The 72,089-nt window shown below is 42.6% G+C and overlaps 1 protein-coding gene across 5 annotated transcripts; it reads right to left on the bottom strand.

Moving 5' to 3' along the window:
- Positions 1-17,089: 17,089 nt before the first annotated feature.
- LOC309540327 (uncharacterized protein) lies at positions 17,090-63,150 on the bottom strand. Of its 5 annotated transcripts, XR_014223178.1 has the most exons (7): positions 62,945-63,058; positions 39,426-39,491; positions 26,850-27,059; positions 22,830-22,930; positions 21,728-21,777; positions 18,803-18,878; positions 17,092-17,227 (listed from the first exon to the last, which is right to left on the bottom strand). XR_014223178.1 is itself a non-coding variant. In XM_082237126.1 (5 exons), exons 1-5 carry the CDS (start codon positions 62,988-62,990, stop codon positions 17,477-17,479), a joined length of 321 nt encoding a protein of 106 aa, XP_082093252.1. In that variant the 5' UTR covers positions 62,991-63,008; the 3' UTR covers positions 17,090-17,476. The 5 variants fall into 5 exon arrangements, 2 of the variants coding, with proteins under 2 accessions (XP_082093252.1, XP_082093253.1); XR_014223176.1 differs by lacking the exon at positions 26,850-27,059 and having other exon boundaries at positions 17,093-17,227; positions 62,945-63,150; XM_082237126.1 differs by lacking the exons at positions 21,728-21,777; positions 22,830-22,930; positions 26,850-27,059 and adding an exon at positions 43,691-43,766 and having other exon boundaries at positions 17,090-17,533; positions 62,945-63,008.
- Positions 63,151-72,089: the final 8,939 nt, after the last annotated feature.

Genomic DNA, 72,089 nt, shown 5'->3' with positions numbered 1-72,089 from the left:
CCCATCCCTTTCCCTATTTTTATTTTCCTTTTTAAATATACTTCTGGAAATGTCAGATTTCCACTGAACATAGTGATCACCCTGGCAGCAAATACCTCCCTGCAGAATAACAATCAATAACTATTGTGATGATTTTGCTGCTTGGAACCTCAACTCTGCAAATTATTTCATCCGTATGATGACTTATAAAGCAGCAAAAACACGGGAAATTTATAATGACTGCACTTGAAATAAAAAGGTACTGTAAAGAGCTCCAAAAGGATCTATCCAAACCGAGTGAATGGGCAGTAAGATGACAAATGCGATTCAGTGTAAACAAGTGCAAAGTGATACATGCTGGGTCTGAATTGGTGGTGTCTGACCAGGATCAAGATATTGGGGTCATTGTGGATTGCTCAATGAAGTCAGCAGCAGGTAAGAAAATGGAACAGAGCAACTACCCTAGGAGGAAAAGTCACAACACCTGGAGCTTTTCAGTTTAGAGAAAAGGCAAGTATGAGGATAGAGGTGTATAAAATTATGCATAGTGTCTCATTTTTCTCCACTAGCACTCGTGGACATCCAATGAAGCCAAATGTTGGAAGATTCACAACAGACAAAATATAGTACTCTTTCACACAGGGCGTACTTTCTATGGGAATTTGTTCCCACAAGTAGGAGTGATGGCCACCAACATGGATTAGGCAAATTCATAGAGGACAAGGCCACCAAAGGCTATGCTCTTCTTCCATGGTCAAAAGCAGGATGTCTTTGAATGTCAATGGTTGGAAATCATAAATAGAGTGCAGTTGCACAAAGCTCTTTCTTGTAGGCTTCTTGTTGACATCTAGTTGGCCACTGTGGGAACAGGATGCTGGATCACATGTACCATTGGCCTGACCAATCACACGCCCCCCACATTCTTATTTAAAATATTTTTATGTTACCTTTGACCCTAAAAATCTTCTCAAGGTGACTAATAAAACATAAAACAGGGAAAGATATCAGAATGCAATATAGGGATTCAAAGTGCATTGCAGGCATTGTTTAGTTTGAATCCTTACAATATGCCATATGGTAAGTCAGGGAAAAGTTGCTTGCCTAAACCTTCCTAAAGGGTTCACATGGGAGGGATGAGATTTGAACAGGGCCTTCCTGACTTAGAGCTATGCCAAATCAATGATGGAAACTGTCTCTCAACCAGGGCCAGTGGACATGAGGAGTTGCATCCTAGGAAGTCATGGCTAACTTAAGTCCCTTGATTTCAGTGGACCTACTCTGAGCAAGACTCTCAAATGCAACCCAAGAATACTGATACACTCTAGGTTAAATATCAGTCTTGGCATATCACCAACAATTATGTGGGGATGGGCAGAGCACTGAGGGGTTATGCTTTATACTTGCGCTGCATGAGACCACTTCTTTTCTCAGACATTATACCCGCATATTTTTCTATACATTGGGACAATTTTCCTAGCAATGAGCATTGCCTTGGTGTTGACCTGTTAACGCAGCACAAAGAATACAAAGAGCAGGAATTAGTGTGGAAATGTCACCGTAAACTACAATAACCTGTCAAGTTATTAATACAGCATGCTCCCCAAGCAGCAAAATTGGGCCAGTCACATTTATGGGAAGTATTTTTATTCAGCCTTTAAACCCCTGAGATTCAGGCATCACAATTTGGGCACCATAATTAATTATCCCTTTTCCCCAAGTTGTTTGTGTAAAATTTGCACTGAGTTCAAATCCTGTGGTTGTCATGGAGTCTCAAGATATTAGATTTTTAGCCTTGTGAAGAGAACGTCCTTGTGGGGTGGGGGGTGGTGAGGATAGTCTGAAGAACCCTTGACATGAAACTGGCTTTCAGCCCATATATTTTTAGTTGCTGAGAAATATAATCCTTGTGCACGATGTTTAAGGATTGTGTAATATGTTCCTTGATGACTCTGAGAATTTTCTGACAATGATTGAAAAGATTAAAAGTGTGTGTGTGTGGAGGGAATTGCATGAGATATTTGGCTGTGTACAGATAAACAGTCCTTTGTAAAGCTGAATAATTAGTACTGTCCATATTTATTTTGAGTAAGATAGTAAGAAGCAAAATTAGACATCTCCACATCAAAACACAGTAGATGCATTTCATGACAGTGATGATGATGACGATGATGTGTGTGTGTGCATGTTCTCATGCCCCAGCAAAATGTACTTCCTAGTTTGGAGATAATTGAGTAAATCTACAAAATGGGGCAAAAATATAATTTCTTTCAGAGTTGAGGGCAAGAAGCGTTGCCCTCACTGTGATGTGGCTTAATTGAAACTGGAATTATAAGTATTGGCCATACTTATTTTGACTGAGGTGGTAGGGAACAACATGAAACACACAGAGCTTTAGCTTAACCCCAAATCTTTAGTATTTTTTTAATTTATTGTTTCAGTTTCCATCCCACCCTTCATCAATTCACGATGTGTGTGTGTGTGTGTGTGTGTGTGTATGTAAGAATTTGATTATCTACCGTATTTTTCGCCCTATAAGACGCACTTTTTCCCCTCCAAAAATGAAGGGGAAATGTGGGTGCGTCTTATGGGGCGAATGCAGGCTTTCGCTGAAGCCTGGAGAGCGAGAGCGGTAGGTGCGCACCGACCCCTCTCGCTCTCCAGGCTTCGCGGATTTCTCCCCAAGCAGCGGGAACGTTCCCGCTGCTTGGGGAGAGTTGCCGGCATCCCGAAGCCTGCGCGCGCTGACCTCAGCGCGTCCAGGCTTCGCGGATCTCTCCACAAGCAGCGGGAACGCTCCCGCTGCTTGGGGAGAGTTGCCGGCATCCCAAAGCCTGCGCGCGCTGATCTCAGCGCGTCCAGGCTTCGTGGATCTCTCCTCAAGCAGCGGGAACGCTCCCGCTGCTTGGGGAGAGTTGCCGGCATCCCGAAGCCTGCGTGCGCTGATCTCAGCGCGTCCAGGCTTCGCGGATCTCTCCACAAGCAGCGGGAACGTTCCCGCTGCTTGGGGAGAGTTGCCGGCATCCCGAAGCCTGCGCGCGCTGATCTCAGCGCGTCCAGGCTTCGCGGATCTCTCCACAAGCAGCGGGAACGCTCCCGCTGCTTGGGGAGAGTTGCCGGCATCCCGAAGCCTGCGTGCGCTGATTTCAGCGCGTCCAGGCTTCGCGGATCTCTCCACAAGCAGCGGGAACGTTCCCGCTGCTTGGGGAGAGTTGCCGGCATCCCGAAGCCTGCGCGCGCTGACCTCAGCGCGTCCAGGCTTCGCGGATCTCTCCACAAGCAGCGGGAACGCTCCCGCTGCTTGGGGAGAGTTGCCGGCATCCCAAAGCCTGCGCGCGCTGATCTCAGCGCGTCCAGGCTTCGCGGATCTCTCCACAAGCAGCGGGAACGCTCCCGCTGCTTGGGGAGAGTTGCCGGCATCCCGAAGCCTGCGTGCGCTGATTTCAGCGCGTCCAGGCTTCACGGATCTCTCCACAAGCAGTGGGAACGTTCCCGCTGCTTGGGGAGAGTTGCCGGCATCCCGAAGCCTGCGCGCGCTGATCTCAGCGCGTCCAGGCTTCGCGGATCTCTCCACAAGCAGCGGGAACGTTCCCGCTGCTTGGGGAGAGTTGCCGGCATCCCGAAGCCTGCGCGCTCTGATCTCAGCGCGTCCAGGCTTCGCGGATCTCTCCACAAGCAGCGGGAGCCACCACTGGGCTCCCACAGCTTGCAGAGAGCTGCCTGTTTGGGGGCTGGGGTCGGGGGAAGCTCGGGCTGCCCCAGCCCCGTGCCTGGGGGGGAAAATATTTTTTTCCCCTTTATTTCCCCCCCAAAAAAACTAGGTGCGTCTTATGGGACGGTGCGTCCTATAGGGCGAAAAATACGGTATATGGCAACATGTCACCATCACACAGGTAACCTGAAGCCTTCATGGCTGGATCACATAGCCAGGGAGCTGTTGCTGAAAAAGGCAGTGAACACAAAGCAAAATGATGCAAAAAAAGAAGGAGGTATGGTTGGGCTGAGGAATATTATGGATCATAAAAAACAATCCCCTTCACACCATGGAAATTTAACACCACCCCAGTCTCTCTCATTTTATTTATTATTTCAATTTCTGTCCTGTGCTTCATCAGCGCCTGGTCCCACCAGAGGCTGCAACATAAAATACCATCAAAATGTCCAGAAAAAAGCCAGTTAAAGCAATTGACAACTCAGATAAAATATATAAAGTAACAATCCATAGTGCAACAGCATGCATTTACCAGTTTACAGCTGACACATCAGGTACTCCCTGCAAGAGCTTGTTCTGAGAGGTGTGCCAAGAGGGAAGGAATGAAGCAGACCCTCCAAGTGTCCCTATTTTCCAGGGACAGTCCTGGATTTAGAGAAGCCATCCCAATTTCTGGTTTGATGCCGGAATGTCCCACTTTTCCTTGGGAGGTCCCAATTTTCATTGGAGAAAAGTTGGAGGCCTTCTGTGACCGCCGAGCCAAGGAGATGAGTAACTATACAATTTTTAGAAGATATCTGAAGGCAGCCGTGTATCAGAAGGTTTTTTAATGTTTAATGTTATTATTATTTTATGTTGGAAGCCACCCAGAGTAGCTGGGGCAACCTAATCATATCAGTGGGGGTATGAATAATAATAATAATAATAATAATAATAATAATAATAATAATAATAATAATATAGGACATCCCTATTTTCACTGGAGAAATGTTGGATGGTATGATGAAGGCAGCAGCTGTATCTCATGGGGGTGGAATTCCAGAACTAAGGTAGCCATTGGAGCCTGGTGCTCATTGGGTCTGGTAGGCTGGAAAACAAGGAGGCCAACAGTAGACAGAGCCAACTGATTCTGGTTTTGTCCATGGCATCTTCCTCCTTTTGAGTTCCACAGAAGCAATGCTGAGACCAAGGAGGAGGCTCACAGCTAGTGCCACCTATTAGACTAGTTGTCAAAAAGGAGGTAGGCAGGCGGGTGCTGTCTGAGCTTGATGGGGCAGTGCCTTGCTTGTCCTCATTGACCAGTAATCACAAGGGGGTAACACCATATTAATGGTGAGAGGAACAAGGCTAAAAGGAATTGGAATCTCTTTATGCTTACGTCTAGACTTCCAGTACTTTGTGGGAGGGATTCAAGCACATACAGTATGTTTAGGCTTGTGCAAGGAGTGTGGATTAGAGTGTTCTATTGACCTAGTGTAACAAATCTAACCTAAAAGAGAAATGGACTTTTTGTGGTTAGGAAAGTGGCAGTGCATTGAAAAGTGTGGGATGAACAAATGACCAACAGGAAGATGTATAAGCTCTGAGCAAACAGAATGAAATCAGGATGCATGCTCAATAAACAAGTCACCTGGAGGACCTCAATGACTCTAGCATAGGGATTCATCCTGCAGGGAAGGAAAGAGGCCTTTTGGATCTGAAACTCCTGATTTCATTCTATGCTAGGACCTACTGACAGCTTTACCGACTGCCTCTGTGTGATGGAAATGGCAGGTGGAGTCGGCTGCAAAGAGGATTTCTGTCTCAAGCATCTACTTCATGGCACATGTGTAACTGAGAGTGTCTAGAGGTCAGGAGAGGACACATCTCTGTTGATATTGGCTTATGAAGAAACGTATATTTATTTTCTTTAATCATCCTCATGACAAGAAGCATTTTCCATCGAACTAATTATACCACAGTGTAAAGTAGATGGGGAAGCAGATTGGTTCAGTGTGTGATGGGTTTGTTGTTTGCTTGTTATTGCTGTTGTTAGCACTAATGGTATTCTTCACATGTGTATCTTGCCCTTCCTCTAGAGAGCTCAGGGTGGCTTACAGGAGGGCTGCCTCTTTTTTGACCTTGCCTTGTAAAACATTTCTTTTCTCACATTATATCCCATCTTTCTTCATTTATGGAACCCAAGACAATGTACCTGTGGTTCTCAGATGGTTATCCATCCAGGGACTGACCAGAGCCAGACCTCTTTAGCATCAGCAAGGTGGTGACCTTATGTAACTTCTGACCATATTCTGGGTAGATTAGATGGTCATTCTAACATCATCCAACAAGTTTCATGGAATCACGGTCTTCTGACTTAAGCTTGGCATTCTGTGTTATCTTTTTTCCAGAACAGAGAGAACTACTAAAATATGTTGCTAAATTGCCCTCCTCCTCACCATTGATTAAGACTAGTGGGAACAAGACTTTGAGTGCCTTAGAGATGGATTTGATAATCTGGCACAAGAAATCCCTGCCCCATCACAAGTACTACATAGCGAAGCCTGATCTGCTGGAGCAGAAGATAAGGTCATAGGGATCAGAACTGGGTAATGGTGCCACCCCTAGACAAATTCTGTGCTCCTCAGCTAAATTCATGTGAGGTGACATTTATTACCAGAATGTGCCTATGTGTTTTTTTTCACTATCAGCAGCTGAAGGCAGACAGTAGCTCTTTCCAAGAGTCAAATGTGACTTTAAAGAGTGGCTGCTGCTCTTTATTTATCCCACATTTATTTCTGGCAAACAAGTTTGGCTGATTTTGTCTTAGCACATGATAAGCTGGTCTTATACTAGGTTAGATGATTGGTCAAGCCCAATATTGTCTATTCTGATTGGCAGAGATCTTTCCTACCCCTGCTGATCCTTTATGGAGAGGCTGAGGGAACCTTCTGCATTTACCACATGTGGTCTGTCACTGAGTTATGGTGCCTTCCCATCAATGTATGTTTGACCAAAGCTGACAACTGGACAAACAAAGGTGTTTATACACCATGGGAACAGAACCCAATTTTAAACCATTTCCATTTCTTTTATACATTACTATTTCCAGCCACAACCTGATTGGTGTGAATCTGGTTGTTTGTATTTCAATGTATTTGAAGTATTTAATTGGGAAGAAAGGTACACAACTAAGATGGTGGTGACTATCAACATTTTAAAATAGCAATAATAATAATTTATTATTTATTATTTAGTATTTAGTATTTAGTATTTAGTAATGTAATGTAATGTAATGTAATGTAATGTAATGTAATGTAATGTAATGTAATGTAATGTAACAGTGCTAAACACTCTTTTGCTTAAGCTGTATTTCATTAATAGTTTAAGATATCTACTAAAAAATAGTGCCAGAAAGCCATTTTAGCAATAAATAGAAGACTGATTAAAAAAATCAGCAGGGTGCCCCATCACAACTGATATAAGTAATGTGTGCTGGCCTGTAAAGAGTAGTGCTGAATGCATTTGCAATCCTTTTGTAAGAAAAAAGATGGAAGAAACATTGGGGGGGGATGCAAATGAACAATGGCATCATGTGGGCCCCCATAACATGCGGATGAACGAGACATGGTGATTCCACATTAATGTCTAATGTGGAAGCAGCCTTGATTGCCTTCTGATTCCATTCAATCCCATGCTTGTACTCTAGGCTTTGCTGAAAGCCTCAGTGAAAAGCCATAGCTCAGCAGTAAAGCATCTGCCTTGTGAAGGCCCATGGGTCCAATTCCCCAGAGACCTAGGTCCGAAATCCTGGAGTCTTGCTGCTAGTCAGTGTAGACAACACTGAGTGAGATGAACCAATGGTCTGAGTGAGGGCAACAACTGGCAGTCTGGGTTTTCTGCAGATCACCATCTGTTCCGATTCAGCTTTAAAGAGCAGGTTTTTGTGGAGAAAGCTCAAGACTAAAAGAAACAGACCAGAGAGCTCTCAGGCACAGAGCTTTAAAGTGTGAACTATGCATGGAAAGTTTGGAGGAAACGTAAGTGTGGACAAGCCCTCCATAATAGGCACCTTCCTACATTCCTATGGTCTTACATTTGGTCATCTTATGAATTATTTTCTCTCTCACTCGCTCGCTCTCTGTATGCATAAATGTCTTATCATCTTTCACTTTCTGTAAGCCATTTCCTTTCTTTTATAAAACACAGTAGCTCTTTTGGCAGCAGAGCATCAGAAGGCATTTGCTGTTGACAAGTGGTATCCATAGCCCACTTCCTAGATCATATAGCGCAACTTCGTGATGGTGTGCTACAACCAGATACGGAGGCATTAACTGGCTTAAATGTGCAAAGCGACTTCGTTCCGTGAGTAATTGCACTGAAGAATGATTGCTCTCCCTATGCCCTTGTCCCAACGCCTTGCGTTAAGACCAAAGAAACATGTATCTCTCAACATCGCCGCAGCTAACAATGACATGACTAGCAAACGCTGGGAATCAAACCACAGCCAAACACCAGGATTTAAATGCCATTAACACACAAGTGAAGACCTTCTGCTTGCTAGGATTCTTAAATCCCAAGAGTAATAATCTTCAAATCACTCTGCCATTGGAAGCCCCACTTAAACAACAGTCCTTCAACTTGAGAAGAGGAAGACAGTAGACCCCCTACAATAAGAGGATAGTATATACCAAAAGTGGACCGATTTTAGCCTTGTGCACAGTGGTGGAGGAAGCCGCTCGGGCGCCTGGGGCAGTGCGCCCAGAGGCGGGGTGAGCTGCCCATAGGGGCAGGGTGCACCGCAGGGCCTCTGGAGTCTGCCTGCCTCCTCCCACTCAGCCGCCCTACAGATGGCGTGGCGTGGGGGAGGCAGCAGGTGGACCGTTTGGGCAGTGCAGAGCCTATGAGCACCCAAGCCACCACGTCTCTCCCAGGAGAGACATGTGGCTTGGGCATGCTGCAGGCCCCGTGGTGAGTGCCGCCTGGCATTTTGTCACCCCCCTCAGTGGTGACACCCGGGGCGACCCACACCCACCGCACCCCCTTCTTCTGCCCCTGCTTGTGCATCTACTAATACCTAGAATGAAAGTATAACAATGAGCTCAAGGCGGGGCTGAAATGCCAATCAACTCCTTTCCCCCACCTAATTAGATGCAATGATGCTCAAAGCTCATTATGAATGGCTACCAAATCATCTTACAGGAACAAACGTGTGCAGGTAATGGGGAAACCATGTGCGAATGTGCCCTGCTACAAACTCTAATGAAGTCCCCCACCAAAGGAGGGGCTAATTGCTTCTAATCCCTCACCCCTCACCATGAAGAGAACAAGCAAACTCTGTTGTGCCTATGTTGCTAAATTCCTGGTGCTCATTCTTATTTCCCAGTGTAGCACTTCATGAAAAGGAAAATAGAAACACACAAATTTCACAAAGGAATTTGCACTGTACAGTTTTCCCTCCAGGGTGATAAAACTATTAGCTTGAAACAAACAGTTTTTTAGAGGGAAATAAATCTTCCTGCAGAGAACAATGCGATTTTCTAGTATATTACAGAAAGTTGTGTGTTTCTTCTAAATAGGAACCCAAGGAAGGTGGAAAGGAAGGAAGGGGATAGTAAGAAAGATATCAGAGTCCCACAAGATCAATCTATAATCATAATGAAGTGCTGGCGGCAATTTGGCAACTTTGTAGCATCTGGGAATAGAAGGTCATTGGGTCTAATTATACCGCAAAGAGAGGAAAGGAAGAAATGTAGCATGTAGCTGTATTCAGAGCCGTCTTAGATTTCAATCTAAGGGAGTGCAATAAATAAATAAATAAATAAAATGCTTTGGCAACAAGAATAGTATCAGCTGGGAAAAGCTGGGAGGCAAACGATCAAGAGGGCCTTTATATATTTCCTCAGTGGTGAATATTGTGCTAGTGAAAGATGTCAGGATGAATTTGGGCAGTGGGTGGAGGGGCAGAAGAGTGAGAGGAGAGTGAGTTCAGGGTTGTGAAATGTGTTTAGGGTAGAAATCCAGCATATGGGTTTACAGCTTTAGTTTTACAAGCCAACAGTGATGATATCTGCAGATGTCACTGGGGGTCTCATTTGTTTCTATTCAAGAAGACCATCATTGGTATGGGAGTCTTCATCTTCTTCAAGAACAACACTTGAGGGTACCAAGAAGGATCAGGGTGTCTCTCAGTTCTCAATGACATGTGCCCTCCCTCCAGGAAGGAATTGCAGAAGTGGGAACTGCAAGGAAGCAGGGCAGCTTCTCAAGGGTACAGTAGCAGAATCCAACTCTTCATGAGCGAGTCCTAATCATCATGCAATGACAGATTTCTGGGGCAGACTTCAACTACTGCATGTTTCATAGCCCTGAGATGGTTGTTTCTCCAAAGAACAAGAACAAGCCTTGGGAATGTCTTGCTGTGATCCTCCTAAGAGGATAAGCAGTAGCAGAAACACAAGTTGGTTTTAAAAAACCAAAACAAAACCAGAAACACGCACACATTTGGATCTTTCTTTCTAACTATTTCTTGCCTATCTTATAGCAACAAAGGAATGGACAAATGATTCCAAAAACTAAGCAGAATTGATCCTAGAGAGTGCCAAGATGGGGCATTGCCTGTGAATCCTATGTAAGCCACTCTGAACTTTGGAGACAAAGGGTGGTATCCATATACGGTGGCAGAGCTTCATGCTCCGGCACCGGGGGGTGGATAGCAGGCAGGGGCAGGGCTGGCGTGTGTCCTGGGGGCGTGGTGTGCGTCCTGGGGGTGGGGCACGCCACCTGCAGGGACGTGGCACCCAGAGTGGGGGGGCAGCCATGGTGGCACCCTACCAGGATCACACTGCCGGGGGCGGTGCGCTCCTCCCGCACTCCTCTTCCTCTGCCAGCGTCCATACATAACAAATGTGCTAGTCTTCTTTGATGGTCTCTTATCATATTTTCTTCTTTGTAACAAATTTCAACCATATGAGACTGATAAGGAACCATCTGACTTGGTAACTTTTTCTGGTGATACTAGGAAATGTGAAAAAGTTGCCTAGTCAGCTTGCTGTATTAATCCTATTTGTTTTATCGTCAACAGCCTTCTTTTGTTGCCAAGTTGTCTGCCCTCCCCAACTTCCTCACTATTTTATTTCCTTACCCTTTCTTACAGTATGGAAGGAGCCACTTCGTACCTGGAAGACATCCTTTCACCTCAGGGCTTTTTTCAGCTGGAGCTCACTATAGCCGAGTTCCAGCACCTCTCAGGTGGGCACCATTGCCATTCGAAGAGAACAAGGAAGAAGTTCATGGTGAGCTCAGGTACTTCTTTTTTCTAGAAAAAATAGCACTGAGCAGCCTGTATTGTTAAATCGGGGTGGCTAAGCTGCTGCTGTCCGGTGGTATTGGATCCTTCATCCCTGACCACTGGCCATGCTGGCTGAGACTGATGAGCATTGTAGTTCAGCAACGTCTGAAGGGCTACAATTTGTCCATTCCTGACTTAAATAAACAAGCTGTCAAACAATGTTGGGTAGCTGGAGAGCCACTCAAAGTCAAAAGGGTGTTTTGCTATTGAAAGTAGACCAAAAGCGTCTAGAACGATGCCCTGCTCCATCTACAGAGAGAGACAGGCAGCCTGAAGCAAGAAGAAAGTGTCAGTTTTTACATTTAAGGATTGGTGCTTTATGAGGCTTGATGTCTTAATGCTTCCTCTGGGACTATTCTGCATGAGTGCATTGCACAGGTGGCCCACTGCAATTTATAGTCACAATAATTGAACAGGAGAAATAAGAGCCTTGAGCCTTAACAGCACATGGGATGCAGCTGGCTTGGGCGCTTAGGCGGTAGGCATAATTTTTATATGACAAAGTCTCTTTCTGAAAGACAGGAAGTGGTTCTCTCCTCCCTAGAAGCGTCATGCCCCACTTTTTTTTTGTAGTTGTGCATACCAGGGCATGCTCCTGGAATCACTTTGTCAAGCCCTAAAACGAGCAATTTAATCCACCATAATTTATATGGCTATGGAATTCTTTTCAATGAACATCTGTGAAAGAGTCAGTTTGAGAAATGCAGGAACCAAGTTGTCATTAAAGCTGGAGACTTGAATGAATATTTTATGATCCTCTTTTTCAAGTTTTTATGTGCTAACATCTCATACGAAGTTTTCTTTCAGCACGCTTGCAAGGAAAGCACGGCCTTTGCCCTCCTGAGTTGCCTCCTTTTGGAAGATATTGCAGGATCAGCTATCCCCGAGTTTTCCTGTTCATCACTCAGTTTTAAATAAATGGCCAACCATCTTAGATTGTTTCTTGAAAGAGCAACAGGCCTGTTTACTCTGCCTGAAGCATGCTGCCACTGCTGGTTTGGGAAGCGGTGTGTACATGGTGTTAGTCACAAGCTATATCTATCCTATCATTCCCCAAACTTCTATCCACAATGAGAAAAAGCAGTTTTAAGCTGCTAATGTGGGCACAGCCTCAGAGTCAAAATAAACACCTAAAAAAAGAAATCTAGAATGTCATTAGGGAAGAGAACCAACCATTATGAATGTGAAATTAGGCTGTAATACTGTGTCCTACTGGGACGCGGGTGGTGCTGTGGGTTAAACCACAGAGCCTAGGGCTTGCTGATCAGAAAGTTGGCGGTTCAAATCCCCGAGACGGGTGAGCTCCCGTTGCTCGCTCCCTGCTCCTGCCAACCTAGCAGTTCGAAAGCACGTCAAAGTACAAGTAGATAAATAGGTACCGCTTCGGTGGGAAGGTAAATGGCATTTCCGTGTGCTGCTCTGGTTCGCCAGAAGCGGCTTAGTCATGCTGGCCACATGACCTGGAAGCTGTACGCCGGCTCCCTCGGCCAATAAAGCGAGATGAGCGCCGCAACCCCAGAGTCAGTCATGACTGGACCTAATGGTCAGGGGTCCCTTTACCTTTACTGTGTCCTACTGAATTCAATGGGTCTTACTCCCAGGTAAGTAGGGTAAGGATTGGAGCCTAAAATAGTATCTGTTTATTGGTGTGTATAACATGGGAAGTTTAAAATCAGTTTCATTAACACACAATTTGAATTATTAAAGATAGTGGGAAGAATATAGTTAGTACCATATGCACACTGTTAAGTGTGAACAGCGAGTACAATTCTTTGCTTCTAAAAGTGTGGTTCATGGGATGGGGGGAGGGTCAGCTCAAAGATATTATGAATTCAGAAGCCAAAAACGTGTCATTTCACATCTTAGGTGTTTTAAAATGAATTTTCCAGTATAAAGGTCTGTATCCTGGGCATGATTAGATTGTTTGAAAACTACTGAAGGTAATGGGATGAACAGACCAGGCCCCATAGATGTTTACTCAGGAGCAGGGTTGGGGGAGAAATTGAATTCAGTTCAAACTGAAAGCTGAATTTACCCAATTCAACCTTTCTGAAACACTATGAGAACTGAAACACAGCCATCCATCAGAATTCACAATTCTACAGATTTTGATATGCATTTCTCTAGCAGAGCAATGTGTACAAAAATGTGTGCATTAAAAATCCATATTATTGGGAGAAATTGCTTTGCTTTGTGCTTATTAGACAAAATTGTATATTTCACACTACAGTAAAATGCTGGCAAATTTTCACGAGGACGAAAATTGTAAATTGTTGATTCTTGCTATAATAGGGTGAGATAGCACAGTTCAATGTGCTGTGAAGATATGAAGTGAATATGGCAGCAAGGGCATGAATTTGTTTCATCTGCACTCTGATTTGTTTGCAGAATCCCAGTTTTCCATGTTGAGCCCTATTTCCCAGAAAATACCTCTGCATATTTGGAGAAAAATGAATAATGCTGTTGCCTCTGAAGTATATCCAAGCTTCTGCCACAGGAGGTCACTCAACAGCAATACATAAATCTCTGAAGAAGTGCAATGTGAAAGGTGACAGGACCTGTTCAAAACATTTGAAAACCAAACCTGGGTATGTGTACATGTCCATTCTGAATATACCGAAGGGCAGGATTTTCAGCTGATCCTTTTGAAACCATATTTATTTATTTATAAAAATATTTATATTCTTCTATTTCTAGAAAAAAAAATATTAGAGCTAATTACAATTATACATTCACTGTTCTCCTAGCCTGATTTTAGAAGTGAGCTGAGCTGGTGAGAAAATACCGTATTTTTCACCCTATAGGGTGCACCAGCCCATAGGGCGCACCTAGTTGGGGGGGGGATAAAGAAAAAAAAAATTCCCCCCCAGGCGCGGGGCTGGGGCGGGGGAAGCCCTAGCTTCCCCTGACCCCAGCCCCCAGAACAGGCTGCTTTCCGCAAGCTCAGCGCGCCCCAGGCTTCGGGATGCAGGCTGCTATCTGCAAGCCTAGGAATCACGGCGGGAACTCCCGCCGGGCTCCCAGGGCTTGCGGATAGCTTCCTGAAGCCTGGAGAGTGAGAGGGGTCGGTGCGCACTGACCCCTCTCGCTCTCCAGGCATCAGCGAAAGCCTGCATTCGCCCCATAGGATGCACACACATTTCCCCTTCATTTTTGGAGGGGAGAAAGTGCGTCCTATAGGGTGAAAAATACGGTAATTGATGAAAGATAGGGAAGAAAGTTGGGGAAGAATTACACTTCCCTCACCAACTGGCATATTTTGGTAATAAATAATAGAACCTATCATGTCATTTCTAAAAATGAGACCAGGGCAGGTGTGTAAACAAATATGGCTATATGGCTCCCTGTATCATATCTAATTTAGAATCATAGAATCATAGAGTTGGAAGAGACCACAGGGGCCATCGAGTCCAACCCCCTGCCAAGCAGGAAACACCATCAGAGCACTCCTGACATATGGTTGTCAAGCCTCTGCTTAAAGACCTCCAAAGAAGGAGACTCCACCACACTCCTTGGCAGCAAATTCCACTGTCGAACAGCTCTTACTGTCAGGAAGTTCTTCCGAATGTTTAGGTGGAATCTTCTTTCTTGTAGTTTGGATCCATTGCTCCGTGTCCGCTTCTCTGGAGCAGCAGAAAACAACCTTTCTCCCTCCTCTATGTGACATCCTTTTATATATTTGAACATGGCTATCATATCACCCCTTAACCTCCTCTTCTCCAGACTAAACATGCCCAGCTCCCTTAGCCGTTCCTCATAAGGCATCGTTTCCAGGCCTTTGACCATTTTGGTTGCCCTCCTCTGGACACGTTCCAGTTTGTCAGTGTCCTTCTTGAATTGTGGTGCCCAGAACTGGACACAATTTGTTTTGCTCCAAGCGTTTCTGGTTTTATGAAACCTGGTTTGTGATTAAGACTAGCAAAGCTAAGATGGAAGAGATCTCATTTGCAAAGACTGCATCTCTCAGCTGCTTGCTCCCTTGCCTTCACTTCCATGTCAAAACACACTGTGGTGCACTTGTGCCTGGTTCTCCAAGTCCTTCACTGTCACACATTTAAGCATGTAAGAGTATCTGGGCTGGATTTTTTTTTGTCTCCACTTCTGTACATTCACATTTATTATTCCTAGATCTGTTTAGCAAGGCACATCCAATCCTGGGTTTGTCTGACTTGCTGCTGTTTCCATTCTGCTGCAGTTCCGCTTCTGCTAAAACCTATGTTGTTGCTCTTATTATCTACTATGTGCAAAACTTATGAAATTGATTGCACAATTAATTTCAATGCATTTCAGTGTACGTCAAACATCAAAAACAATACAGTAAATTAAATCCTTATTTGCATATCTTTGGCAGTTATGCAATACTGCCAATACTGATGGTATTTGCTTGTATGATTTCCATTCATGACCTCTGATGAACATTTGAAATGCAGGACTTTCTGCTCTCATTTCCATTTCAAATGGAATCCTCCAGCATTCCTAACCCCCCCCCCAATTCCTTAGTGTGAGATTAGATTGCAGTTTATTGAGAATTCATCATTTGTAATTATCCTTAAAATGATTAAAATATCAATTAAATAGAATGCTGTACCTGATTTTGTAATTTCCTTTAGGCTGAGGAGGATCCATCCATCAGAACTGGAGTCTGAGGAATGGGATGGGGAGGGAAGTTAACACAAGCTTCTAAGCAATGAAAAATGTCAGCTTCCCACTTTAGCTTCCAGTGTGAGACTATAAAGCCAGAGTGTTGAAGTAGTTAGCACGGGGTGGCCAACATAGTACCGTTCAGATAACATTGACTACAACTCCCATCAGTCTTGAGCACTGGCTACACCCCTGGGTAAGAGTGTAGTACAGTGGTACCTCGGATTAAGAACTTAATTCGTTCTTGAGGTCCGTTCTAAACCTGAAACTGTTCTTAACCTGAAGCATCACTTTAGCTAATGGGGCCTCCCGCTGCCGCCGTGCTGCCAGTGCACGATTTCTGTTCTCATCCTGAAGCAAAGTTCTTAACCCAAGGTACTATTTCTGGGTTTGCGGAATCTGTAACCTGAAGTGTCTATAACCTGAAGCGTATGTAACCCGAGGTACCACTGTATCAGGCCCTTGGTTCAAATTTTCCCTCAGTTCAGTTCAAATTGCACACTGAACTTGGGCCAGTTTTTCTCTTTCAGTCTAATCTACCTCTCAGGGTTGTTGTGAGATGAAAATGGGAAGGTCGTAAGAACTGAAAGCACCTTGGAGAAAGGGTGGGGGAAATGAAGAAATCCAAGTCCTGTTGATGGGCCGGGCTGGGTTATGTGTGATACTATGGCTGTGTACATACCATATATTTAAAGAATGCTGGGAACTGTAGTTTCCCCTCACAGAACTGCAGTTCCCAGTGTCCTTAACAAACTACAGTTCCCATGCTTTTGTGGAAACTCATGTGCTTTATGGTGTATATGCAGTTAAGGTAGGAAGTGCCTTTTAGCTCTTTCAGTCCTAGGAAGAGCCTTTGCATGGTTTCCCTTTGATTGTATGGAAACTTACTGTCCCATTAAAATACTGAGCATCACAGAAAAAAGAGATGGTAAATTACATATTTTCTATGTCTCATCTTCTAGGGAGCAGTGGGAACCTCCCTACAATTCTGATTTGCCTGTTGATCTCCAGCATTGTTTTTGATGAGTTGCTAAATTGCTAAATTGATGGGCCAAGCAATTTATTAGGTGTTTTGTCTGTTTTTAACTGCAGTCTGCCTCTCAAGGAAACAAGTATTGTCTGTGGTGTGGAAGATGAGTCTCTGTGTGATGAGAGCCATGTGTACCAAGCCCCTATTTTTCATAACTGCTGTCATTTTACAGATGTATGACCCTCTTCGCCTGGTTACGAAGAAGCCGGGGGTGGGGTAGAGAATGGGGAAAGAAGATAATATACAGGGCTCCACAGAAGAAACTCTGGTAGGCAGATACACAAATCATGTCATGCAAACCAGACCCGGCTAAAGGAACATTGCATCCCTCTTCAGAAGACAATAACAGATAGGACAGAGAAAGATGGAGTCTGAGATGATTAGGAAAACAGGAACGGTTAATGGATAACAGCAATGTGGCGCCAAGTAGTTCATTTCATGTCATAAAGATATGAGAAGCAGCACAAACAGAGAGCAGGTAAAAGGTCTTTGAAATTCATCCAATCAATGCAGATACAGCCTTGTGTCCCCAGTGGATCTGGCAGAAATGGATACAGATGGTGGAAAAGTTAATTTATTTCAAATGGTGTCGTTTTGTTTTCTTGGGTATTTCAGCTTGGGATTCTTTGTAATGGGCCTACAGCTCCAGTCTATGCTGCAGCACTGACCACGTACAATGAGAACCAGAGCTACCATTTTGATTTTCGAAAGCAGCTACAGATGTGATGGAGATGTATAACCAATGGAGTGCAGCGACCTCTCTCCCATGCTTTGCATGCAGGTGGCCTCATGGTTGATCCCTAGAATCTCCAGCTAGAGCTGGGAATAGCCCTTGTCTGAAATCCTAGAAAACAACTGCCGGTCAGTGCACTGCAAACAACACTGAGCTAGATGACTCAGTGGTCCAAGGCAGTTTATCCTCACCAACTGGCAACCATTCTTCATCATGTTGAAAGGAGGGACTTGTCCATTGTCTCTCAAGTGAGATGGGAAGGTTCTTTCTGCACCAGGGACGTGTGTCTGCTGGTAATAGGGGAATATATTCAAGTTCATGTCAGGCAGTGCTATTTTTCCAGGAAAAGAGGTGCCAGAACACACCTCCCTTGTTCTCTTAGAATGGCAATGGCGGCCACGTGAGAGGTGCCGGAACTGAGTTCCAGTGAGTTCCAGCTGAAAAAAGCCATGCCCTCGGGACATTTTGACCAGCAGACACTAACTCATGAACATCCGTTGAAGCTGAATGTTGGAAGATGCGGGACTTACAAAAGAAAGTACTTCTTCACACAGCACATAGTCACACTTTGGAACTCAGTCCCACAGGAGGCAGTGATGGCCACCAACTTGAAGGGATTGAAAAGAGGACTGGCAAATTCATGGATGATACAGCTATTCATGGGTACTAGCTGGGATGGTCATGCTCGGCCTTCATGGTTGGAGATTCTGGAAGCCACAGGAGGGGAGAGTGTGCTTGTCCTCAGGCCCTGCTTGGGGGTTTTCCACAGGCATCTGGTTGGCCATTGTGAGACAGGATGCTGGACTTGATGGGCCCCATCCAACAGGCTCTTCTTATGTTCTTATGCTGCCTGCCATCCATTTTTAAAAAAGTTTAATTTAGGTAAAGGTAAAGGGACCCCTGACCATTAGGTCCAGTCATGGCTGACTCTGGGGTTCCGGTGCTCATCTCGCTTTATTGGCCGAGGGAGCCGGCGTACAGTTTCTGGGTCATGTGGCCAGCATGACTAAGCTGCTTCTGGCAAACCAGAGCAGCGCACGGAAACTCTGTTTACCTTCCCGCCAGAGTGGTACCTATTTATCTACTTGCACTTTGACATGCTTTCAAACTGCTAGGTTGGCAGGAGCAGGGACCGAGCAACGGGAGCTCACCCCGTCACAGGGATTCGAACCGCCGACCTTCTGATTGGCAAGTCCTAGGCTCTGTGGTTTAACTCACAGTGCCACCCGCGTCCCATTTGATTTAGGCTAGAGTTCAATTAAAGCTATGATTTTCAGCACAGCACAGTATGATTATACAATAGTTGTTAACACGGGTTACATTTTACCCTGACCAGTTCCATACAAAAGGTCAACACATTCAAATACAGAAAAATCTAACCTCTGAAATAATAAGATTGTTAATTATTGCAAAGTTCAGGCTGCAATTCAACAAATGATGCCACTTCCAAGATAACCTGCGTAGGGAAACATAAAGATCAGTCTCTGTGTGCAGTGGTTACATCACACATGATAGTGCTGCCCAAGATGGTATTGTGTGCCCTTTAGATAAATATCCCAGTCAACAGATGTATATAGACTAAAGAAGAGCAATTGAGAAAAATGCATGTGCTGGGAAAGTGCAAGGTAACGACTCTAAGCAAAGTAGATTTGTATTGGCATAAAGCCCTTTCTGAAACATTTGCGGTTCATTTTGATCAATGGATTTGAAAATTCTGCTTTGTGGATATAGCAAATACTCAGCTCTTTGCTTAACGAGGTGATAAGGGGCTATAAAGTCAGCTGAGATACGACATTGCAAACAAAATACTTTAGATTGTAGGTGCTGTTTTTGTACCGAAACACATCTGCCTCAATGTTGGAAGCAGTGCCCTTCACTGGTGTTGACAATGGCAGAAGAAAGCACTATACAGAAGTCTGGAACGAAGCCGACTTCTTCAGCCTATTTAGGCAAACTAGAACTCTGGGCAGTGGCATAATTCCTACATGAAACAGCTTGGCTGAACACAGTGGGCCCCTCCCCAGGCTGAAGAACAGAGCGGACTGCAGAATATCTCTTCTGATAGGAAATGGGAGTATTGTATTGAAAAATGCTGTATCCCATTCCCCAGCATGAAGAATGACTGCTTGTCAAAGAAGCAGCAGTACTTTGCATGCTACTTCAGATCATCCAGAACTTCTTCTCTAGGCTTGGGGGCAGGTAGGCTGGTCTAAGAGCAGCACACACATATAAGGCACTGCTTCTCACTTTGGGAGCAATCTGAACCCAAGTTCTGCAGGGATGAGCAAGTTAGGATCCAGTGAGTTAGGATATAGTAGTCATTGATAGTCTTGTTGTCTATGTATCTGCCTAATCCTCATTCAAAGCCATCCAAGATGGTGGCCATTCATTGCTTTTCACCTGGCGGACACCCCTTCCGGTGGGATAGGATAGATCAGCTTGTATTTCTTGCTGGGGAGGATGCCTGCCAGGTAGGAAGCTTCTCCTTTCATGGCATAACAAAGGGTAAGGAAAGAGAGGGTGAGGGATATGGGGCAGAGTCAGACAAACTGGCAACCAAAGAAGGATGCGGTCACCTGTTAGCCATCCCTGAACCAAGCCACCATATTCATTTCTATATCTCCACCAGTGCCAAAGAAGGTTGCTGTTGTTGCTGTTGTTATTGACAATAGTTGCCAGGCTTAATCAACATTTGAGAAAAGCTTTGAGAGCCTGGAATAAAAGTGACTATAGTGTAATTGCAAAGACACCTTAATAAGGCTAGTGATCTGTGATAAGCATCTTGACGATGAACAAGATTGAAAGTAATGAATGAATCAATCCAAGTCACATTCCTCATTTATTCTTTTGGGGGGGGGCAATGTTATTTTCTTCCAAATCTTTCCAGATCTCGGGGCATGCAAATATCTATTTTCTTTGCAGTAATGCTGTTAAGAGCAGCCTGGATAGGAGAAGGAGGAGGAGGCATCCCACAGAAGAGATAAAAGAGTACAAAACAGCTCCTGATACCGTGGAGTGTAACCAATTCCTAGGAGTGAGCTTGTGCTTTTGAATATTTTATAATTTATAAACTGGGAACACATGATGTTCTGCTTTTCAAACAGTAGCTCATATTGCATATGCCCTCCATAGACGTGGGATGAAAAACAACAACAGAAAATATGCCCTTTTGTTCCCCAATATTTGGTAGTGCTCTGTGATTTTCATCAGAAGTTTGGCACAGGAGTCATCTGACAGGCTGCCTTGTCTATTAACAATGTATAGTTTGGGCCACCCCACCCTAGACAACATAATTTGGAGTCCTGCATTCCTGCTAGTTCCATTGAGTACTTACAGCATGATACACTAATCCGACATAAAGTCATTGGCAAATGATGGGGTTAGTTTTGCTGTAGATGACAACGAGGGTAGAAGAACATTGTTGGAGGTAAAAGGTTTTGCTTCTGCTTCCAGTGTTGTACTTATTTGCTAATTTGGACTGGGGAAAAGGCCCTAAGTTGGGTTGTGCCACAGCCTCTGGGGTTTGAAGCAATCTTTTATTTGTCCTGAATATTCCAATTTTGCAACATTCAGCTTCACTGGATTTTTGCAAGCAAGTTTCCTGTAGTAGAATGCTTTTTTGTACATTATTTTCACTAAAGTATGCACATCTGTATGCATTGTCCACTCACATTTACATTTCCTAGATGTTCTTTGGGTGGATAACTGCATTGCAAAACTTGGAGACATGTAAATTTTTGCTTCAGATATTGAAGGCTCACTGTGTTTTGGTTCAGGAAGTGTGAATTCAGTAAGCTCACATGAAAATGTGAATGAATTTCACCCCCCATCCCTGCACGGGACCTCTAGGGAATAGCACCAATGCTTCAGAGAGGTGGGGGGGGGAAATGTATTCCACTAAAGCCAATCAGATAGTTTATCTGAAGGAAAACCAGTCAACAAAATACTTGAGGAGGTCTAATTGGTCTAAATCACAAGGCCAAATTATGAAGAGGGCCACAGCTCTGTGAGACTGATAAAAAGTGTTTGTGCCTATACAAGCAGTGGAACAGAAGCACCCACCCGAACAGAAGTTTGCTTGTTATATGTGTCAGCATTTATGCATAGCTGTGTAAGAGCCAGGCGGTGCGGGGATACTGTACATCTTCAACCCTTGAATCGTACAGCGATAAGACAGACTCTTAGGATTAACAGCCCTGTCAAGGGGAAGTCTCTGAAGTGCTTATTTGTTTAGATGGAGAATTTCATTCATCATTAAGGGAGTGATAGAAATGAAGCCCATCCGATGTGGTATCTGAAGCCTACCTGGAAATATGTTGAGGGTGGTGAGATTAAATGCCGTCCCCTTTCTGGGTCTGAAAGTAGCACTAGATATGAGACATATGACTTCTAAACTATTTGCTTTCTTCCCTTTCTCTCCCCCCTCCCATGAAAGCATGGCAAGCCCACTTGAATGAGCAAAGGCTTTTCATACAGGCAGCAAGAGAACAAATGACATTACAATTTTAAATACAATTTTCCAGTCATACTCTAAGATTAAATAGTGCACGTTTATACAATAACTTATAATTGCATTTGCCTCATTTTGTTCCTCCTAGATTTGTTTAAATTGATAAAACCAACACATGTGTATTGTTTTGGAAGTATTAGCTAGAGATGGAAAGACTACAGTCCTACCTTCACTTAAAATGTCATAGAGTTCAATGAGACTTACTTCTGAGTAGGCATGGTTAGGCTTACAGCTTTATTTATTATCTGCTATCATAATAATTACTGCCCTGCCTTTGTAGAGTGAGAGTACTTCCTGTTATTAACATCCAACAATAGTAAAAGGTAAAGATAAAGGTACCCCTGACCGTTAGGTCCAGTTGCGGATGACTCTGGGGTTGCATGCTCATCTCGCTCTATAGGCCGAGGGAGCCGGCGTTTATCCACAGACAGCTTGCGAGCCATGTAGTCAGCATGACTAAGCTGCTTCTGGCGAACCAGAGCGGCACACGGAAATGCCATTTACCTTCCCGCCAGAGTGGTACTTATTTATCTACTTGCACTTGACGTGCTTTTGAACTGCTAGGTAGGCAGGAGCTGGGACTGAACAACAGGAGCTCACCCTGTTGCAGGGATTCGAACTGCCAACCTTCTGATTGGCAAGCCCTAGGCTCTGTGGTTTAGACCACAGCGCTACCCATGTCCCTTTAAGCTAAAATAGTGGGGAATGTCTATTAGCTAGAGGCCTGTGTGCTGGGGACTTCGTGGGAGCTAGAGGCCTGTGTGCTGGGGACTTCGTGGGAATGTTGACCTATGCATTGTGGAAACTATTTAGAAGTAAATACCATTGAAAGTAATGGAAACTTCTGTTTACTAAGTAAATTTGGGAACTGGAATATAATAGTATGTTTACACTTACATTTAATGTACACATATCACATTTTCCAGTGCTGTATTTCAAATCCATGATCCCATGATATTCACATCCTATGGTGTTCTGCATGGTCATCCTGTTTCTTTCTGAAGAAAAACAAAAACATTTGAAGGATTTTCTTCTTCTAAAAGCAGCTTCACAGCAGTTAGAATCCACAAGCCAATACAAGTCTGAACACCTTTGCCAAAGCCACCTCTGCTGCTGTGGGTGGTCTTGCAGTAGTGATATCATCATGGGAGTGAACAGGACCCAATTCAAAAAAGCATCTTCAGAGTGCAAGCATCCAAAGTGTGAGGAGATTTCACCCCTCCCATATCCAAGAATCTCCTGAGGAGTCTGCTGATTCTCCAGAGAGGAGGAGGCGTGTTCTGCTCTCTACTTATTCTGCTCCAGCACCACATCAAACAGTCAGTCAGTGTGTCGGAGAGAGTGTGTGTTAGAGAGAGATTGTGTGTTTAGATAAGGTTGCTGCTAAGAGCAGCTGCAGACACTCAGTGCGGTTCAGCATTCATTTATGCTTAGACCTATTTAGCTCTGTATACAGTTGTATTATAGTTGTAGTTATAGAATAAAGAAGATATTCTACAGAGCTGCTCTCCGAGTCATTTATACTCTGCTAGACTCTGCTGTACTCTGCTGTGCGACGACTGTCTTCTTGTGGGAGTGAATCCGGTGCTCACAACTCTAAGCTGTGAGTCCACAGCACTTTGACCTGTTCCTGTGCAGATGGTGGTCTCTGGAGGTGCTGCCCAGCTCGCCTGGCCCAGTCGGGGCTGAAGTGGATGAGTCCAGTTAGTGGCACTGGCTCAAGGGCGATGCTGACAGAGTGGTCAGAATGCGCATGCTCAGATATGCACTTGACACCCACTAGTATTTCTCAGCAATGCCACATCCGCTCTTACTGTCAAAACTTTGAGTGTGTGCAGATGAGACTGATGGTACAAACGTGTGTCAACTACGGATGGGGTAAAAACAGTACCTCCCCTAAACATTCCTCGGTGTGAGAACATATTGAAACAAATCATATTCTGATCAGCAATATGGGACCTTTGGTGATGTTAACATCTCAGGTAGAAAGCATTTTCAGGCACGGATTTAGGGGAGCGTGACTGGTTTACCGGCACTGGGAGCTGAGCTGGGAGGGCGCTATAGGGGGCACCACAACAGTGATGGAGAACAGAAGGTGAGAGGTGGGGAAGGAAGGAATTTTGGCATCACGCAGGGTGCCACTGAAATTTGAAAGCCCAAGGTCCACCACTGGTGTTTTGAAGAACAGCTGGAAAAACAGACTTCAAGTTACTCTGAGTTGAAAATGTGGACATACCCTAAGTCAGAATCATTTGTACTCTAGTCCCCAAATTACCTTACTAGTGTGTGCTTCAGGAAATAAAATGTGTGGAGATCTATTCTGAAACCAGCTTTTACAGTCGGGATCATTTTATTCTAGAGTGGCAAAATGAGGAGAGGGAGGTCAAATGCAGACATGCTCTAATTTGGTGGGAGAAGTAGTTTCAGAATTCAGTTGTTTGTAGGCATGATTGTATGTCAGCATCATGTTCAAAGAGGCATGAAAGGTGAGAGCAGGAGGGGCTGTGAGATCTAAAACAATAGAGAAAACAAGTGTGGTTCCACGCTGTTGGTGGTCTTCCAGATACTGGACCTAATTGGATGTTAACAAATTAAAGCTATCTTGTTCTGTCATTTTGACAATGTGTGCAGTGAAACATGTTGGTGAAGAAGATGCTTGTTTTCCTGAGCAATAGAAGCAACAGTGTTGACAATTCCAATACAACTCTGCGTGGGAGAAAAGCCACAATGTTAATTTTGTATACACTTAGAGCTCTACAGAAGAGTGGTTTTACATTGTATTTAAATAAGTGAAGGGCAAAATGGGATTGAAAATAATAACATTCTAAGGACATTTAATTTGATGTTCGGACTCTGATCCTAAACACAGCAGGTGGTTTTTAACTGAGGCCACATTGACACCATTCATTTAAAACACTATGATGTCACTTTAAACGGTCATGGCTTCTCACCAAGAATTCTGGGAGCTGTAGTTTGTTCAGGGTGCTGAGAGCCCCTCCCAGAGCTACAATTCAGCACTTCAGGGGGTTGGACTAGATGACCCTTTGGTCCCTTCCAACTCAAGATTCTATGATTCTATGAATTCCTAGAGTTCCTTGTGAAAAGGGATTGAATGTTAAAACACTTTGGAGAATGTTTTACATTATTCCACAATCTTGTACGATAGAATCATGGAACTGTAGAGTTGGAAGGGACCATGAGGGTCATTTAGTGCCACCCCCTGCAATGCAGGAATCTCAGCCAAAGCATCCGTAACAGATGGCTACCCATCCTCTGCTTACAAACCTCCAAGGAAGGAGAGTCCACAGCCTCCTGAGGGAATCCATTCCACTGTCAAATGGCTCTTACAGTCAGAAAGTTCTTCCTGATGCTTAAGCTCCTCCTGTTAGGAAATGTATGCTAAAAATCCGGGAAGATTATGCAGCCAGAATCTGACATTTTACTCGCCTAATGTTTCCCCGTTTCCCACAGTTCACTCCAGGGTGAGCAGGAAACATTTACAGAAGCCCCAAAACTAACATGTCGATTTGATCGCAGTGCCTTTGACAAACTGGTGTGGTTTAACGTGAGGCTATGAGACCAAGCCTAAAGCGAATTTAACTTCAGAAATAGGAAAGAGTGGATGAGAAAAGTACAGTGCGCAACCCTGTGTTGAGGACCGTAAATCCTGTTTTAAATCCTGCTGTAATTTTGGCTTTCCGTCCTCTCCCCCCCACCCAACCTGTATTATTTCACAACTGATTACTTCTGACTGCTCAACACCCAGTTCCCTCGGAAAGTGCTAATTAAGAGACTGAAGAGGCTCATCTAATATTTATACTGGTGGTGTTGCACTAGATCATTTTGCAGTGCATGAACAGCGTCATGAAGAAGGAATTAGAAGCAGTATAGCTCTGAGCCCCAGATAATCCTTCGCTGATTAGTGAGATTCTCATTGCCACCTATTCTGAATGCACTCCTCTCAGGATGTTGATAAAGCCTTTTGGTATCGCAAGATGGACTACCAAGCACAGCACTAGCTTTCCTACCCAATCAAAGCGAAGCCCCCAGTTCACCTGGTTAAGCTATCCTAATCCTAAATCGGCTTTTAGATTGTCGCTTAACAACTCTGAGGTACTCCAGAAGGATCCAGCGCAAATCCAGCAGTAAATGAGGCCTAGTCTGAGTGAAAACGAACAAACAAAAAGCTTTGAGGAAGGGGGGGGGCAATATTTTTCACCCCCTAAGACTTACAGGGGGGAAAATCTATTCAATGAGAATTAAGGTGTCACAAATTAGATGGTTCTATGAAGTCAACCTTCCTGTGAAGACTTTGAATTTTTCAGCCTACGAAAGATTATATACAATTGTATCTTAAACCCCATATGATGACAAATAGGGGATTTTCCAAGTGGTGTTTTTTTTTTACACTTTGGAGGTTATTTTTGCACAGGGAAATGACAAAGAATAGAGCACCACAGAATTTTAAAGTGTAATTATTCTGTGTGTATTTGTTAACAATGACAAATGTCTGGGCAGCCTGTCCAATTATCGATTAGATCTGTATTTCAGACCTTCCAATTAACCTTTACGTTAAGGTATCATTTTGTGGTAAAGAGAAGGCTATGCCTTGTAGCGAAAAATTGTACCCTATAATGTATATTCTTGAGTAATGGTATATGTGGTACACCGCAAATCTCAGTGCCCTTTATTGACTATTTTAACAAGGACATGTTTGAACACTCCTGCCGGACGCTTCTCCCATTCGTAATTAAAGAGGGGGAAAGAAAGCCAAGTTAAGCACAATGGCAGAGAGGCTTCATGCAGACATGCACTGGCATTGTCAAGGTTGCTTGGAAACCCCTAGACTTCAAGAGATTATTGTATGGATGAATAGAAATGCTGGGAGTCATTTCAAGTGCTCTGAGTTGGGCTTACTGCTCGTTTGACTTCTCCATTTAAAGAGCAATGCTTGAAAGAAGCACCCGCAACTTCCCTGCCCACAGCAAGCTTTCAAATCTCATGCATTATTGGATAAAATCAATATATCCTGTTCAGTAGCTTGAAAGCTTCTGTTCCAAAGGAATGGCATGCTTTGGAACCTGCTGACTGAATCTGGATGCAAAAGGAGTGCCTGATTTGCTGGAGCTGCAGAGGGGGGGGGGAGGGAGTGAGAGTCAGTCCCACCCTTGCTTCTGTTCTCCTTAGGAGCTAGCTGGGCTTTGGATGAGCCAATGCCTCCAGAGCTCAGATCTACCCCAGGCTAGAGTTAGAATTGCTCTAAGAAACAACTAGCCAACCAGCCTACCAAAACAACAACAACCCAACATGTGCCCAAAAAATTTTAAATGGTGAAGTTGACAATAACGACTGAAGACCTTGAACTGAAGCCTCTTTGCTCCAAAGAGGAAGCCTGTTTTGCTTAAAGTCTGTTTAGAAAATGTCAAAGAATTCAGCATTCTTTTCTTGCTCTTTTTCTTTTTAAATATACACACTGTTTTGGAAAAGGGGATAAGAAAACAAAAATGCCAGCTGCTTAAGGGGCAGTGACACCAGCCAGTGACTGGCACTTAACGTAGATACAATGGGCTGTATCCAATGGTCCTCCTACTTAGAGTAGACCTATTGAAATCAATAGACAACTAACTTAGGCCTGTTAATGTCAGTGGGTCTACTCTGAGTAAGACTTAGTTGGAGGCAACCCACTGAGTACCAAAGATCACTGATTCTGGAGTTCCCACCCCCGACAATGGCCCTTGAGATCTAAGATATCAAGATCTATTTTCCTTCATAAATAAATTGAGTATAATAAATCCAGTACACAAACCCCATCCTGTGGTGGTTTGTCTTTTCTTGTGGGAAGTTTTAGCAGTTCAAGGATTAGCTAGCTTTCCCCTTCCATGAAGGGTCTGATGTAAACCCTTGTACCAAGAGCTTAAAGTCTTAAGACTGTTAGAAATTTCCATCAGTCAGCCAGTATGTTCGTGAATAAAAAGTTAGTTGCTGATCTGACCCCACTCATTGCTCTCTGGAAAGAAGCCATCTAACTACAGACATTCAGCTGTGCCAAGTGAGGGAGAAGGGGGGGCCAGTTATTAATACAAAAGTAATGGGGCCATTTGCATTGAAGTCACATATATACCTAGGATGCAAAACCACCCATACATATAGATCAGTTTGTTTGAACATCAGAGTCTGGATTTGCAACTTCAAATTAAGACCCCTATGATTGGGGGGGGGGGAGAGAGAAGAGGAAAGAGAGATTGCACCCTCTTTTGTAATTCAAGAACATCATGAATAAAATTATTTTTAAAAAATTATTTTGTAAATCTATGCTGAGCACAGTGTGAACTGTAGAATTTTATTGTAGATAGAAAATTCCAGGCATCTCAAACAATGATCCTACTCATCCGAAACACTAGCCTTTTGCAGGGTCCCCCCCCCAAGTGGAGCAGTTCCTCATATGTGTAGAGTGCCCTTCACATGCTGTCTGAATGTTCAGATGGTGTTCTTTCAGCCTGGGTGAGTGGGTGTCTTCTCAACCATCCTAATACAACCATGCTCCATCTATCTCATGACAAGGCAGTGTCTTGAGTAGGGAGGGACAAATCTGTCAAATTTGCTTTGTTTCTGTTTCTCACATTTCCAGTCATCAGTTCTGCACATTCCCAGACCAATTTGTGATATATATATATATTTAATTGTCATGAAAATTAATTAGCATTTCAGTGTGGATTTCTTCGAATGCACACATTTTTGTATGCAATTTTGCCTAATATGAATTTTCCCCCCAAAGCAAGTTCCCCAAATTTCTCCTGCTGCCAGTGTGGCTATTTCTGTGGCTCTGATGCAACCAGTTGACATGGCCCAAACCTGGGACACCATATTCCTGGTGTTCAAAATCCTGCACGAGTCATGCGACATGAGTGACATTGTGGATCTGAAAAAGTGCTTTTGGGGGGCATGGAACAAAATACGCTTTTTTCAGGGTGAGATCTCAGCCCAAAATTGTGCTAGACCAAGATGTCCAAAATGGCCGCTGTGCTCTTGAGGAGAAAACCAAGATGTCCTGGTTTTTTTTCCTGGGGCAGTTGACAGGTATGAGATGAGCCATTCCAGGTTAGCCCTAGAATTTTTTATCCCTCTTTAAGAAGAGTTCTCTTTTCCTTTTTTTACTTAGTAAGGAAATGAATGAATGGATACATGCACACATGTGTATATGGCACCTTGAAAAATTAAAAGGCCAACAGCTTCCCCAAAGTATGGGGTGGGGCGAACAAGACTGAACAGGGATGGCTCTACCATTAAGGCTAGATGTAGAGAACCTTTGGTCCTCCAGATGTTGTGGAACTACAACTACCATCAGCCCCAGTAAGCATGACCAATGGCCAGGGATGATGGGAGATAGAGCTTAGTAACATCCGGAGGGCCAAAGCTTCTGCACATTTCCATTAGGCAAAGTGAGGCAGCTGCCTTGGGCAGGACATTCTGGGGAATTGTGGCAGGATAGTGGTGCCAACCCCCTAGCTGTTTCTCATGAGTTCCCCAGGCACTTCACTCTGAGCTGGGTTTGCCTGCACCCTTGAAAATACCCTGGTGCCCACAGATATAATAGAGAACACTATCTCCTAGCCACCATTGAAATAAGATTCAAATGACATGTGACATCTGGGCATGGGATGGGCAGCAAAATCTTGCCTCAAGTGGCATAATGTCTCAGGGAAGTCCTGAAGCATAACCATGTCCCATGTGCTGCTATCCACGCTTGTCCTTTCCTGTGAGAACCCAGGAGAAAACGAGACTTGCACTGTGAGTCAAATATTCACTCTGAACTTGGTTTATGTCAGTCTTCATCCTAGGTGGTGATGAAGTCTACCAAAAGGATGGACCTATTCCCTACAGCGGACTAATACATAAATAAAACCTTGCCAAATGGTATTTCATGAAGGACCATGAATCCTAAGAAAGATTGGCCCACAAAAGAGAAAACATTGCCCCATACCTTTTCCTAAATGGTATTTAGACATTGGTACTGACATCTGTTTACATGATCACATGATTGGAGCGACAAAAAGGGGTCAGGTCAAGGGTGCACCTCGTCCCACCACGTTTGTAGTTGAAACAAACAAGCTAATAAAAGTTAGGTTAGTTAATTTTTATAGCTCTATTAGTGAAATGCAGAGTTTATCATCGTGGAGGAAGGCAAAATCATGATAGATTTTAAAAAACAAACAGCATGCTCCGGACTGCACAAACACCAGCAAAGTGTGGGTCAGTGGCTAATCAAAGCTGACAGGGACAACAATGGGCTGGGGAGTGACCAAAGGGCAGAGTTCAAGATATGGGAAGAAAACCAAGAGAAGTAAAACAGCTTAAGTCCAAAATGCTTCAGATCAATTGAGCTGGGAGCCTTGGTGAAAGAGCTAAACTAGATGTGACATTAATTGCATGATTGCAGTGAGCACGGGCTGGGTTACCAACTATTCTGAAGCTACTGTTCACTTGGGGGGGGGTAGTGGGGAACTTCCATTGGCACTCATAGGATTTCCCTTTCTAGAACAATTTCCTAGGTGGAGATTTTCTTTGGGACCATGGTGTGTGTGTATGTGCGCGCATAAAAGGGTTAAATCCTGCCCTCAATCTTGATTCCCCCAGCTGCTATTTAGAATTTTGAAAATTTTCACAGAATTGGTGAAAATGTGTGGTCTAACCCCCACAACACTAGACACTCATCAGCAGGAGCCCTTCTCCATGTGCCACCTCTAAGGGAGGTGTGGAGGGTTTTCTAGTGGTAGCTCCCCAGTACAGTGGTACCTTGGGTTACAGACGCTTCAGGTTACAGACTCCCCTAACCCAGCAATAGTACCTCGGGTTAAGAACTTTGCTTCAGAATGAGAACAGAAATCGTGCTCCGGTGGCGCGGTGGCAGCGGGAGGCCCCATTAGCTAAAGTGGTGTCTCAGGTTAAGAACAGTTTCAGGTTAAGAACGGACCTCCGGAACGAATTAAGTTCTTAACCTGAGGTACCACTGTAGTGGAATGCTCTTCCCAGGGAAACGCGACTGATACCATCACCGTCAGCTTTCCAGCACCAGGCTAAGACCTTTCTGTTCGTCCAGGCTTAGGGTTCTTAAATTGGATCTGATGGCAGCTTTGTTTGTGGTGCTCTTTACTGTAAGGTTACCAGATTTTTTTCAATGAATCCAGGGACACTTCTTGTTTGCTATGTACATGTGAATGCTGAGAAAGTTGTAAATCCGGGGACTGTCCCCGGGAAGCTGGGACATCTGGTAACCTTACTTTAGTAGGGTGGGGAGAATTTATCCTTTTTATAGTTACATTGGATGAGTTCTGTAGAAATTACGCTTATTAGATCTTGTTTTCCCTTGTACCTGGTTCTTAACTCATTTTTAAAATCTTGCTTGAATTCTATGGATTCCAAACAATAAATGTAACAGTTAATAAGATAAATAATATTATACACCCAGAGTGGAATATAGATACATAAAGCTATGTATCTATCTATATGCAGTATTGGGATTCTTAATCAAGCATGGTGGCAGTAAAGTGTTACAGCCAAGAGAAGCTCAAAAACACTCTACAAAAGCCTCTGAAAAAACAGGCAGATGCCTTATACTGAGTCAAGCCACTGATCCATCTTATCTCAGTAGTGTCTACACTGACTGGCAGTTGCTCTCCAGGGTTTCAGGCACAGTCTCTTTTCCAGTACTAGCTGAGAATATTGGACATGGGACATGGGACCTTCTCCATGAAAAGCAGATGTTTCCTATTGAGCTGCACTCCCTCCCTCAAAAATGAGATCTTTATTCTTCACATGCTCTGTTCATTAGCAGCAAAAGCTGAAGACAGCTCAGAACTAGTTCCATCCTTTGGCATTGATATCTTAAGGACACAGAGATGCCATGTCATCTCTTCATTCTCCTCCCATACCTGCCATGGATCCAAGTTACAAGTCCTGAGGGACACAGCTGCTGGGGAGCAATGAGGGAGAGAATGTCTTTTCAGCCATCCTGCCCAACCATACTGGTGTATTTAGTTATAATTTAATTTAATTTAGATAATTTAGTGACGACCTGGCTGGCAACCATCGCAACTCTCATTTCACCCAACCATACTCTAGGGGTAGACTGATGTTCTCCCCTGGAATTATCTCCAGACATGACTTTAGAGATAAGTTTGCAGCAACAAGATATAAGCAGCAATTCTTCTTTGTTGGCAACGAGGGATTAAAAGGCAATCTGTGCACAATCTTGTAAAATCAAGGCGAAATCTAGGTCAGAGGTCTTGGGTTTAGTCATATGATGGGGCTTCTGAAATTCACTAGTTGCAAATTTGAGGCCTAAATCATGAGAGATGTAGAAAAGTAGGAAGATACATTCATGATACTAGAAGTGTCAGGGGACAGAAATGTGGAAGCATGAGAATGTGCTAGCAGATATGTCCATGCAGTGATCTCATGTTGGGAAAGGAGCAAAAGTTAGTGTGTCGTACATGGAACATGACACATTGCATTATTAGCACAGCGTAGCAGGTTGGACAGTGTTCTCGAAGCTACCAACATGAGTTTAACCAAACTGCTGGAGGCAGTGGAAAACAGGAGTGCCTGGCGTGCTCTGGTCCATGGGGTCACGAAGAGTCGGACACGACTAAACAACAACAGCAGCAGGCATATGAGTGGGATATCAGCTGCCAAGCCCTGTATTCAGATCTCAGCTCAGATGCAAGCTTATTAGATAGCCTTGGGAAAGCCTCAATCCACCGTCCCTAAGATCAGGATGATAATAGTGGCTTACCTAACAAGTAGCTGTGGTGATGGTCACAAATGTAGATGGTTTTAAGAGTGGGTTAGACAAATTCATGGAGGATATGACTATCAATGGCCTCTGGTCATAATACTTCCAAGATCAGATGAAGTTTTGCTTTGAATACTAGTCACTGGAGAACACAAGCAAGAGGTGGCGATTGTGCTCATGCCTTGTTTATGGACTTTCCAGGGGTATTCTGTTGGCCACTGTGGGAGACAGGATGTTGTACTAGAGATAGTTCTGTGATCTGATCCAGCAGAGCTCTCCTAATGTTCTTAAGATTATGTGCATGAAGTTCTTTGGGCAATTAGGAAAAGTTTCATACAAGCACCAGTTCTATGTATAGCAAGGATGGGGAATCTGTGGCTCTCCAGATGTTGATGAACTGCAGCTCCCATTATCTCTCACCACTGCCAGAGCTGGCTGGGGCTGATGCCCAACAATACCTGGAGGGCTATGCTCCCCCCCCCAAACAATGTATAAGATTACACTGTTGTTTTGTGTTTCATTGATTTAAATGGGAGGTTAAGTATGTCTCAAAGAAACCAATGAGATCTACAGTGGTACCTTGGGTTACATACGCTTCAGATTACATATGCTTCAGGTTACACACTCTGCTAACCCAGAAATAGTGCTTCATGTGAAGAACTTTGCTTCAGGATAAGAACAGAAATCGTGCTTCGGCGGCGTGGCAGCAGCAGGAGGCCCCATTAACTAAAGTGGTGCTTCAGGTTAAGAACAGTTTCAGGTTAAGAACTGACCTCCGGAATGAATTAAGTACTTAACCCGAGGTACCACTGTACCTTGTTTCCATTAATATTCACAATAACACAGGTGCATGGAGACTTCATAGGACCTACTAATGAGTATCATGTGATGCTTTGTACTGGAAGAATGTTCTTGGGTTGTGCCTTACAAATGATAGGAAGCCAATCCATTTCCCAGATCAGTTTGGAAGCTCTCCCAGCACTTGTTGATTATTCTTTTCTTTTTAAACAATGTGCTGTAGAACATTCTCAAATGTTATGGAATCTCCCCTTCTAACTAAAACTGAAGTGAAGTAACCCCTAATAAGACATGAAATTGCTGCCATCTCATCTATACTTTCCCCCGGCGGGGCTCATTCAGCGTGGATGCAACTCTTAAAATGCACTGAAAACACACATGTTAATCTCTAAAGATGCGAGTAGCTTTGCTGAAATCGATGTCCTGAATGTTTGTAAAGATTTGTGGATATAGAACTATTTGCAGGCCCAGGAAGTAAATGATAAACCACACAGAATCCAGTAGTTCATAATAAGTCACCCTGGCTGTGTTCCAAGAATTGTTGCCAGTAATAAGAGTTTGGGAGGCTGTCTCTATCTAAAAAAAGATTCCTTTTTACCATTAAGGCTTAGTCTGTGTGCTCATCCTTTGAACAGAGTGGGCTGTTTATTTATCTGTATGTGTGCATAATAGCCTGAGACAAGGTAAATCCCCCCCACTTTTCTTTCTTGTCTTTCAGGTATTTTTCCATCGTTCCTTTGTGCGTGTCTGATTTGAGCAGCCTCCTTTTTTCTTTCAAATAGAACTGGGAAGTAAACAAAGCACCTTTGCATTATGAAGAAAGGGGGGCAGGGGAGAGAAGAGGCAGCTGAACAATCGACCCAGCAAATAACACTAACTCCTTTTGGCACTTCTTCTTTCAAACCTGGAGAAATAAGAGTAAATGCTTGTGTTTAAAAACAAAATTTAAAAAACCCCATGCACCCCCCAGCCTTTATCCCACCCTCCCAGAAAACCCCAACCCCCCAAAAAATGGCATAAACACACACCAGAAATATTTGATCTGCTCTTTTTTTGTGTGCTAGTCTTTCTGATCTACTGAGGGGCAAGAAAGTGGTACGGTGGTACCTCGGGTTAAGTACTTAATTCGTTCCAGAGGTCTGTTCTCAACCTGAAACTGTTCTTAACCTCAAGCACCACTTTAGTTAACGGGGCCTCCCATTAGCCGGAGCACGATTTCTGTTCTCATCCTGAAGCAAAGTTCTTAATCCGAGGTACTATTTCTGGGTTAGCGGAGTCTGTAACCTGAAGCGTATGTAACCTGAGGTACCACTAATTGCTATCCTGCACAGAGTAAAGAGCAGGAAGGTATTCCATCCATACGTGCATTTATCACTGAATCCATTATTGGAATAATAGGCTTATACCTGACTCAGTCAACACAGACTGGCAGCAGCTTCCCAGGGTTTCAGACAAGGGGTTACTCCCAGCCAGGGCTTGAGTGTGGGACTTTCTGCATGCAAAGCAGATGTTCTACCACTGAGCTGCAGCCCCTCTCCAGAGATCCTCTCTAGATTCACAAGCCGTTCCTGCTGATTCTCTCCAAGAGGAAAAGGCTATCACAAAGCGACATGGGAAACTCTTGCTGTTTTTCTCTAGATGGCAGCATCTACCTTATGGTCTGTCTTCTGAATGTGAAAGAAAATTCACATGCAAGACATGAAACGCTTAGCATTCTGGTTTGGTTCTGAATGTGTAGATCCCCATGGCTGGAGTATTTGCATGGCAATGCTACTTACTCAGCAGTAAGTCCCACTGGGTTCAACGGGGTTTGCTTACTCCCAGAGAAGCAAAGGGAGCGCAGCCTTAGTTTGCAAAGCTTCTCAATTCCTCTTGTTGATGGCAGTCCCTTGTCTAGTCGAGGGCACTTCTCACATGCTTTCCCTTCCCATCTCTTTTCCGTGAAAATGGCATGGTATCTCTATGGTTGTGCTTGCCAAGATTAAGGAGCAGGTATTTAAATGGTGTTACTGAGTGCAATGGTGCATCCGCTATTAAGCAAATGGTTGCCATTTACTCCTCCGGAAAAAGAAAAGCAGAGCACTGTCCAAATTTCCAGGGGGAGAAGCACCTTCCAGCCTAAACACTGGCTAGATCAGCCATTGCTGATGAGAAATGCTTGCACTGGTGTAGTGCATCTGCTGCACTATATGAATTTCCCCTATAGAAACAGAATATCAGTGACACTGACTGGAATGTTACTCGTATTATAATAATTTGATAATAATAATAATAATAATAATAAATTTTATTTATATCCCGCCCTCCCCAGCCAAAGCCGGGCTCAGGGCGGCTAACAACAATCAAATAATCAGTCAAATAATCACACAATCTAAAAATATTTCATTATAAAATTAATTAAATCAAATTGATGGCAACCAATTATGCAGAATTATGTGCAGGTTGCCAGAGGAGGGAGTCAGGCTGCGCCCTGACCAAAGGCCTGGCGGAACAACTCTGTCTTGCAGGCCCTGCGGAAAGATGTCAGGTCTCGCAGGGCCCTAGTCTCTTGTGACAGAGCATTCCACCAGTTTGGAGCTGCAGCCGAGAAGGCCCTGGCTCTAGTTGAGGCCAGCCTAACCTCTCTGAGGCCTGGGACCTTGAGGATGTTATTATTTGCAGACCGTAGGTTTCTCTGTGGAGCATACCAGGAGAGGCGGTCCCGTAGGTACGAGGGTCCTAGGCCGTATACAAGGGGAAGATAATAAAAAGCAACAGTTTCACTTACAATGCATTTTCCTGAATGAACTCTGCTCCCCTTGTAGGCCATACATCAACATTCTAAACAGATATATACATTAACAGAATGTGATCCTCATGTGGAGTGTCCAGCTAGTGGAACAATCTTCATGGGTTCTCAACCAAACTTGGACCCTGCTCTGAGCACACACCAGGATATTATAAGAAATTGGGATATTGGCCAACTTCCATAACTTCATAAACCTTCTCTTTCTCTGAACTGCTAGGACTCAGCTAGATTGGTAAAGAAAAAGTGATCTATACGTGTTGTATATGCAGTATAACATTGTGCCACTAGATGGCACTGTTGGAGTCCTGTTTCTTCCTGCTGGATTTCCCCGTTTAAATTACCTGTTTAACGAAAATACTTCTTTGATGTGTCTAGATTTATCCCTAGTCATTCAGAGTTGGAATATCAAGGAACTTCCAAAGTCAGAGAAGGATATCATGACTTAGAAACTCCAGATCATTCAGAAACATAATCTGATCCAGAATGCAGCCATCCAAGCGAGACCTGTTGGAAGCTGGGTTGTCATCGTATTGGACATAATTATGGTACCAGCTGTGCTTTCAAAGGAAGTCAGAGTGCTGTCCAAGGAATGGAAGCTGATAACCAAAATAACCAAGCAAGGATCAGACAGCATTCTGAGAAAGAAAGAAGGGTCCCAGAACTCTGAGCCAGGAAATGGTTGTGAAGCACCAGCCCCACTGAGATAACATTTGAAGATATTAAGAAATACCTGTATAAACGGGTTGCGACTCCACTTTGCCATGCTGTTCATAAAGCGAGAAGAGCTGTGAGCCTTTCTCAAGCCAAGAGGAACAGAAGGGTCATGTTTAATATAATAATCAAGTAATCCATAGGCATTAGGACAAATAGCATACTCCAGATACACTTTCAAAGGGCAGAAGAGCTATCGTATTGAAATCAGATGCCGTGTACATCACACATAATTTCTTCCCGCACTCCACTTCTGTCCTGCTCTGCTTCCTTCTGGCTCTGGAGATACATCTGTTTCTCCTCCCTCAGTTGATATGATCCAGTTAAATCCAGGCTTTGGAGACACTTGCATGAAACATCCACGATTCCTTGATTTTTCAGAACATAAATCTTGCGACGAGCCTCACTATGTAGGCCTCTGTTATGAGATCATTTTCCCTATGAAATGCTATTCCGCCCCCCTTTGCAGCTATATTGAGACCCATGCAAACATAGCACTGTCAAAACTGATCTCCATATAACACACCAAACAATTGTTTCCCCAGAACACTGATGAAGAGAGTGAAAAGGGTAAGGAAAGGAAAAAAAGCTGCTAGCTAGGGCTCTTCAGCATTTTAACAGGCAGCTATGGCATAATTGGAGATCTCGAGAGAATGCAGACCCTGAACATATCAAGTCACAAAAGGCTTTGCTCAGATGGAGATTCTGAAAACAGGCAACCTGCTATCAACAAAGATGGTGTCCTGGGTGTCTACTGTATTCCCCTCTCCGAGCTACAATTCTCAGAGCAGTTTAACATTCCTTTTTTTCACAGAGAACTCTTGGAATTGTAGCTCTGGCAGGGGATAGGTGTCTGCTAACAACTCTCAGTACCCTTTGACTACAACTCCCAGGATTCTTGGGAGAAGTCATGACTGCTTAAAGTGGCATCATAGCTATCAGTCAAATCAAAAATTTAAAAAGGAATGGAAATGTTTTGAAGATTATATGTTAAAATATTGTTCTAAGGAGGTATGCTAATATGCCTAGAATAAAAATGTAAAGTATATCTATGATTTGGAAAAGAGAAGAGATAAAAGAAATACAAAGAATGATACATTTGGAGAATGCAAAAATAAAAGTGGAAATAGAGATTCAAAGAAGTTGAATTGTGGCGGAGGGAAGCTGTGGGTGGGAGGGGGGTATTATATGATCAGTATGTAATATTTGCCTTCAATATTTTTGGATTGTATTCAATCTATTTTTCTTTTTTTCTGTACTACTTATTTAAACAAAATAAATAAAAGTTAACATAAAAAAGTGGCATCATAGCATTTTAAATGTATGGTTCCCAACATTTCTCCAATGAAAATAGGGGCATCCTATTCCATCACCACCACCATTATCATCATCACCATCATTTTATTATTTATACCCTGCCCGTCTGACTGGGTTGCCCTAGCCACTCTGGGCGGCTTCCAATGTATATAAAAACATAGTAAACCATTGAACATTAAATACTTCCCTATACCAGGCTGCCTTCAGATGTCTTCTAAAGGTTGTATAGTTACTTATCTCTTTGGTTCGGGGGTCGCACAACTCCATACCCACCAACATTTTTCTGATGAAAACAGGGACACCCTAAGGAAAAGCAGGACATTCTGGGATCAAATCAGAAACCGGGATGGCTTCTGTCAACCTGGGACTGTCCCTGGAGGGTCTGCTTGGAGGGTCTGCAATAGTGTCACAGTGCCTCTACTTGAATACTGCCTACTGTGTTTAGGATCAGAGTCCTAACATTACATAGTTTTAAAATGGCATGGCCTTTTCCTCCATGAATTTGTCTAATCCCCTTTTTAAAGCCACCCAAGCTGGTGACTGTCACTGTATGTTGTGGGAGCAAATTCCATAGTTTAATGATGTGCTGTGTGAAAGAAACAGTTGCTGGGAACCACAGAAGGGAGGAGTGCTCTTGTGACTCTGTCCTTTTTGAGGACTTTTCACAAGCCCTTATCTGGGTGGCCATTGTGAGAACAGCAAGCTGGACATGTCTTTATGTTCTTCAGCACTTTATTTTGTCTGTTCTGAATCTCCCAGCATGCACAGCTTACTACAGAGTTGTTCTCAGTTTTATTCCCATTTATATCAGACAGGCAGTGAGGTTGTCTGGATCCTCCATAATAACCGAGTGTTCAAATTATGTATCATTTCCAGAGAAAATGGCTAGAGTGGAAGCAACCAGTAGCAAAATGGGTTTGTGTAGTATAAAGGACGTGTGGGGGGTTTTTTGGAGGGGGGGGATAAGGGATGACAATAAATCACTCATACTGTTGCATCCCAGTAGTATCTGGTTTTGAAACAGTTGAATTAATTAGGTTAATTCCTTTCCAATATTTAGAAGTTAGGAAGGCAGACTGAGACAAACCTCATCCTAAGTCTTCCAGGCATTTCTCTTCTTAATCCATTCCACTGGCGGGAGGGATTCATCTTACTTTGTTCAAAGAAAAGAAAAGGAAAAGGAAAGAAAAGAAAAGGTGTGTCAAGTTGGTTTGATGCTCTCTAACAATATGAAAATAATATTCCCAGTTCAGTATGGACATAGTTACACTAAGGAATAAAGCCGTTTCCCCAGCAAATACTGGGAATTTTAGTTCTGCGTATGATGGGCACTTGCTCAGTTAAAACAACCAAACAACATCTCACCAACGATATTTTCATGAAATCTGCAGCTGGCAGTTTATCTGTTGAATTATTGTAGTTTGAGCAGAAATATTATTACCAAGTTTTGACCCTGCCCCAAGCAGTTTTCCATTTGCCACACCACTTTCCTGCTCTTTGCCTTTGAATCGGAGCAAATTTCAATCCACAGAAAACCCAATTGACGTATGTTCTGATTCCACACACAAAAAAAAGAATAAGTTTTCCCAGGGGAAAGCAGCAGGGCAAATGGAAGTGTGGACTAGCACACCCTAGTTCTGAGAGTGGGATAAGGGAATCTCTAGCAGAGAAATATCAGTGCCTCACCAAACTACTATCCCTAGGATATTTTCAGTTAGAGTGGTATAAAACTAATATACGTTGGTAGGGCAGATAAGTCCAAGCTTCTGATTTCTCTAACATTTTCCCCAAAGGACCAAACTCTGATGCCATTGGCAGCGAGGCGTCATCTTTCCCAATGTGACAATGGGCTCTGTTACCTGCTATATACATTTCTACATATACATTCCTAAAACATGTACATGCACACACACACACACACACACACACACACCATGCACAGTTGTGTTTTTACAGTAGGATCTGGACTGCATTACATAAATTGTGTTTGACATGAAGTGCAGTTACAAATATTTCAAAACTGCGTGTGGGGAAAGCTCAAGAAACCCATTCCCATTGTTATCTCTTCACATTTTATTATTTTCACAACAGTACCAAAAGCTATGTAACTAAGACCAGATTAGCAATGGAAACTTTTTCTTAGAAACAATTCCCAAAAGATGCTTGCCCATAACTGGTCTGATAGGTATCTGAGCAAAATCAGCACAGTCCAGCACAAAATCAGCAAAAGTCCAGCACAGGAAGGCTTAGTTTGGAGATGCGTAGTTCCTAATGTTCCAAAGAACCAATAAACATTAAAGTTGTTGGTTTTCTTTTGCCTTCTATGCACATGGATGCTTCAAAAATCCTTATCTGCATTTCTCCTTGAATTTTGGAGTTTTGAATTGCTTGCTCTTGTTTCTGAAATGGAACTGATGTGTTAAATGAACCACCAAACAATTCTTCCGTTTTTGCATAACAAGGTCCTTGGAAGGTTTTTGTGTGGGTGTATTCTGCAACATGGCATTGATGCAATCAAGGAGCAGCCGAGGTGGATTTATAGTGGGCCAACTAGATATAATTCTGCCTTATTGGTTGTTCTGCAATGCTTCCTCAATGTTGCCCAATGTTTACCATCTGGAGGTGCAAATTGGTGGCATAGCAGATCAAAAGCAGGACAAAACAACAAGTGTGGAACATTGGTGGTTATAAAAAGTTGCAGGCTTTCAGCAGGAGGCTACAGGACATCGACTGACTGGAAATGAAGCTGTATGTCCACCTTGAAACATTTGTAGGTGTGGATGTCAGGGACTGGATGGATGCAGAGGAATGGTGGGAGGAACCAGCTGGGGAACCCCCAAGGGAAGAAGACTCAGACCCCAGGGATTGGTGGAGGGATGATGATGAGTGATCAGAGAGAGGAAACTGGGAGGTGTCTGAAGCTGAAAAGATAACAGGTCTTAATGAGCAGGGACAGTCTGTGGTGCAGAGAAGTCCAGAATAAGAATCAGTAGCTGCAGCAGAACAGTGGGAGGCCAAGAGGCAGAGATGTCAGGCTGGTGAGTGTCTCCCGCTCCTGCTGCGATAAGCTCCCCTCCCTCCTAGTCTCCCAGAACCAGGAGAGGCATGAAAAGGGTGGAGGAGAAATTAGTCATGCGGGTGCAGTCTCAGATTGCTTGGGGAAAACCCAGGAGAGGAAGGGACTTAGGCAGCTGTGGGATGGTGGGGACCTTCAGTCTCTGCAACTGCTTTGCAAGACATACCAAAGAAGAGTTGGTGTGCTCATTAGGTTTGACACTCCTGTACAGATCTGGGGTTTTTCATTTATTTTTAATGAAGCGTTAACTCCACTTGCTTTGTGTGATTTACAGCTGGGTCACTCCTGACAGTGAATGTACAGAAAGTGGGGTTGGTTGTAACCAACTCAGTACCATCAGAAGCAGAAATAATCATGAATGCACAACAAAAATGGCATCTGGATGGGGCATTTCTTATCAATTACTTGTTTTTCCCACCCCACAACAAGAACGTTACAAGCTTTTTCTGGGCCCACAGAAATCTTGCATGGAGGCACTGGATCAAAATAGCCTCATATGCTAGTTTTCCTGTCTACCTGCTGAGCCTTGCCACTCATGGAATGCTGCTCTGGAGGGGCTCCAGTCTCTGAGACTAGCTGTGTGTGTGTAAACATCAGACCAATCCCAACTCCCTGGATCTCAGCCTATTTATTGAACCCCCCCCCTTCTATTAAGGAGCTGAGAGCAGTATAACCGAGGTTGTGAACTTGCATATAAAAATGAGAAAGGATTGGCACCATACCTGATGGCCATTTAGCAGTAACATTTCAAACTGGAAAGAGGCTCCTACGCTTTTCCTGAAGGCTTCCTGCGTGGCAAGATATGTGAATATTACGGTATATTGACCACAGCCTGACTTACGAATGGAGCTTTACAGCTACCCAACTGAAGTACTGTATTTAGGAAAGGGATAACAGCTGCACTCAGTGGAGTTTTTATTGTCCTTTCAAGTAACTCAACCCAACAGCAGCAGCATTAAGCAAAGTGTCGTGGCAGAGCAGAGAGCAGTACGGCCCGTTCCCTGAGGTCATGCTATAAGTGCACAGTTATTTACCTTTCTGACTGCATTGTGCTCATCATACCTGTAGATGGTGGGAACTACTCAAAGACTGCACCCCATTTCTGTTTATAGGCATAATTCCTAAAAAGTATAAATTGCCTTGTTTTCCAGAAAAAAGGCACAACATAATTTATCAGTGGACTTGATTTCAGTCTGCTCTCTGTCCTAAAGAGTCATTTAACGTAAGTAAGGAACATGCCAAATGCACACACAATTTAGGAAAGACTTTAAGTCTATGAAAACCATTTGGAGTCACTATAGAATTGATAAATGGAGGAACTCTTACCCACAATCAGTACAATAATCCAAAAAAGCAACATTATTAAGCCTTTTTGGCAAACAAATCACCTTTAAAGGGATTTTGGAAAGACTTGGCTATCCATATATATAGAAAGAAAAGCTAAGAACCATACTGGAAGGATTGCATTAGTGAGCCACAGTGCTAACTCTTGGAAATGAATTTTGACAAGTACTCTTGCTCAGTGCTTTTAAAACTTCTACTCCGATTGTGGATACTCCTCTGTGTTCATTCAGTTAAGCAGAATGTTACAGGGAGTCTTCACAGAAGCAAGGAGTCACAGAAGCTTCAGCTGGGTCATAGGCGATGTATTTACAAGGAGTGGGATTTATAAGGCAGCAATCATGAGCAATAAGCACTGAGATTTAATGGGAGGAAGACTATAAGACAGCAATGGACTGGCTAGTGAGGAGCCAGGAGAAAAAGGAATTTCTTTGGAATGATACTGTGAATTTGTACAAGGAAGTGCGATGACAGCAGTTCCAGGTCTGAGGAACCTCTGTTAGGCCTTGGTGGACTTACCAGGCAGAACCATTCCAAATTTTGTCACTTTATTTCTGCAATTTTCTGGGTTAAGGGGGCTGCGTCAGATTTTTTCTGCAATCAAATAACATGGAAATGAGTCCTAAGTATGCACTATATTTCATAAGTTTTCCAGAAGTGGCTTTTATATCGTATGAAAGTTCAGATGTAATGTGGAAATCAACAGGGAAATACTGAGAAAATGAAATAGCCTGTCATATGAATACAGCTGTTACCAGATTCATGAAAGGAGGCAAATATAGAGGTTATCCCTGAAAGATCACTGTGTATAGGCCTATTTTGCTTTTAAACACAGACTCTAAGGGGGAAAGGTGTGAAATGAATAAGCTAAGTACTTTGAAAGGGAATACGCATTGTATGCTAAGTTTACATAAGCCAAGGTGTGGCCTGCTTACTTGACACACTGAGAAGGATTGTCCAGCTTTTCCACTGTGAACAAACCTGCAGATATCAATTGTGTGGACTGTGGATCTAAGGATAAGAAAAGATAAAAGTTTTGTTTTCCTGTGGCAATCAATATTGCTCTTTCATACACTTAATCTTTAACTATTTTAAATCTTTTGTTTAGAAGGCAGATTTAGCCCATTGCCATTTATAAACATGTTATATTCAAACAAGACACCTTAACTATAGCAGAAGCAGTTTCTTGATGCAAATCCATCAACAAAGAACTATCAGCATCTAGTCCAACATTATCAATGCCAGAAATGTGACAGTGGCTGCATTCAGATAGTGTTTTATTCAACTTCCCAGTGTTTCCTTACCTGATAATGTCCCTTTGCAAGGCACCGTGGGAATGTTCAGGGAGGCAGGAGAGGATATATTGTTTAATGATATCCCTCCTAACTTGCGTTAGCAAGTTCTATATCTAAGCAGAGTTTAAACATTCCCCTTTAAACGCACAGCGGTTTGCTTGTTGCAGGCTAGTTTTAGCTTCTAAATATAGGATTCCTGGTAAGATCCCTTTTTGTCCCTCTTAAAAAGAATAAACATGACAATCTTATTATGGTTAATATAGAAGTAGTTTACTCACATTCATTCAGTTCACAGTTGGATCCCTGAAGACAGACTTATGTTACAAAAGTATGGAAACGATGCCGTATGAGGAACGGCTAAGGGAGCTGGGCATGTTTAGCCTGGAGAAGAGGAGGTTAAGGGGTGATATGATAGCCATGTTCAAATATATAAAAGGATGTCACATAGAGGAGGGAGAAAGGTTGTTTTCTGCTGCTCCGGAGAAGCGGACACGGAGCAATGGATCCAAACTACAAGAAAGAAGATTCCACCTAAACATTAGGAAGAACTTCCTGACAGTAAGAGCTGTTCGACAGTGGAATTTGCTGCCAAGGAGTGTGGTGGAGTCTCCTACTTTGGAGGTCTTTAAGCAGAGGCTTGACAACCATATGTCAGGAGTGCTCTGATGGTGTTTCCTGCTTGGCAGGGGGTTGGACTCGATGGCCCTTGTGGTCTCTTCCAACTCTATGATTCTATGATTCTATGATTCTATATACACATGTGGAACTATCCCATAAGAGAGTTAGTTCCTGAGTGACTGCGAACAAGCAGTCACTTCTCCTCACACATAGAAAAACAAAATGGAGAAGAGCAGAAAGAGGGAGAGGTGTGTTCCCTGTCTTGCTCTTGTTCCCAGACAGAGAGAGGGCCAGATTAGACCATGCCCGCCTCTAGTCACATGCAGATGAAGTTTGTCCCAGCTCACAAGGAAACAGGAAGTTTTCTCCTGGCTGGTACAAAGCATCCCCTAGCATGTTCACTCTAGGAATGTTGTACTTGACTACTATGTGTTCCACATCCCACAGGCACATTCAAGGAAGAAAGAAAAGAATCAGGAACATAGTATTGGAAGTGCACCCTGCAGATGATGTGTTTGTGTGTGCTCTCAGGTTGCAGCCTGGTGACTGGATCCTGCTCCCACACTTGCAGTACATGAACCAAAACACAGCTGCCCATCAAAATTGGCCAAATTTTGTGGTGTAGCGTTGCATCCCAAAAATGTGCACAGAAATGCATATATTGTATTGGGGGAAGCATACATAAAAATGCATATAAGAAGCTCACTTGTCAATGTAGTTCTGGGACTAACCCTCTGGCCAGATCCAGTTCCAGACCCTGGTCTACACTGACCACCAGCTGCTCTCCCCAGTTTATTTGACTAGTTGTAAAGGCTTGCATTATCATTTTTTCCATAAGATTTTATTAACACTTTTTCATAATACAATATGATAAAAGAAACTAATCTTAAAAAAAGAAAAAGAAAACATAGAATCTTCTCTCAAAGGTAGCTCCTAACCCATGTCACTTGCAGATAGTGGACACTCACAGTTCTCACCTGGGAGCTTTCCTTTCTTCTAGTCTCTCACCCTGGGAGATTTTCCCTTCCCTGCCTCACACTCAGGTCCTTCCACCAACCATCCACCACCTTTATGTGTGTAATCCTTGGAACCCAATAATGGCCCAGAGGCCTGCATATTCCAGTCCCCAACCAACTCAAGCAGTAGCGATGGAAAAGATGTGGCTTGGATGCTCCAGGGAGAAAACATCGGTTTGCACTACCTCTTTTCTATAGGTAAATTACAGCACAGTCCTGTGCATGTCTGCTCAAAAGTTCAATGGGACGTAAACCCAGGTAAATTTTACAGGATTAGTCACGTTACTGTCAGCTATTGAAATGCTACGCCAAATCAATCAGGGTTAAATTAAGAAGCAACATTTGCTAGATCTATTTCAGCGACACGTATATTGGCAGTAGGGATTCAACCATCATCTCTAAAACAGTATTAAGTTTTATAGTTTATAGTTCATGTTCAGATGCAGTTTCATTGTGGTGCATGTTTGGACTGCAGCGCTTTGTTTTCCAGAGCAAGTGATAAGATTAGACTACAAGCGGAGAACTTTTTACTGGCCTTGTGCTCAAGAACGTCATGTCTGATTTTGGAACGACGAAAATGTGGAAGCTAAGCTATTTATTCAAGAGAGTGAATGGGAGAACTGGTGAATGTGAATGTCACAGGCGCTTGTGGTTAGAATTTCAAAGTAACATTCCAGTTTCCTGTATGCTTTCTTGCAGGAAACTGATTAATTTAGAAGCTTGACTTGTGGGCTGTTTTTTAAAAAATATCTGCCACATCCCATACTTTGCTGTCACTTGCTAAAAAGTGGCCTTTCTTCTGGCTGTAGAAATGACTCCTTTCTGATTCCTAGATTACAGAATCTAGACAGTAAACTGGTCACACAGGATAGTGTGATGAGATTCATGGAGCTTTTATTTCTAATACCAAATCTATCCGGTCTGGTACACCATCAGTTTATGAGAGCACTGTTCTTTCCCCCATGAACCTCTTGGAAACCCACCATGATACTGGAAGATGAAGGTATAATTCAGAGAAACAAGACCAGGAAGGGTCTTTGCTTCATCTCTTAGCTGCTTGCTTATAATCCCCAATGATGCAAGGTATACACTTACTAAGTGCACTAAGCTGTGATCTTTGCTAGGGATCAATGGACATAACTGCAGATTCAAGGAAACATTTAGATAAAACTGTGCGGAGAATTCATGACAATGTGCTTCTGGAGCAGATGATAGGAAGACAAACTGGGATACTGAGGGGTCTGCCGCTTCCTCTTAAAGTATTGTGTACGATCTAGGCTGGTGAGGGAATGGCCAGGTGACCTCTTCACCATGTGCACATTTGATTTGAGCTGACAATTTTATTTTTGTCAAGGATTGAGCATGTGGCCAAAACCAGGTAACCTGAATCCCTGACAATGCCTCTGTTATGCTGCAACATCCAGTCTTTATTTTGATTATACCTACAAACACCTTTGGCATGCAAAGAATATTCTCTGCCACTGAGCTGTAGCCCCTCAACATTCTTCTGCATCACATGGAGTGTACAGAGAGGCTTTGTCTCAGCCCATGCCAGGGGTGGACTTGGGTAATCTTTGGTAGCATGGTGCCCTGAATGAGCCCAAAATTTGGCATCCCGAAATGGATCTTCTCAGTGATGGATCTTCTCAATTTTGCACGCCCTCGGCTCAGCACCCTGTGCGTGAGAATTGCCCACAGAGCCCTAAATCCAGCACTGCCTATTTACATGTTACACATGGGGGAAAAGCCCCATGTGTATGACATGCAGATAGTTTGGTCGGTGAGAATGGAAATCTTGCCCTTGACCAGTTTCTGGTTTGCACGGGCTACAGCCCTTCATGAATCTAGATATAAATGCCCTATTCAGGCATTCAAGGATACACATAGTGGGAGGCGAAGAGCCTGCCACACTCTATTGTACTTTTGAGCATTCCTTAAATATACAGGGTGTTTTTTTTAATTTTATTGTTAAAATAGTTCATCATTAAATCCATAAATATTACAGATATACAAGCATACAAACATACATTTCATACAATCCTTAAAAGTGTTCAAACATACTTATACTCAATCCCACAAATAATTCCTTTTCCCATCACCATCCACCACCCCTCACCCCACCTTTGTGTTAGACTTCCAATCTACTCAATTGCAATTTCTTTCCACTTCTATTACTTTCTTTCACACACCTTTAGCCTAATTTCATAATTCTTTTTCTATTACACATTGTTATCCATCTTATTCAGTATTTCAGTGTTTGAAATGGAACTTGTTTATTCTGATAGGAGTTCTGATTTTTCGATATGGTTTTGCAAGTATCTTTTAAATACCTTCCAGTCCCTATCTATCTTCTCTTTTGAGATCCTTCCAAATTCTCCCATTGTTTTGGATATATTGTAGTACTCCAATAATTTGGCAAGCCACTCTATTTTTGTTGGTACAATACTACTTTTCCAGTTTTTCGCAATCAATAGCCTTGCAGCTACTGTTGCATATAAATATAAGGTCTTGTCTTCTTCCTTTAGGATTCCTGGTACCATTCCCAATAGAAATATAGAGTTTGAATGCTTTAAAAAGGGTTCTTGTGTTTCCAAGATTCCACTACAGCAAGATACAGGGTGGCAATATGCAAATGAAGAGGCGGGGCCCAGCAGTTGGCAATGAGTCACTGGCTTCTACTGAATTCTATAAGACAAGAGTTGAAATCTGCAACATGTTTGAGAAGAGGCACTCAGGTTGTGTTCAGCAGGGACCCCATGCCTGAATGTGCTTTTTTCTTTTACTTTCCCCCCATAAAAATGAATGGCTGAGACACTCACATCTGAAAGATACCGTATTTTACACCCTATAAGACACACTTTTCCCCCTCCCAAAATGAAGGGGAAATGTGTGTGCGTCCTATGGGGCGAATGCAGGCTTTCGCTGAAGCCTGGAGAGCGAGGGGGTGGTGCGCACCGACCCCTCTCGCTCTCCAGGCTTCAGGAAGCTATCCGCTAGCTGTGGGAGACCCAGCTCTCCCAGGGCTAGCGGAGAGCTTGCCTGCACCCAGAAGCTTGGGGCGCGCTAAGCTCCGCACGCCCCAAGCTTCGGGATTAGCGCAGCGCACCGGGGGGGGGGGAATAATTTTTCCCCTTTATTTTCCCCACAAAAAACTAGGTGCGTCCTATGGGCCGGTGCGTCCTATGGGGCGAAAAATACGGTATGTAATTTGCTCTTAGGAATACAGGATTGTATCCGGTGTTAGGCATATTCAGAAGAAACCTATTGCATTCATTCATTCATTTATTTGTTACATGCCGTTCCAAAGTTGCTTAGGGCAGGAAACAACAAAGCAGCAAAACAGTGCAATTAAAAAATAAAATAAAATTTAAAGCATTAAGAACTTCTACAAATATTTAAGTACAGTCACACACTCACCTCTAATAATTTCAAGGTTGACAGGAAGACCATCTTTCAGGCATCAAATGCCTGGATGAACAGGAATGTTTTAAATTCCTCCTGAATGTTTTTAATGATGCAGGTGTAAATAATGTTAAGAATTAATGGACATAACTAACTTAGGTCCATTAATCTCAGTGGATCTTCTATGGGTGGAATACAGTTAGATGCAATCAACTGTTGCAACGGAGCCAAATTATTTCACAGAAATTATAATCAGATGCACAAGGCCTCCAGCTGTTCCTAATTTATGTAAGTGCGGGGAAGAGAGGAAATTTGACTGTTTAAGTTCCAGAGAAGATCAAGTCACAACATCCACTCTGATGCTCAGTAAAGAAACTGCTTAACTTCCCATCTTCTCACTAACCAAATTTGACAATTTTAAAACCATCTTGAATCTCAAGCCTACTGACTGCCATAGATCACACTAATAAGATGGAACAGGATGGGGCATATGATGCCAGTGAGTTGATGAGTGCTGTTTTGAAAGACCCATTAACGAATGGCAGCTTTTTGCCAAAATGTTGTTAATGTCCCCAGAAGTCTGAAGACACTGAAGACAACGGTGTGCTATTTTTTTGTGATGAAATATCTGCTAAATTTTGTGACAGCGTCTGCTAAATCCCTATAATTAGCATGGGCCCCTGTTAAATGTCATGGGGTATTTGATGAAACAGGGCATGAACTCTGTAGCAACACTCTGGGGATCTGTAATGCTATCCAGCGTGACGTTTGGAATTTAACTACTAGATAGGGTTTCCTTATCTAGGAAACGCAGGGGAGAAAGGCATTTGTCCAGTCTAATGACCCCTGTTAACAGATTTATGCCCCTCCCTCAATACCGACTCTGTCCCCTCCGCCTCACACCAAACAAATGCGTTATCGAGTTAATCAAACAACATTCCAAAAACCAGAAACAAAAATGAAGAAAATAACCCAGTTTGGTTATATCTTATTGCAGGTTTGGTTATTAATATATATGGAAAGAAAATAGAAATCTTATAGTTACATACACACACACACACACACACACACACATACACACCATATGCATAGGATACAGTTTGGTATATTGCATATATCCATGCACAGACACACCTATCTGTATGTATACTGCTGTTGTGTTGCCATGTAGCGCATTGCAGTTCCTGGACCATAGCTCAGATTCAGAGCACATGATTTGCATGCAGAAGGCTGCATGTTCAATTCCTGCCATCTCCTATTAAAACGGTCTTGGGTAGGTGATGTGGGAAAGACCAGGTTCTGTCTGTGGAGCCTCCATCACTGGGTATAGAATACTGTGGGCTGCATATGTTTCTATACATGGAGGGGATTACGAGGGCTTCCAGTGAGACTGTGGATTTATATACACGAGCTCCTGAGGTACAGGGAAACAGGCCCAGTGTCACCATGTTGCCCTCAGAGGGGTCCTGAGCACCATGGTGTCTTTTTCTTCATTTTCAAAAAATGTGGGGTGCACAGTCTTCAGAGGACTGCTGGGCCGGACAGCTGGAGACACTACCATATTAATTTCACCCCTAATGTCCCTGGGCCCCACCTGCAATGTAGCAGCACTTTACAACACTATGCTAGCACAGGGCCCAGAGGTATAATGGGGAAATTATTGTGCTGGCAGTTCCAGTCTCTTGACCTGGCAGCGCAAGGCTTTGGATGGCCCCGAGAGAAGAACCAGTCCTTTCAGCTCCACCACTTGTCCCCACTGCCATGACCCACTGCTGCTTTCCCCTGTCACCTAGTAAGCTTGTGTGGGTGCACCAGCCAACTAGAGGGAGGGCTGCAGCCTCCAGGGTTGTGTCTGTGGGTGCCACTGGCCCCCTCAAACAAGGCTTTGGCCCTGTAGAGTGAGGTATGAATAAGGCTTTGCACTAAACTAATGCTAAATAATCTCTCTTGGTCGCTCTCTTTGCAGGCAGTAAAGGTACTTGTGCTTTCCCAGTGTTTAGTTTACCTGGAATGAAGGACAGTGGAGACTCTGGTCTCTGTAAGGTATTCACAAACTGAGCATAGGATGAAGGAGCTCACAGCATTAACATTCCAACATATATTGCCTCCTCATTAGGTTCCCGGGGAAATCCCCAAGCCATAGCTTTGGGTTCAGTCTGGAGCAAGACAACTCTCTGTTTCTCCAGCATCCAGCATCAGCCAAAACTCATACCTGCCATCATATTGCTCTCCTGCGTAGGCTGACATAACATCCAGCCAGGTGAGGAGGGAAAATACTCCACCCCCATTTGTCTCTATGGCAACAGAGTCCACTCTTTAAGATGCTGCTGATGGGTATATAGCTTAACAGATGAACTGGTTTGGCAGGTTCAGCAGATTGTCTTTTCTAGATTCAAACCTAACAGATACAGGATCACAGGCCTGAAAGGGACCCAGAGGACTACATTCCCTTCGGAGAAAGCTTCCAGGGACAACATTCCCGTGGTGGGTGGGACCATAGACAAAAATGGATAGACCAATGGATGTTACAGACTCTTAGCTTTGTACTGGAGGCTACATTTTAGCCATGCAAAAGTCAGAGGATTTACACACCCAAACAAAAACTTCTCCATCCTCCATCTAGGCAAGCAGTGGGCTCATTACTGTGCAAGGACACATTCTAGCCAGGCAAAAGCACTCAAGGATAGCATGGAGCAGGGCTGGAAAGGAGGGTGTATGGAGAAAGTCCTAAGGACTGGATTAAGAGAACTGGAGGTCTGGATTTGGCCCCCGTGCTTGAGGTTCCCGACTCCTGATCCTCAAATGCTATATACTACACTGTCAAATTTTGTAGTGAACAGGAGAGAGAGCGCTTTAAAACATAAATTATTATTTGTATTGTTTACAGTTGAAATAAGGCACAGATCTGGCTTGGGACAAATCTACCTGTTACGATTCTGTCCTAATTATGAACTGTAGTGTAGCAGGCAGAAAAATAAACAAACCCCTAACTCTCCAGGCTCCAATCCAGAAGATTCAACACATTGATGTCTATAGATATTTGGTTTTAGCGTTCCTAACACTGAGTTGGACTGGCCTCCAGGCTGATAATTTACCAGGTGAGCATAATGGGCTCAGTCCACTGGAATCATCTTCTGCACAAGCCCTGTTTAGAACAGGACCTGTACAGAAGTTCAGGCGGATTGTGCCATCTGTCAGTAGGAAGAGCTCACATAAAACTTAGGTAAGAAAAAAAGTTACCTATTTTACCAAGGACTTATTCCGAGATTAAACGTAACCTCAAAACAAATAGGTTCTGTGAGTTTATGCTAACTAGTCTAATTAATCTTCATGTTTGATCTTTGGACTAATACGTTGAACTAATTTGGGATTAAAAGATTACAAGTAACATTTTGAGTTGAAAGCTGTTACATGCCTCATGTCAACACTGCGGTGACAGAATTAACCCCGGAAGCCCTTTGGATTCCACACACTAGATGCTGCTGCTTGAGCAGAGTTAAGGCGACTTATTAGTGAAGGCATTATAAAGTGCTCATCCTGAAATGTTAGATGCTAAGAGTACAATGCCAAAAGTCAGACACTTCAGGTTTTGCTGATTGTATCACCAGCATCATAACCATCCTCCTGCATCATCTTGGATTTCTTATCCACTCTTCACCATAAGATTACAACCATATAAAAATACAATAACAAAATTAGTTAAAACAGTCTGCAAACACCACTGTTGTGTTCCATTCGGAAAAGGTTTTTTAAAAATGTTTTCCAATTGTAATGTTTTTATTTGTTTATAAATTTGTATATTCTATTGTGGTAACCCACCCTGGTACCTCAGAGTGGGTGGCAGGTTTAAAAAAATCTTATAAATAATAGACAAGTAGATAGCCATTCCTATTCTCAGGAACCCTGATAATGCAGGGTTCCTGATTACAGGGAGGTTTGTAAGCATGTACAAAGAAGTGAAAGTGCAAGAAGAGCTCTGCTGGATCAAGCTGGTGGCCCAACTAGTTCACCATCCTTTTCTTCTAATGGCCAACCAGATTACAGAATCACAGAGTTGGAAGTGACCACAAGAGTCATCTAGTCCAACCCCCTGCAATGCAGAAGAAGAGTTTGGATTTGATACCCCGCCTTTCACTCCCTTTAAGGAGTCTCAAAGCAGCTAACATTCTCCTTTCCCTTCCTCCCCCACAACAAACACTTTGTGAGGTGAGTGGGGCTGAGAGACTTCAGAGAAGTGTGACTGGCCCAAGGCCTCTCAACAGCTGCATGTGGAGGAACGGAGATGTGAACCCGGTTCCCCAGATTACAAGACTACCGCTCTTAACCGCTACACCACACTGGCTCCACACTGCAGGAATCTTTTGGCCCAACATGGGACTTTAACCCATGACCTTGATATTAAGAGTGTCATGCTCTACCAATTGAGTTATCCCAGATGCCCAAGCAGGACTTAAATGCAGCAGCAGTCTTCCCACTTGTGATTCCCAGCAACTAGAGACTATTTGCTCTTGGAATCCCCTTTCAGACCACTCTTCTGAATATAGACAGGGATAGAGATAGAATTAGAGAACTGCAGAGTTGGAGGGGACTCCATGGATCATCTTCTAGTCTAATCCCCCTGAATGGAAGGAGCAAGGCAAAAGTTCTGCCCCCAGGCTACCTACCTGCTTTGTGCCCTCACATGTTCTTTGAATGCCTGAGGAGATGTATCATAACAATTAAAAACAATATGAAATTAATAAACGAGAACAGCAGATCAAAAAAGGACACATCCTATGGATGCTGGAAATCATCCAGTCTAAGGACACAAACACGCCTTCAGGTAACAGTGGAAGACCCACAAAGGTGAGACCTCAGTTAGGGGTTTCACAATCTGGACACTGCAGATAAGGCCCTTTCCCTCCATTCCACCAGCTGTTCTTCAAATGAGACTCACAAAAGGCTTCTCCTATTGACCTTAGTGAACAGGCAGGATCATACAGGAGCAAAATGCCCAGTGTGGGTAATACCATTATACAGTTTAGTTACTAGGTGGCCCTGGTCTCATTTGTACCTGGGCAGACTTCTTATTTAAGAGATACAATAAAGTTCTTGTCTAGCTTTGTGTCATCCTAGCCTCCCATGACAGCCCTTTAGGTATTCTGGTCTCAAGCTGTTTATGGCTTTGTTGCTATACAATAAATAAACTACTACTACTACTTAGGGTTTCCCCCCCAGAGCTACCAAAACATTTGGCATAAATCATGCATTAAGCATTTCCCCATAAACCAAATGGACAAATGGGTCTTGATGTTATGCACTTCTTTCCATTAAAGCTGCGAGTCCCCCTGATGATTTATTGCTTGGGTTACTTCTCTGAATTACTGCTTAACCTCCTTTATATTAAAAAGGGGGACAGGATATTGGAGTTTTCTTAAAGTTGGGAATTACTAATGGCCCAAATAAGATGATTCAGACATGTTTTATTATACTCTGTCATGAACCATGCATTTTTTGCACGGGAAACCAATGATTAGTCCAACTTGGGTCACATAACTTGGCCAAATCAAGGAAGGTTTTGAAAGCTAAATAACAGAATTAATAGTAATGCTTATTTTATTCTTCTGGATTCATGGAGTGCAGTCATTGTTTGGTGATTCTTGTAATTTCTTGAAAGAGAAGCAGGGAGGGTATATGCTTCTATTTTGAAGAGCACACTTGAGTACTTTATGAGGTGATGATAGCAATTTAATACCAGATGCTCTTTGCAACTAAAATTTAAGGAAACATACCTTACCTCAGGGAGAGAAGAACAGTACTTGGATACAATATGTCAGTATCTTCAACTAAATCATTGCCATAAAATTACAATGTTTTCTGCTAATACCTAAACTATTTTGCTGCTTTAGCTGGAACATGTTCTTATTCTTTCCTGTTCCAAATGGAAACGCATTGTGTCATGCGCTTTGCATTCATAAATACTTAACTTCTGCCACCTAACTTCCTATATACATATTATTCAATGACTCCTTCTGAATCATTCACTAAGGTGGGTAGGGAAATCTTATCATTTTACTCATGAAAGTGAAAGTCTTTGTAGTGCTGGTTATTCCCAATGTGGCTCAAGTTGCTAAACAAAATCTACTCAGCAACAAGGGGATGGGGTAACTGGTAGAGCAATCCAGTCTCCCCATCAGTCTGTGTGGAGTTTGGACTGAGTGGTGGTGGACTTTTGGTGGCCTGCTGGTGGGGGGCAACAGTGGTGGACGTTGGGGTCTCTCTAATTTCAGTGATGCTCTGAGTGATGCCAAAATTCAGTGCCCTCACCTCTCACCTTCCATTCGACCTCACAGTTGTGGCACCTCTGAGGCTCCAGACCCAGTGTTACCAAACTGGTTGTATTCCCCTAAATCTGCCTCTGGGGCCAGCTCAAAAATGGAGAGTTCTGAGACTTGGGAAGAGGCAGCACTGAGGTGATGCCATGAGGCCTGATCTGTACTTAATAAATGTGCTAGTCTGGACTGGTGAAGGGATCAGGCCCAATCTTGCTGCCAATTCTACCTTCTACTCCTGGTCCACCACTCGCACCCTAATGCACCAGAGTGGTGAAGCGAGTTCTCCTTCAACAAATATTTCATGTCTTCTAGCTTGAGGATGCCTAAGTTTGATAGCCCCTTTCTTGGGTTTTGATGGCTTCACTGATCGTAAGGTTCAGTAGTTATGAGTCTCATGACACTTCTCAAAACATACATAAAATATATGAGCCAGGAAAAGCAAGGACCAGGCAAAGCTTGGCTCTGAAGAAGCTTTGAGTCACATTATGTAGCCTAAGAAAGTGGGTTGCAGGAGATTCTGTCTGCCTAGCTTGGCAACCTTGGAAGTCAGACAATTGTACTGAAATATAGCTGCCATTAGAAAGATTAAGGATGCTTCAGACACATTAAAATTGGTGAAGTGGTGGCCCTTTGCTGTATCTCTTGTCTTTATTCCATGGAGTCAGGCTTCCCTTAAGAACAAAATTGGTGAGCACAATAATCTCAGGTGTTTGGCATCCAGGCTCCCCGACAGCTCACATTTCCATTAAAGCCCAGGAGAAGACATCATGATGTAACTCCTCCCATGGTGCTTTTCCAGATCTCGAAGTATGGGAAGCCATGGAGGCTGCAGAATGCTGGACAAATGGTTAATAGAAAGAAAAAACGTCTCCACCCCCACCATTCTACCCAGACACTGAGGTCCAGCGCCAAGGGCCTTCAGGCGGTTCCCTCACTGCGAGAAGCCAAGTTACAGGGAACCAGGCAGAGGGCTTTCTCGGTAGTGGCACCCATCCTGTGGAATGCCCTCCCACCAGATGTCAAAGAGAAGAACAACTACCAGACTTTTAGAAGAAGCCGCCCAGAGTGGCGGCTGGAATTCTAAAGTAATTTTAGAATTACGATGAGGAGATTTCACCCCTCCCATACCCAAGAATCTCCTGATCATCTCCTGATGGTCTCTGCTGACTCTCCAGAGAGTAGGAGGTGTGTCCTGCCTATCTACTTATTCTGCCCAGCAACATATCTGTGTGTGAGAGAGAGAGTCAGTCAGTCAGTGTATCGGAGAGAAAGAGAGTGCCTAGAGATAAGATTGCTGCTAAGAGCAGCTGCAGACTCTCAGTGTAGCATTGATTTATGCTTAGAATATTCAGCTCTGTATATAGTTTTGTATCATAGTTGTAGTTACAGAATAAAAGGAAGATATTCTACAGAGCTGCTCTCCGAGTGGTTTATACTCTGCAAGACTCTGCAAAACTCTGCTGCGCAACGACTGTAGTATTGAGACAGTGAATCCGGTGCTCTCAGCTCTAAGCTGTGAGTCCACAGCACTGTGACCTGTTCCTGTGAGAAAGGAGGTCTCTGGCGGTGCTACCCAGCTCGCCTAGCCCAGTCGGGGTTGAGGTGCAAGAGTCCAGTTGGTGCACTGGCTCTAGGGCGATGCTGACAGTCTCCACCCCCACCATTCTACCCAGACACTGAGATCCAGCGCCAAGGGCCTTCAGGCGGTTCCCTCACTGCGAGAAGCCAAGTTACAGGGAACCAGGCAGAGCGCTTTCTTGGTAGTGGCACCCATCCTGTGGAATGCCCTCCCACCAGATGTCAAAGAGAAGAACAACTACCAGACTTTTAGAAGAAGCTGCCCAGAGTGGCGGCTGGAATTCTAAAGTAATTTTAAAGCACACTGTGAATGTGGCAGAAGATAGAAGCCTCTTTTGTGGGGGAGAAAACTTTTTGGGAAACTGGAGGACAGATTTTGGCACGGGATTACTCAACATCTAATTATGAAGGCAAAACAGAATAAGGGCAGTGCTTAATTCCCTCATTCTGGAGCATTATGTACAAAACAATGGCGCTTGATGGGTATTGGGAGTGCAATTTGTGCCACTGATCCATACACCTCATATTTCACACCTGTTCATGCCTTTGTCTCCCCCACCCCATTGTCAAAATGCCACCTAACGTTGCACCTTAAGAACAGGGTGCTGATGTTTGGGCTGGGCTGGGTGTGTGGAATCTTGCCTCCAGACTCATTTTCTCCACACACCAGTGCTCTATGCATCACTTTACATAAATGACAGCAAATACTGCAACTGAAGCCTATAAGAGAGTTGTCTATATGGTCTTCTGAAGATTTTACCTAACCGATGTTTGAAATGAATATCATTCATCAGACAATTAACCCACTTTTCCAAGGTTGAGTGTTCTTATTATATTTAAAAATAATTATACACAATGAGTATGGTTCATTGTCCTGTCTACAGAATCCTTTTGCACTTGTGGAGTTTCCTCCTAATCATATAAAAGTACTGTACTAGAATACACCTGATTGTACAAAGTTGCTGGACAACAGCCATAGGTTACAATCCTATAAACAATTATGAGGAATAAGACCCATAGAACTAAGTTGGACATAAGATTGACCTAGTGAATTTATTTAGACTGCCACTCTTTGCTCTTTATTCTGCTCCAAGAATGTAGAATGCCCATAATCCCATTCTTAATGACCATATTGCTCTTTCTTATGAACTTCAGGATCATGAGCAGAGAAGAGAAATTGTATCTCTGAAGTGTGAATTGGAAAAAAAGTTTCAGATTTATTGCTTTGTATCTTCTAGGTACGATGGTACTTATTTTTCCTCATGTGCCATTTAGAAGTTCTTAAATAAAGGACTCTTATGCCTGCTAAGGGAATTGACACAGTTCACTAAAATAATTTCATTCCACTGGATAGCAAGGCATGAAAAGCTGTAGTTCATCTTTTCATTCATACCACGGTCTGCCAGGGTATTAAATAAATTCCCCTCCCTCTTCCACTAAGTGGTTGGCATTTACTCAGTCTTCAGTGCTGAAGTTACTTTAAGTACCGTTTGAGTTATTAACTCCCCCCCTTATTTGGATTTATATTGAAAGTTGTCATAAACTACTGCAAGTTGAAAATGGTGTCTGGAGAAATCCACATTAAAAGCATTATTTTTTCTGAAGTATACATCATTATTCTTGGTCTTGCAGTGGCATCCTCTGAAGCCAAAATAAGTCCTCAAGAAGAAAATAAATCAATTATGGCAAGATTATCTCATGGTGGTTGTTATATTAATATGAGAAACCCCAAAACAAAGTTTAGGCATCAAAGTCTAATCAATAAGTGAAAATCACTTTCTCATTTTCTTCCACTAGAAGAATGTTTATGTTCATTTATTTATTAAAAATCATTTGTATACTGCCTTTCATTTCAAGCAGAACAATAAAATAGGCAGGACATAACAAAATACAACACTAAAAACATATAAACATATATCAAAATTTATAAATGTGTTGGAAAAGCCAAGACAGGCGAAAGGAGGTACAGCTTCACACAGTCAATAGCTAAACGTCAATCAGGACAATCAAAAGGGATGCGGGTGGCGCTGTGGTCTAAACTACTGATCAGAAGGTTGGCGGTTCAAATCCACATGACGGGGTGAGCTCCTGTTGCTCCTAGCAGTTCAAAAGCACACCAGTGCAAGTAGATAAATAGGTACCACTGCGGTGGGAAGGTAAATGGCATTTCTGTGTGCTCTGGCACTTTTCACGGTGTTCCGTTGTGCCAGAAGCAGTTTCGTCATGCTGGCCACATGACCTGGAAAGCTGTCTGCGGACAAACACCGACTCCCTTGGCCTGAAAGCGAGATGAGCACCACAACCCCATAGTCACCTTTGACTGGACTTAACCGCTCAGGGGTCCTTTACCTTTTACCTTTTTTATCTATTTCACAGGCAGAGAGAGTATTGTTACAAGCTACCCCATTCTCCATGAGCTGTGCAAGATTCCAGGGGTTGCAGGCCTGCTTACCAAAGCCTGTGTTCCCTTTTGGGACAATGAATCACAGCCGAGTCTGTGGTGACTTTATGAAATATGGTTTCTTTACACATCTATACAGCCCGAGTCTGGATGGAGAATGTGCAAAGCAGTCACATCTCAAGAGAGTCCTGTTCCTACCATTGCTGCAGCCTCCAATTCCAAGAGATCCCAAGCATCACATCTAACCCCCTCTGCAGCATAAAACCAACTGCCTGCCTCATGCTCTGCCCACCCCACCCCCGCTTGCAAAAGATACATCTTTTTCCAGCTTGCTTACCTCATAGCGCAGTTCTAAAAACCTCCCCTTCCCAACTCTGGAGCTGTATTTTGCTAATTACACCCTGCTCCCTGTGGCCAGCAGAGATTCTTTCACCTTGGTGAAGAATTTACTAAAGCCAGGAATTAGCAGTGTAAAAATACTGGCTGGACTTGGGTTAAACTATTCTCTCCTGTGTTCCTGTTCCCAGTTGAGGAAAAAAGACCATGGTTTTGTCATATTTGCTTGCCTTGCGTAAGGGACAGTGGAATTTGCTGTCTATGAAGAAAGGTCACACTACCTGACGAGAAATAGTTACGTTATGCTTCTAAACCATCTGCACTGTCTCTTTCTTTTCCTCAGGAAACAGCAGTAAATTATTTCTGGATCTTCCAGATATATATTTTTTTAAATCTCAGGCTACTTCTGCTTAACTGTAAACCGTATAGGAGAACAGACATTTCCAATATTAGATCCAGCAGCAAATATATCAATGTGGACTTGCCTGTCAGATTTGAAATGCAAATGTAAAACTTACACTGGACAGAATGTTCATTTGCATTACAAATACATCACCTCTTCTGCATAAACAATCATCAGATGTTAACATAAATTGCAGGGGGGACAGAAAAATGCTCAAGGGCAAATTAAGACGTGTGTGTGTGTGTGTGTGTGTGTGTGTGAAAAAAATGTGTTGTTTAAAACAAACAAACTTGGGTTTTTAAGCAAAGGTTTTTGAGTGCTCACAGATTATAGGTTTTTGGGTCCAGAGTAATTGGCATCACAATTATATATGCATGATTTATAAAGAAATCCTATTAATTTCAGTGGAATGTGGGGATATATATATATATATATATATATATATATATATATTCCTAATGAAAATGTATTGGTATTTTAGTACAATTTCCTTCAATTAACATTTTTTATATACAGTTTTGACTAATTTCCGCAAGCAACTTGCCCTAATGTAATGTATCCTTCTGTGTTGTTTTCACTAATATATTCATTTTTAGGTGCACTTTCCCCTAATTTATGTATTTTTATAAGCATTGTTGGGTTTGAGAACTATATTGGTAAATTTGGATAAGTGTGAGTTATGTTTCAGTTTGCATATTGATTTGAAAAGTGCAAATTTGCCTTTAAATGTGAACTGAATTGACTTCAATTTGCCCCTATCCCAAGAAGGATATTAGCATAAACTAAAAGTCTTCTGCCTAATTTACCGGTAGTTGTGCCTTGAGTTTTCTGTGGGTATTGTCTTTGCAACTCTTCTGTCTGTAGGTTGTTTCTGATGCATTATATATAATTTGCTAAGTATTTCAAGTTAGTTGACAGAATATGGTTATTCAAGGATTTTGACTCAAAGATTATATATTCATTGAACATATTTGCTATGTTAAGCATAAAAGAGCAATTCCATTCTTATCAAAAGGTCACTTATTATTTTAGACTTTGAATGATTTTATATTACTTAATTATTTTCCTTTTAAAATGGCTGGGGGTTCTTATATGATTTAAATAGTCTTCTTTTTGTAAGGTCATGCTTTATTTATTTCCAAATGCATACTCCAGTTTTGTTTATAAAAACAAACAAACCTCAAAGCAGTTTACAAAAAAAATAAAACAGAATGAAAGCAGCTCAAATTCATAAAATAAATTTCATACAGAATTTAAAGCTATTTGGCAGAAATAGTATGTAAAGACTGACTTGAATTGAAAGCACATAGCATTCCCATTAAAAAACTTGCAGGCAACGAGAAACCGATAACAGGTTTATAAATATTTGCAAGGGATTATTTTTCACTGGTTCCCTCTGTCACTTCAAAGGACAAAGATGGACATTTTTACCAGAAAAAGCGCAATAACGCTTGACTGTTGGAAGGGTAAACACTATTTTAATGAAAAATGGCACCAGTCTTCCACAAAAACAAACTTGAGTTTGTCCTGTGCATATTTCACATTAGATCATGCAGAACTCTTGTGATCTAACTTCCCATAATGAAACAACTAGTGAATGAATGAATCAAGGCTAGCTTTAATCACTATCCTTTGCATTATTAAAAAAAAAATCCAAAAAAGGATTATGGCATATGCTTTTGAAAAATAAGTTTTAAAAAGAATGCAAAATATACAAATCAAAGGTTGCCTCATTTCCCTTGAAATCAAGAAAGAGTTGCCAGTTCCCCCAAAGGGAACTACAGGTGTTCAAATGGAGGCTTCCAACATATTTATGTATTAAAAAACCCATCTTTCTCTTGCCATCTGTCACTAAAGAAGACGAGATATAGAACAGTGGCAGACTCATGTTCAAAAGGCTGTCTTTGGGATAACAAAGAGAAAAGTTAATGGACAAATTATTAATGATTTCTCTTGCCATTTTTGAAAAATGAACGCTATGCACACCGTCTCTCTTCCCAAACAGATTGCATTTTATTCCTCTGCAGTTTGTCCATCAGGCTTCACTCTGACAACATAATCCAAAACTAATCCAGAGCATTCAGTTTTCCTTGTTGGCTCTCATGCACACTGCTTAGACAAATCCTGCTACCTGTCAGCCCTCCTGTGTGTGCCAGACAGCCTGCCAGGTTAACCCCTGGGGAAAGCGAGAGACCTACTGACTTAACCCCTACTTCCCTTCCAATAATCCACTGTAAATATGTAGCGTTAACGGGCTAACTGCGCTAATCAGGGCTGGATCTTTTAAAATCTGCTTCATACACACTCACTAAGTAGTAAGGATCTGAGCATCACTGTTAGAAAAGGGGAGGTCAGTGCATCCAAGTATATCAGCCCCAAAGCAGCAGATGGCTAGGACACACTGAAAGGATTTAATCACTTAAAGCGGTGTGTGAAAACACATGCATCAAATTGCTAGGCCACCTAGTTGCTTATGAATCCATCTGAATTGTCAGCACAAGGTCAGGAAAAAACAATAATCCACAGAAAGCCCAAGAAGCTCTACCTTTGATGTAATTTATTCCTCCAGGTTTTGCTTCTTATAATTCACTTTTACATATATTCCCCTCCTCTGTCCAGTATAGCTCCAGCTTTAGATTTTTGAAACCTGCACTTTAAAATAAATTTCTGTAAGAACTGGCCCCTGCCATCATAAAATTGCTTCCCTCACACATTGCTTACAATCAAAATTGCCTAGCATCTTCAAGCCTTTTTCAATTTGGAGGCTTCCTAAAATCCGAAACACACAGCACAACTTGAGTAACAAAGACTTTTCAAAGTACTCACTCTTTATTTGGTGTTGCAGGGGGGAGACCCCAAAACAAAACACCATTGCTCCTCATTGGAATTCAAGGCACATCACTCTGTCATTCTGTGGCAGCATCAACAATCCACAGCAGAAAATAACTTGCGTAAGCACGGCATACCCGGGAGCACTTAAAAGCCCCGCTAAGCTCAGCCACATGAGATCTGTAATAAAACATTGCTCAGCTCATTTAATGATTGGAAGGCATGATGTCCAGGACTCCAGGTTAATATCTGAAGTGGGGGGAGGTAGAGTTACCCATGGGGAGGTGGTCCTGAACTCTGTCATGAACAAAAGTAGGAAGGGAAGATCTTTTGTGGCTTGTGATAAGAACATTCATTTTAACTCAATTAAATTCCTGGCAGTCTCTTGGGAGGAAGAGATGATATTGATTCTTTATATTCATATATGTGTATGTACAAATGTGCAAAACATTTTGTACAGTACTATAAATCAGAAGTATTTAAAAAATACTGAACACAGCAACTTTGCTATCATGATCACAAAACAAAAAGGCACTAAGAAAACAACAGCCCTCAAAAACATTTTCTGTTAGTATTTAATAGTATAATAGTATAGTATTTTTCATTTAACTTTTAATAAATGTGAAGAATTGTTAAGGAACATTTGCAGCACTATCATTAACCAGATTAAGAGTATTTTTGTGCACCTTGAAAGTTTTTACAATTATATTTTCTCAAGTAAACATTAATCATTCATTCATTTTGAGGTTTATTTTGGAAATGAAAATTGAACCTTTTTTCTTGCTTTTAAGCTATTCTTCTTTTCTTTTTGAATAATATATACATATCTGGGATTTATTTTCACAGAAAGAAAGAAAAAATAAAATGTTGTGTCAAACCTTCTGAAAGTACATATTTAATTGATTTTCAGAGGTTAATAAAAATTCAGCCATACTAAATCTTAGGAAAGTGCATAAATTATTGTGTAAAAATGAACTGAATATGAGGGCTTTCTGGACAGATGTTAAATGCTTTATTTGAAAATGATGTAGGCACCATTCTGGCTATGCTATTAGAGCAAATACCTTGGAGACATCTGTTTTCTAAACTATTATCTTTTAATAAACATGAATTGTCCAATGTTATCCTAGGCTAAATTAAATTCATCCAGCAAAAAGAATTCTTTTGCGAAGAATAACAGATGGCAAGTTTGCTAATCAAAATGTAAAGACATATAAGAAATAAAGTGGAACTCTGAAAACTGCAGCCACAAAATAATCTTAGTCTTGGCTGCCAAAAGTTATCCAGTCTTTAGGGATGCAAAGCAAATTAATTTTGAAATAACCTCATGCTGTGGTTACCTAGGAAATGCCTCAGTTTAAAGCTAAATCTCTTTTCTTTTGTGCTTACTGTTTTGCAGTAGTTCAGCAACCAGCACAGGATTTACTGAAGAGTCATAGCAGAGCTAAGCAACATGACTCAATGAAACTACACATCGCAGGCATCATTATTGTTACACATTGAAATTTTCATTTCAGAGTGGTTGATAGTTTTGCTATGATAGCTGAACCACCATCCTTAAAGCTGTTTAAAAATACCAAGACTGGGCACATCTCAGTGTATTTCCACTGAATGTCGACTACTTAGGTCATTTGTTGATTATTTTTCTTCCTGACAAAGCAGCTGGGAGATGTTCTGTCAGCTATTGATCATGCAACTTATCAGCTATTCACAACATATGTCTTTGTAGCTGCTGCGAAATCTAAACAACTTGGATTCATTAATTAACCTTCTCATATTTGGCAGGAGGGGGGAGTAAAAGTAAAAAGTATAGATGGCCTCCAAGCTGCTGTTGTTTTTAATTCCTTTTAAATGTTGACCAAAGGAGAAAAAGAAATAAAGTGTTAGTGCAAGACACAGTCTTTTGTGTGTATGGGGACATTGTGCTTGTTGGCTGTGGAAAAAGAACTCTGTAGGTTCAGGGGCGATAACTTTACCACAGCCAGCTATAGGAGCCAAATATAGTAATAGGATGGCAATGTGTTCTCCTATTCAGAGGTCAGTCTCCTAGCTCAAGGCACACTTTCTTTGAAAGGCTGACTGGCCTAAGTCCAGTTTCAACAGCACCCAGACAGCTGAACAAAGAGCAGCAAGGTCTGGAGGTTCTGAGGGTTGAGATGCAGACCCCAAGGCCTGCTTCACATTTGGTCTCACACAAAGGCTAGAAGTGGCCTCTGCAAGAAGTACGGCTTTTTCTATAGTGTCCATAGCACTTTGAAATGCTCTCTCCCAGGAGATTCATATGGCCACCTTCCAGTCCTACTCCAGCCATTAGGCAGAGTGAGGTGGGGGCCCCAGGCAGAAATTGTGGGTGTCACAAAAAGGCAACAAATTGTTAGGTATATAACTTAGTATTGTTGAACTGCAGGGCTGTCTTAAGCATATGCGGCGCCGGGGGCAAAGATCTGCCCGGTGCCCCCCCCCAGTTGCTCAGTCCCAGGCGCATAGAAGTGCAGAGCTGGCCAGCCGCCTCAGCGTCTCGCTGGCTTGATCGTCCCCGAACTCATGGCGCAGAGCCACCCACAGCAGAAGAGCCCACCGCAGCACTCCAACTGACAGGCAGGCCCTTCCCCGGACTCAACTCTTGGGCCTCTGACTCTTGGCCTGGCGCCCCTGAGAGCCCAGCACCTGGGTGCCCCGCACCGCTGGTGCCTATGGGTAAAACGGCACTGGGTGTGGGGAATGTTCATGGGGTTTTCTGCTTTAGGGGCTAAAATAACTTGCCTGGTGTGGCCACTATATTATTATTATTATTATTAGTTAGTTACTTTATTTTATCCAGGACAACCCAAAGGGATTTACAACCAAACAATATATAATGTTACTTTGGTGGAGAGAATGGCTAGAGCTGGCTCTTTCCCTCTTCCTGATGTTGTTTTGAAGGCAAGTCAAGATTTTAACTGTTTTAACACATGTAACTTTTGTGTATGCCATTATATTGTAAATCACTTTGTGATTGGGAAGCGATTCATAAATGAATGAGCTGGTGGCCAGGCACTCATTAAGAAGTCATTCTGCAGTTAACTTAAAGTGCAATGCTATACCTATCTATTTCAGAAGTAAGTCCCTTTGTGTTTTATGGGTCTTACTCCCAGGTGAGTGGGTACAGGGCAGAAGTCTAGGCTTTGGTTTAGGGTTGGCATTGCGGAAAACAGGGTTCTTGTGTCTTTAACAGCTCTAGCTCCATAATCAGGACCAGCAGGACATAGCTGGCTTCCCACGGTGGAAAACACAAGGTTGTCCTAGGATTACTTTCTTCAAGTTTTGGTTATGCCATGAGTCCCTTGGCAGCCATTTTATGACTGGCACCCACAGCACTCTCTCAAAAATAAAAATGCCCCCTCTGTAGGTATCCCTGTAGTACCTTTTTGACCCTAGAGTGATTCTGGCCTCCTGCCGCATTCCTGACTTATGGCCGTCTAGCCTGTGCTTTAATTCCTTCGGTGGAGGAGAGCCCATCATCTCCCAAAGCAGTCTCTTCAGAGTCATCCAGGCTACGGGCTCAAACAAGACTTGTTCCATGTTAACTCCCAGCATAAGAGTTCTGTTTGATAGATCAGAAGAGTTCTGTAAAGTTGAAATGGTACATTTTCAAATGATATACGTAAAGATATGCCATTATGTATTAGTCTCAAGAATAATTTTATGCAGATTCCCCATTCCTTTCTATTTTATTAAATATATCTTTTGTTCTTCTAAAGAGTCATATTGCTAAAATGTGTCCTATGTAATCTGTTGATACTAAACAGGCACCTCATGCTGAACGTGTGTTATAAGCGTCTGGGTTCTTGGGCTTTCTTTAATAACTTAAAGGCACATGTCAATTGTGGAACTATCAATGCATTTCCAAAAGCTAACACACACAAATAAAATATCCTTTGTCTTTTTGCAAAACTACTCTACCCTAAGTGATTATTAGAAACTTGGGGAATGTGAGCCTATTTAAACTTCAAGGCAGAATAAACAATAGATAGTATCCATCAGTCTCACTAATCATTTTGGAATGTTTTGTTAGACCCCATTTACTTTGGTCTCCTCCCTTTCAATCATGTGTGGCACTTAAAGCTCACTTCTACAATGAAAACTATAAGAAATGTAACTAATGCAAGAGCTAATGTTGTACACAAATACAATATGTGCCTTACATACAATGTAACAAGCCGTCACCTAATGATCCTAATATCAGCCAGGGTACAAAAGAATGTTTGCAGAAGAGTCCATGTGCAATGTGACTACTGACATCTATCGCCATCTATTCCACCCTCCCAGCTGACTGGCGAACATCTCTTGAAATTTGGGTGAGCTTCGAACATGACATCCTGGTAAAGTCTGGATCCATGGGGAGAGAGGTTCTTATGCACAACAATGAAATTCCCACTTGGTTTATAAATCAGGAAACCCCTGAAAAAGAAAGACCTTTCAGTGCCGGATTTCTGTATAAGCTAAACAAGCTATAGCTTAGGGCCCCACCCAAAAAAATTTAAAGGGGAAAAAACTGGATGTACATTTCCAAAATATAAGATAAAAAACAAATAAAATAAAACTTACACACAGCAACAATGTTTTGTAGGCTTCTATTATGTACGCAATGGGCCCTGCCTGCTAGTCTGCTCCCTAAAATATCACTGGTTTGCTCATTTCTATATATAGGGTGCCTACATTCTGCATGGAGTGTTGCATGACAACATGTGCAAATGGCTTTAGATACCTGTTGGTCCATAAATTACCATATAGCAGATATTCAACACAAAAAACAGAGACAATTTGTTGTTGACAAAGGACAGCTGGACATATAAAGGACCCCATTACCTACTCATATGATGAGTAGCTTAGGGCCTCATCAAACCTAAATCCAGTCCTCGATCTTCTACTTAGGTCTGAAGCACTCCACTCAACATAGGTTGACTTTTGTTTCATGAATTTGCATAACTGGACATATGCTGAATCATTTAAGAGACTGGGGGGTAACATTTTTAAATCCCCTCTCCTCCCTTCCTCTTGTCCTTAGGGGGGAAAGTGGGAGATATAGCTCAGTGATAGAGCACCTGTTTTGCTTACAGAAGGCATTGTGTTCAGTTCCTGGCATTTCCAGGTAAGACTAGGAATGTTCCCTGGAGAGCTGTTGCCAGTCAGTGTAGACAACACTGAACTCGATGGACCCATGGTCTGATTCCTGTGTTGCGCCTAACTCAATTTTACTGAAAAGTCCATTTGAGATGAGAAAAATCTCAAGCATACCCAGTAAAATCCTGGAATACTGGAGAGGATGCAATGCTCCTCCATGATATCCAATTGAAGTTGCGCTGTTTTTAAGCACAGCAGATATGAACTCTTTGAAGGTCTCCATGTGATCCTCATTTATTCCAAAATATCCCCCACATCTTTTCCAATAATCCTGTAATTGCTTGCCCACTAAGATAAGGTTTGTCTTGCCACAACTTGTGCCTTCCAAAATAGCAACAACACAGAGACGATGCTAAGCTGGCAGTGTTCCCCTCTGCTGATTACGACATTTGGTTTCTTTGCCTTCTTCACTCAATTTGCTCTAGCAGATAATCTGATATTTCTGCTACGCAGTGGAGAAAACTTGGCAGCTGCGGAAATCTGTGGGTCAAGCTCTGGAATGCTGTTTTCCAGCCATGGAATACACTGGGGCTTATTTTGACTCATGGGTTTTGACTCATTATAGCAATATACGCTAGATATTAATATAGCTCGCATTTTCTAGGAAGCCAGATATGTAGAGCAAATTACATGTTTAGGATGCCTTTATCTAAGCACTACTAGTTGAACGTACTTTTTAGATTGCTTTTCAAAGCTTCATTGAAGAAACCAAATATTCAGAGCTAGAGTTTGCTCTTGTTTTGATTAAGCAGAAGGACTGTGTGTTAAATATTCCACTGCACGTTCTAAATTCCTTGAACAGTCTCCCTCCCCAGGCAATCAAAGGGAATCAAAATCGGGGACTTCCTGGGTGGCGCCATCGGCAATGGCGGACTCCCTCTGAACTGGAGGGACTAGCTCTGTGTGAAACGGGTCTTTTCCGCTACGGCGAAGCGGGGACCCTGCTAAAAATCACAGGCGGATGAAGCTTGTGACCATGGGACTTGGCGGGCACCCTTAGAGCCCCCCCAACCCGCAAAGGAACCCACTAACGGGCTCCGAAGTGAAGAGGGGGAAGTGGCGCGGTGCTGTGAGTCAACTGCTATTTCCATGGAGCGAAGCCGCACAGCCGTTGCCGGAGAGCGCTGCCTTTTTCCTGGGACAATTTGGCTTCTAAAATAAGCACCCATGAGTACTTAAACTTTGAACAATCGGACTTTAAATAAGGACTTGCGAGCAGAAAGGAATTGAACTTAAAAATTTACTTTAATTTGGTACTGAAACGGGAAGGTCTAAACAGGAAGTCAGCCTTCCGTTTCTTTGTAGACAGAATAAAGCAATGACAATGTAAACTAGAGCTCAGAAAATCGCTTCTAAAGGATTGGCTTTCATCATTTAAAATTGTTGAAACCCCCCTTTGGCAGCAGGAGAAGAAGGGGGATCTTTTTTGGACTGTTTAAACCTGCAGAAGTGAGAAGTAAAGTAACTTTCCACCGTCCTGATCTGGAGCGGGGTGTCAGGACTGACATTTGAAGCTCATTGACCAGAGACAAACGTTTTTGACAGATAGTTAAAGGAAGAGAAACATAGTGATTCCACTGTTTCCTTTTGCACTTTAAAGGAACAAATATTGACAAAATATCTCAAAAAGGATACTTTGTTGCAAGAACAAATAGAAGTTCTCCCCCTAGAGGGAGACTGTGAAACTGTAACTAATTCCAGGGAGCTTGCAGCTGTCTCAGATTACAACCGTGGGAATGGATTTGTGACCTTGTAGGACAATGTATTCAGAGGCTCTGTTGTGTGCTCTCTGTAAAACAAGTGCCCTACTGGAACAGTTAAGTGAGAAGATGGAATTGATGACTAATGCGGCCAGAATTTTTGAACAGGCAGTGGGAAACTATGTGGAGCCCACCCAGGAATTAGATCAGGAGTGTGTCCTGACAGAGCAGATGAGAGAAGAGGATGTTGCTGAATCTTGGGCGCCAGAGATGGAGGGAGCTGCGGCCTTGTAGGAACAAGAGCTTTTGGATTTGACAAATGAACTTGGAGAAAGCCAGATTTGGAAAGATAAAGTTTGGATTGGTTTGGAAATGGGGGGTTGGATAGACCCCCCTATGCAGGGATGTTTGGACTTTCCGAGTCTGACAATGGGCCGTGAGATGTTTGGAGCTGTGGGGGCTCTCAATTTTGGAGGGATTCTGAAACATCTTCTTAAATACCACATGGAGTTGAGTCTGGACTATGGAAAAGGGGCTGATTTGTTGAAAAAGGTCAAAAACATCACCAAGCTGGAGTTTCCATGAGTGAAAGGAGAATATGAAGAAGAGCTGCGGAAGGGACATGGAAGAGATTTAAGGGCCTCGGATATAAGGTTACCAGGTTAATGCGCTAGATCGATGGGATAAAAAGGACTGACAAAACCCGGGACCAGGAGGAAGGGACGCTGGATGAAGATTGGATTGTTTTTATTTCTCTTTTTATTACCAGGATTGTTTTATAAAATTGATGAATGTTAGAAAAATGTTGGAACGAAACTACTTGGCTCTAGCAAAAATGTTTAAAGAATTAGGTAAGAATATTATGGTTGTGAGAAGTCGGTAAAAATAAGATTTAAGTTTTAAGTTTTTAAGGTTTTCTATAAGATAAGATGAAAATAGATTAAGGTAATGTAATGACAGAATACTATGAAATATGGAAAGGATTTGCTGCATAATTATTAACCAGGATACAAAAAAAGGGAGGAGGAGGAGGTCAAAGAAAGAAGGTAATGAGAGTTGAGGATTTGAGAATGATGGATTTATTTTTGTCTGTTTGCGGTGTATTTTTGTTTTTTGAATTTGTATTGTTTGATGTGGTTTTTGTTTTTTCTTTTTTCTTTTTCTGCTTTGTTTTTTCTTTGTAATTTCAAAAGTTTTCAATAAATATCATATAAAAAACAACAACAAAGGGAATCAAAATCTAACATTTTCCTAAGTTTTCTGATGGCTCGTGTAGCTGCAGCACAAGTATTCATTGCATGCCTATGAGAATTTCAGTGTGATGGAGCAACAAAGTTTCCAGACTGGCTGTGTATTGAGCACTCACTCATGCTGATACATTTGCACCAAACTTCCATGCAGGATGTACAATGCCATCCATTTATTGAACATTTATCCTGAGAGGATTGCATGGAGATTACGTGGCATTGCCAGCTGGTGGTGGTTATGTGTATTTCTCTAACTTTTTACAGTTAGAAAAGTGATGGGATCATTGCACTGGAAAGTGTGAGCCAACTTCCAAATCTGGTGCAAATAAACAGTCCATTTGGAAGTGTCCTAAGCACTTACATACTATGGAGGAATGGTTGATAAAATTATTGGACATGTTTAATGATAGAAAAATCTCCACTGACATTTATTAAAGGTTGGAAACTTCCTATGGACTTTTTGTGTGAAAGATGAAATAAATTTGTAATATATGCACGTGAAGATTTAAAAAATATCAGCTTGTAGAAGGATGATTGGAAGTTAATGAGTAGGGTTGCCATACATCCATAATTTCCTGGACATAGCCAGAATACTGTAGTCGGTGTCCAGGTGGAAAACACAGAAAACACTAAAATCTGGCTGTATGTTGGCAGTGTTGGTTCTGGCAATTTCCTTTTAGATTAGCTCAAAATCTCTATTGCATATCTATATATATCTATATACTGTATATCTATATATCTCTATATCTCTATCGCTCTATAGCTCTATCATCTATCTATCTATCTATCTATCTATCTATCTATCTATCAATCATCTATCTATCTAGAACTTTGGACAAAACTAAAAAAGCTCCCCAACTCTGCAAAAAAAAGAAAGGATTTTTGTGTTCAGGTTTTCACTTTTTTGAAATATGGCAACCCTATTAATGAGTGAACACTATATTTAGCTGCAGGACAAAGAACTGGAAATCTCTCTAGCTTTCTTAATTTCTCTCCTCCCCACTTCTCTTCTTTTGCTCTTCCTACCTTTCT

The sequence above is a fragment of the Podarcis vaucheri genome (genome assembly GCF_965113315.1).
Source record: "Podarcis vaucheri genome assembly, chromosome: 9".
Classification (NCBI taxonomy): domain Eukaryota; kingdom Metazoa; phylum Chordata; class Lepidosauria; order Squamata; family Lacertidae; genus Podarcis; species Podarcis vaucheri.
Note: the sequence above shows the minus strand (reverse complement) of the source record. Positions and strands in the feature narration are given on the sequence as shown.

Coding starts and splice junctions, on each gene's coding strand:
- LOC309540327 (XM_082237126.1), bottom strand. CDS start 62,990: ATGGTGTTTTGTTTTGGGGTCTCCCCCCTGCAACACCAAATAAAGA. Junction 43,767..62,944: donor CCTGCAACACCAAATAAAGA/GTGAGTACTTTG, acceptor TCTTATCCTTAG/ATCCACAGTCCACACAATTG. Junction 39,492..43,690: donor AATCCTTCTCAGTGTGTCAA/GTAAGCAGGCCA, acceptor CTTTGAACAAAG/TAAGATGAATCCCTCCCGCC.